General features: G+C 38.7%; 2 protein-coding genes across 4 annotated transcripts in view; one reads left to right on the top strand and one right to left on the bottom strand.

Moving 5' to 3' along the window:
- Positions 1-22,297: 22,297 nt before the first annotated feature.
- LOC121957892 (solute carrier family 66 member 2) lies at positions 22,298-61,970 on the top strand. 2 transcript variants are annotated; one of them, XM_042506688.1, is made up of 5 exons: positions 22,298-23,088; positions 24,610-24,743; positions 28,305-28,355; positions 39,566-39,782; positions 57,602-61,970. In XM_042506688.1, exons 1-5 carry the CDS (start codon positions 22,886-22,888, stop codon positions 57,810-57,812), a joined length of 816 nt encoding a protein of 271 aa, XP_042362622.1. In that variant the 5' UTR covers positions 22,298-22,885; the 3' UTR covers positions 57,813-61,970. The 2 variants fall into 2 exon arrangements, with proteins under 2 accessions (XP_042362622.1, XP_042362623.1); XM_042506689.1 differs by lacking the exon at positions 28,305-28,355.
- A 4,382-nt stretch (positions 61,971-66,352) lies between these two features.
- kcng2 (potassium voltage-gated channel, subfamily G, member 2) overlaps positions 66,353-72,089 on the bottom strand; it is a 57,864-nt gene continuing 52,127 nt past the window's right edge. For both annotated transcript variants that reach the window (XM_042505923.1, XM_042505924.1), the window contains one exon: positions 66,353-69,120. In XM_042505923.1, coding sequence (XP_042361857.1) covers positions 68,293-69,120 — 828 coding nt within the window. In that variant the 3' untranslated portion in view covers positions 66,353-68,292. The remainder of the gene's footprint in view (positions 69,121-72,089) is intronic.

Raw genomic sequence — 72,089 nt, 5'->3', positions numbered from 1 at the left:
TTGGAAACAAGACAGCTGCAGCTGATGTGGAACTATCTGTTAAACATGCTTTTGCATTAACAAAGTGGACGCTTTATTTTTGTCAATAGAACAATGAACTGTACGTAAAGTGTTTCTCGAGAAGAAAGATGTGTTTGCATTACTTCCATTAGTATTGGCAAAAATGTTTTATACCAACTAATAATACATTGCAAATTAAAAACAAGCAAAGAATAGAGAAAAGTGTGAAAAATAATTAGTGCTGTGCAGCAGATCTATGTTTGGTCTGATCTATGTTTTTCCTGTCCCGGAGATCATCTTGCAACCCCTCAGCATGATGGATTACTGAATGGGCCCAGAGTGTCAGAAAGAGACTCAAAATGACCACAAAAAGACGGGAGATGCAAAAGAACTGCAAAGAGACAACAAACAAATACAATAAAGACAAAAAACAACCACAAGAAGACACAAAATAACTACAAAGCAACACTAAAAAACAAAACAGACTCAAAATTACCTTACAAAGTTACCTTAAAAACACACAGAACAACTACAAGGGTACACAAAGTGATCACAAAGAGACACAAAACCACAAAAAGACACATCATGATTACATGATGTTTTTAAAAGAAATCTAGCCAGTTTGCTCAGGTTTCAAAGGGTTTAAAATGGACCCTTATAGCTTAAATTCATCGAGAATTTTTGTTCTTTCTGGATTCTTGGAGTCACCGAGGAGGCTTGCCAGAGAATGAATAAATGAATAAATTCTTTACGAATTCAGCGTAACACATAGTGAGTTACTGATATGCAAATAGTCATTTTGGGGACGAAGTCTTCCTTTAACACAGGGCAATGTTAGCTTATTGTATGGATAAGGTAGATATATTTATTCAAATGTTAGATTATACTTAATTCTCAGTGTGGTGACAAATTAATTGTGGATAGTGAGTGCATGGATAGTATACAAATTATTATTACAAGGGCAGCAGGTTTTACATATATATATAGTGATGATGGGCGCTCCAATTGACAAGCAATGATGAAAAAAAAAAGAAAAATGATTAAATCTATATTACATAAAAATCCGTAGTCCTTTCTGCCTCCTCCCCTGCCGACCTCTTCTTCACGGCTCTCTGCCATGACAAGACTTCTGTGGCAGAACAAAGCTGGAAATCAGTTTCTATTCTTGTAGATATAAATGTATTACAGCAGACAGAAGGTGATGTATGTTACACAGGCCCTAAAATATCTGCCGGGGTAAATTTAGGCACAGCTCGCCTCAGGCACAGTAGAACAGAATAGAATATATGAATGAGAGCTGGGCTGCTGGACAAGCTGCATGTCTGTGTTTACTATGACAAAGATAACAGGTGGTGGTCATTTGTGGTGTGTTTGTGTGTGTGGAGAGAGAGGGAGTGAATGAAGGAGAGCGAGAGGCGAAGGTGACCGGGATTTTCACTTCAAAGCCAGGCAAGAGCACAGCGCAGATTAAAGCGCAACAGGAATCAAAGAGCCTCAGGTGGTCAGCGACACACAGGTGTCCCCCCTATATCTGTGTGTGTGTGTGTGTGTGTGTTTGTTTGTGTGTTGCAAAAGAGAGCACCCATCTATTTTTACCTCTCATCTCTCCCAACACCTCTCTGGGTTCTCGCTCTCTTTGGTTTGTCTGTGAGATTTGTGGCTTTCAGTGTTGTCAGAGATGAAGGAAGTCTCCCGCAGACGAGAGCTGCTCTCACTGCGTTTGACCTTGTCCACAGAAGATGCAACGTTTGAGGAGACTTTTACAGTCTGCAGCTTCCTGTGTTGCACAGAAAAGTCAGACTGCCGCTATTTGGGATAATAGTGCAACTACTGAACACGAGAGACAAACAGGCCCAGTTCTAGACTGTTTTTAATAAGGGGGCAGTAAGAGATGTTGGTAGGTGATGAGATGAGTTCGTCTTAAGCACATGCTTAACTGTTTTATGTTTTTGTACAAAGCTTTTTGATGAACAAGCTCAGTTTTGTGCCTTTTTATGCACTATGGCAGTAATACTCAACCCACAGCACGCAGTCCAAATCTGGCCCCCCACAGGGTGCCAGGTGCCCCCCCCCAACCATTTTCTAATTCAAAATGAAAAAAATAGAATAGAATGATTCACACTGGGAATTGTTTTTGTACTTTTAGTATCCTCAAAGTAGAAGCACCATTTTAGTGTCCTAAGATCCTAAAAATGTCCTAAAATCCTAGAAATGTTCTAAAGTCTGAAAAACATCCTAAAATCCTAGAAATAGCCCCAAAATCTGAGAAATGTCTTAAAATCCGAAAAATACCCTAAATTTATTAAAATGTCTTAAGTCCTAGACATGTCCTAAAATCTGAGAAATGTCCTTAAATCTTTGAAATGTTCTGAAATCTTTAAAATATCCTAAAATCCTAGACCAAAATAAAATCTTGAGCAATGTCCTAAAATCTTCAAATCGTCCTAAAATCGTAGAGATGTCCTAAAATCCTAGAAACACGTATAGGGCTTCAGAAACTGGCCCCCAGCCTCCTGTCATTTTGCAAAAGTGGCCCCCAGGAAAAGCAAGTTGAGTATTCCTGCCATAGTGACGATAACCATTTAAAATGAACATTTTTCATTGCTAAAGATACCAATGTTTGGCATCCACCCCATGCCCATGCCTAGAACCGGCCTAGGAGACAAACAAACCTGAAAAGTATTATTATAACATAGTTATAAAAAATATACACTCAATGGGAGTGTTATATTATAATCTAATCTGTATAAAATACACGGCCCCCCAAGTCAGTATTGCCCTGAAGATTAGTCAGTGGCAGGAGGAAAACAGAGCCAAAAGGAGTGCAGAGAGAGAGAGAAAGAGAGAGAGTGAAAGAGAGAGAAAATATGAGAGGGGGTGTGAGCTAAGAAGAGGAGAAAAACAGGAAGGACAGGTGAGAACTGTTAAAGGACAAAGTAGGGACCAAGACAGTACATGTCCTTAAACAGCACGCATTTCAAATCTGTCTTTTTCTTGACTCACTCCTCACAGAGCTGACACATCTGATCTGATACGTGAAGGTGCGTTTTCTCACCGAGGAGAGGAAACCTCTATCAGCCAATCACACACACACACACACACACACACACACACACAGAGCATCTTCCCTTTAAATATCAAAAGGATGGATGGATGGATGGATGGAGGGATGGACAGACTGTTGGATGGATGGACGATGGATCGATCGACAGACTGATGATGGATGGATGGATGGATGGATGGACAGACTGATTATGGAGGATGGATGGATGGATGGATGGACAGACTGATTATGGATGATGGATGGATGGATGGATGGACAGACTGATGGATGGATGGATGGATGGATGGACAGACTGATGATGGATGGATGCATGGATGGATGGACAGACGGATGGATGCAAGGATGTGAGGATAATGAGAGGAGAGGGGAAGCCACTTTAGACTACTGACATTTACTTTGGATGGATGGACAGACTGTTGGATGGATGGACGGATGGATCGATGGACAGACTATTGGATGGATGGATGGATGGATGGATGGATGGATGGATGGATCAATGGACAGACTGATGATGAATGGATGGATGGATGGATGGATGGACAGACAAATGATGGACGGATGGATGGATGGACAGACTGATTATGGATGGATGGATGGATGGATGGATGGATGGATGGATGGATGGATGGACAGATGGATGGATGCAAGGATGTGAGGATAATGAGAGGAGAGAGGAAGCCACTTTAGACTATTGACATTTACTTTGTTTCACCTCGTAAGTGAAGTGTGCAAAGGAGGGAGAGGGAGAAATAGGGCAAACAAGTGTCCACACCCTCATGCAACACACACACACACACACACACACACACACACACACTAATACACTCCGTAAAGTGCTTCTCCCTTGCCGAGTGCTAACCATGCAGACAGCCATCAGAGGCCGTCCCTCCCAGTGGAGAGCGACTGGCGAGGGTCACAGGGCTGAATCTCTCAGCTTCCCACTCGTAGCCAGCCACAGCTCTCCACACACCCACTCTGCACTCCAACGCGGGGGAGAAGAGTGTGTGAGCTCCATTTACCGCCCCAACTGCTGAAGTAGTATCGTGCAATGCTAAAAGTGTCTCCGTTGCTTACACTGTGCAGAGAGCAGGATACATCAGCTTAACACACTTTTTTCACCCTCCCCTCTCCTCTCCTCTCCTCTGTCTTGGCAGTCTTCCAAGTACACATTGCCACACATATGGGTAAACACACACACAAACACACACACTGACGAGTGTCTGCCTCAGCACAGGTTGCCATAGCAACACGGTCAGCAGCGTTCTTGCTCTTTGGCTTTGCCGAGCATGACAGCGAGGCTATCTGGTATTTGAAGTACACTCACACATGCACATATGTACCCACCTTTTTACACATGCACACACACACACACACACACACACACACATTCACGTTTAAGCATGCGTGTTTACTAAATAAAAAACTAGGAATGTAAGAGATATATTATTTTGCATATTTAGTCTGATTCATTGTTCTATCTCTGGTGGTGTTAGAGCTGGTTTGGTGGCTGTCAATTTTCTGAACATGATAAAAGATCAGCAGTGGCAAAATTAATAAACACTGCCATCCACAGCACAAACTCTGCAAATGCATCAACAACCACAATGACCTCATAAAATAAACAATAAATAGCCAGAAGTATGTTAACATCTGAGCACAAAATATATGGAAACGTTAATCCTTTCAAATCTGGATCGATCAGTTTTCTTGTGCTGTGTTCAGACGCCTTTCACGAGATATATGACCCTTTGAAAACTGTGGTTGGTGGTTGGTGGTTTCATTTGATTTGAAAGATGGGAGGATTATTAGAAAATAATGCAAAAAAATTAAGGAAAATGTCCCAAAAATTATGTTTGTAATAATAAAGTTAGAATTAATATACATATATTTCCTAGGGCACTTTCCTTTTTATTTTATGTATTTATTTATTATTTGGCTATTTCAGGTGATTTTCTTGTAACTTTTTTTCCCTTTGTCTTGAAAAGTAGCTTGATTTAAAAAAAAAACAAAAAAAACAGCTTGCTTAAGTTTGAAAAGTTTAAACATGTCAATTCAAAACCACGGGCACAACTGTGCTGCTATATAACAGCCTCAACTGCTCTGGTGTGAGACCTGTCCACATACTTTTTGACACATACTGTTGGGTTTTTTGTGTAAATCTAAGTATTTATTGTGATTGATGCTACAATCACCCTTACTCACACATACAGGTGATGAACTTTGAAACTTCAGGACCAAGATCAGCGACACACAGAATCACTGTAATGAGCACATGTGACCACTAGAGGGAGATACGATTCAAATCAGCAGCTCTGTGACCACTAAAAGGTTATCAGTGACTGTGCCTTCTGGGCCTTTTCTCATATTAGCACTAGTGTTTGCTGGTGCTAATTCTGTTGATCGTCAAGACACTGAACTCGTGGTCACTGAATGACTCATCAAACAGGCATTTACATAACCACACATGTTTGAGGGTTATGCACATGAGTGTATGTAAATGTACAGAAATGTTGTCCTCAGTAAAGCTGGTACCATTACACTGATAGGCTTTAAAATAAAAGGGGAACTATGCCCATTGAGAAATTCATCTTGTTACCATTGTGTAACATGAAATCCAAAAGCGTGAGTGCTAAAATTAAATTTGTGATGTTATAGGGCAAACAGGCTGGAGCTGCTACATAGATGGTGAAAGATGTTCTAGATCAGTGGTTCTTAACTAGCAGGTCAGGGTCCAAAAGTCGGTCACAAGTCCGTCCTGAATGAACGAATGTGTCACTTAAAAATAAAAGGAATTATTTTTTTGTAGTACAGTGAGCTTTTATTTTGAAGTACAGTGAGCTTTAGCTTAGTGCTTTTTCCTGCTGCTGCTGCTGCGTGATGCCTACCTGAGCCATTATGCGCATGTGCGAGCGGTCCGCCATTCTTGACAGGTACCTACGGCAACTCAACTTGGACAAAACAGATGTGTGAGTACCTGATCCGTTTTGCATTCATAATGAATTAGGCCTAAAGATCCTTCTATGACGCTATGAAGTTTCACAGAAATAAGTGTTATTTTCAAACCATGTGTAAGGGAATAGCATTTTATTTTAATAAAGAATATCCCTGTTGTTCCACAGAAAATATTTATGTTAAGAGACATGATGCTTTAAAGTCACTGACCATGCTAAAGCGATGTCTGACCATACTAAAGCATGTCTGTTATTTGTAAAGTCAAAATTCCAGGGTAACCTACCTATCATATTTCAGCAAACACAAAGGTCATGGTATAATATTAGTCCCGTGTGAATTGGCATCTCTGTCATTTGCAGGCGATTTGGGGTTGTTTTGTTTTTGTTTGTTTTTTTTCTCCCTGAACCCTGAATACATGTGATATGTATGTTTTTGGAAGCACTACTTTTTGTAGAAAGATGTACTAACAGCTTATGAGGACAGCCTGAGAGAACATAACAATTAGGTGGACTCAGTAAGAGAAAATGAGAGAATGATTGTACCTAGAAGTGGGACCGACATATATTTTCTAAACTGGTTGAAGTTTGGTCTGCTAGATGGCTGTGGGATATATTTTTAATGTAGTACAATTTTTGGGTTGTATAGAATTAAAAACAACCTGTTCAACTTAACTTATTGAAGTTTTTATTCAGACATTTCTTTATTTATCTTTATTTCTTTTGCCCCTTTTGTACTTGTTGCAGTTTTTTTCTTTTGGTTATAGGTTTAGATCTCGAATTTTGATAATGAAAATAATGATAATAGTGGTGTTTATGGTCATAAAAATAAAAATGTATAGATGACAGGGAAATGAGAAGAGCTTATCCTCTTATTTCTACATCAAAGACAATGTAAAAATCTCAACAATTTAGTTAATTTAAGTTAAGTTAAATTTAATTAAGTTAATTTTATTTATTGATTCATTTTATTATTCGTATTATTAATATTGGATTATATAATAATAATAATAATAATAATAATAATAATAATAATAATAATAATTATTATTATTATTATTATTATTATTATTATTATTTATTATTTATAAAAATTATTTTTAAAAATAGATAATTAAAATAAACAAACTAAAATTAGTGACATCACATAAAAGTAACATAAACTATACATGTAGCTGAGGATGTTACAGTGGGCCTCACAGACCCAGATCAGCATCAGGTGTTCAGCCCAAGCTCAAGGAGACGAGGAACAACTCGCCATAACCCTTCGATCAACATCAGGCAAAGACCATTCCAAGGGAGATCACCTCTCCTTGGACAGCTGTGTGTGTATGTGTGTGTTTGGGCACTGGTGGGTGAAGTGAATGGCATTGACCATGTTTCTATGCAATTTCAGAGGGCCCAAGTTTTGCAGCATAACATTGAAATGTAACAAATTTATCCATGTTATTTGCATCATCCAGCATCCCTCTTATACAGCGAAAGATCTCATTTTCAGCTCAGAGATCAACGAGCTCCCAAATCTGATTGTTTTCTGCAGACATTTAGGGTGATATCGGCCACTTTTTGGTAAACTTAGCTTGGGACACTAACAAAAAAAAATATATGCCATTTACATGTGCTTTTATGATTAATAGTGATTGTTTTTGATAACTTTGTGTTGAAAGAATGTAATAAATTACAATTATTTAGGCCCTACAGGTCTTGATACCTCAGCCGTGCCAACTTATTTTCATGAGCAGTGTTCAGGTAAAATGAGCCAGCAGATCAGGTAAAATGGGCCAGTCAAACTGGGAAGAGAGTCATTTCGAGTCATTTATCATCAACATTAATTTTAAAAATACATCTGCTAATACAGCAACATAACATTTAAATTGTATAAAACCCACAAATTACCCACAAAATACTTAAATTCATTTTCAAATAGCATATATTATTGATGAACTGATATAAGTGGAGTGTGTGTGTGTGTGTGTGTGTGTGTGTGTGTGTGTGTGTGTGTGTTAAAACAAACACATCTATAAAGACAACAACAACACATTTATCATTTCCAAATATCAAAGCCAAGATGTCAGCTGATGTCACTGGTGTGTGTGCGCGCATGATGAAAAGGTTTTTCAGACACAGTCTTTGCAAATGAAGCCATCATCATCACAAATACCATTCTCTTCAGCACAGCTCTCATGGAACCAGGTGTAGCCTTCGGATCACCTTGGTCACCGTAGTGGGTCTTGCAGACTTTGCTGGGTGATTTCTCCCTCTTATCATTCTTGTTGTCCTGCTTTTTTTCTTTTTGTTGCTCGCTGTCTTGTTTCTTTCTGGCTAGCTCTTTTGTTCTGATATATTCAATGTGTTGCTCACTTGTGAGGTTGTATGATGGTGGCGTCATTCTCCTTCTGATGGCCCTCTCCCTTCGCGGCTCTGGGATCAAGTCAGTAAATGTGACCGATCTCACAGACTAAAAGGAAAGAAAATAATTCCCAGAAATAGCCTATGTTAAGAAATAAGACATTAAGTGTACATTTGATAGGGACTTTATTGTTTGTGTATGTGTACGCGTGCGTGTGTGTGCGTGTAGCCTATGTTTTACAGTAGCTTTGTATAAAATATCACTTACTGTGGAGGTGGAAGGTCCCTCATCCTGGGAGTGGGTTTCTTCCTGAGGTGTAAACTGACTGAAAAGGTCACCATCTTCCTCCAGCACAAACAACACCTCCTCATGGTTATTTTGGAAAAAGTAGAGTGGTTCCACAGGAGGTAGCAGAGGTGTCAGGGTAACAGGGGTCTGAGGTCTGGCTGGCGGATCGGCAGGCGACAGTGGTCTGGCTGGAGGGTGGGAGGGCTGATGTCCAGAGGGCTGGACTGATGGCTGCAGGGCAGATTGGGTCGAGGTCAGCAGGGGCGATGGTGGTCCAGTGGGCGGGGGGGTGGGAGAGTGGATGGCACTCTTTCGTTGGTATTGCTGGGGGCAAAAGCTGTCACAGGAAGGATATCTTTGTTGAGAGGGAACTTCCCCATCCCCCCGGACCCTGCCTGGGCATTTTCAATGGTGGCAGCCTTTGCCCAAGCCCTGCTGAACACTGCAAAAAAATTCCGTCCTAGGCAGTTTCTGTCCAGCCATCATCCTTGTCCACTTCCTCCCCTCCTGGTCCCAGTGGTGTTTCAGACTCTTGAAGATGTCCTTGTCTGCCGGTTGCAGCGCGTGGGTTGTGTGGGCAGGGTAGCACATAATGTGCACGCTCTTGCTCTTCAGTAGCCTCGCTCTTGCTCTTCAGTAGCCTGATGAACTCCAGGTTGCACATGTGGCTACTGTGGCCATCGAGGAGGAGAAGGCGGGGCCTGGGGTCATCCCTAGGGAAGGACTGAATGAACATTTGACCCCACTGGCAGAGGTCAGAGGTAATCCAGCCATTGTCTGAACACCTTATGCTGGTGTTCTCCGGGCATCCCTGGAGCCACTCCTTACGTACACACTTCCCCTTAAAAATGACCACGGTGTGGCTGTATGTTCCTTCAGCGTTTAATGCTGCCAGACAAGTCATTGTCTCCCCCTTCTCTCCGGCACACACCTCCACACATGGCTGGCCGACTTGTTCAACAACTTTTGTTGAGCTGAACTGGTCCTGAAGCCCGGACTCGTCGCAGTTTCATAAATGTGAGGGTATGTCTTCAATTCCTAGCCCGACCAAAAGACTCTCATATTGGTTAAAACCACTGACCACCACTTTGTTCAGGCCAGCAGCCCGTGCCGCAGGCAGAACCTCTGGCTTGCAAATCCCGAGCTCTGGGTTGCGCTTTAGAGAGTTTTGAAAGTTTGTGTGTGTGTGTGTGCGTGCCTGTGCACATATGTGTGTGCATACACACACACACACACACACCACACACACACACACACACACACACACACACACACACACACACACACACACCACACACACAGGTATTTGTTTGTGTGTTAGTGTGTGACACAGAGAATGGCCCATTTTAGCTGAAACCATGTGGCCCAACTTCCTCAGTAGGTTAAGGTAAATTGAGCCACTAACATAAGTCTAATTTTTCCCAAAATATGTTTCATATGGCACACTAAAAGCATTATTTCTGATAAATATCATTAAGATAGATATTATGCATCATTATTTTTATATGTACACCCGTTTTTTTATTGCTTTATCTCCTTCCATCATTGTTGAGTAAGATTTGGTATGCCATGGCTACTCACCATGCAGCTTTCTGGTGCAGCATTGAGCTGAGGCATTGCTCCGCCCACCATAGCAACCATAGACCAATCAAATCAGTTTGCTACCTGTCAAGTACAGTTTGAAATCATTTGCAGTCATTGGCTCTAAATTCCAGAGGGGCAGGGACCCCCAAACTTTAAATGGCCCATTTTACACATTATAACACATCATCTAATGGTCACACTCATGCTAAATATGACCCCATCCTGCCCAGCTGTAATGTTTTCTACAGAAACTGCTTCGGCTCTGTTAATGTCTCCTGTGGTGATTAAAGGAGAGATTAAACGTCCGCCCAGTCTGTGATTGTATGGTCTATACAGATCAGCGAGGAGGTATAATGGAGCGAAAGTTTCAGTTTTCAGCAGGACATAAGCTCAGACATACTAGCTGTGTTGGAAACTCACCCACTCACTCTTCTCTATGTTGTGTGTATCAAGTGAACTATACAGGGAATAACCAAGAGATTTCAGGCACTACGCTAGAATTATCTTCCTCCAGAAATGCATTACTTGATTGCATTGTTGTATGCAGGAGTAAAAATGTAGGGTACATTATATGTATACTCTATTTATTTATATTGCACTACATTGTGGATGAAATTATACACTCAGAATTGGAACACCACTACAAAATGGCAAACAAATTATATAGTGCACTATGTTTGTGATAGGGAACAGTTTGGAACAAAGCTGCTGTTTCAGACAGAGGTGCTGAAGCAAAGGGCAGTATGAGACATGATGTGTTTTTGTTTTTGAACATTAATGCATGAAAACCTATTCTAGTAGGCCCCCAAAATACAAATATGATCCGAAAATTAGCATAATATGGCCTCTTTAAGCTAAATCAGTTTATGTATGGTGAAAGCACACCCACTGTGTCATGCAGGGCAACAGATGCTTAAGTGCATGATAATTGAATCATCATACAGTTTGCATTTAGCAATTAATTTTATATATAGCACATTTCTTATCCAAAGGCTATACAGATTAATCAAGTCAAAAGTTATTATAGGCCAATCACAAGGCATGATCCAGGGGCTGCACAACTAGTAATTTCAATTTATTAAATCCAACTTCACAAAATCACACTTAGCCTCGAAGAGCTTTACAACACAAGGACATGTCTGTCCTTGGACCTTTACAGTGGAGAATGAAAAACTTCCCAAAAAAAAACAGCCAATGCAGAATAAATTCCAGCACCATGATGATTTGAATGGATCACGAAGTGCCTGGATCCACAAGGTGGTAAATTATTATACATTGGGGGAACATTACATTATACATATTGGGGGAATGCCCCCACCCACCCAATATAACTAAAAAACAAATTTGCTATGCTTTAACAGGCAACCGGCCATTTGAAAAAAAATTATCATCAGCAAAATGTAATCATAATCATATATAAAATAAAAAATTGTTCTTATTATTACTGGTACACTACAAAGTAGTTCACTGCAGTTCCTGCATGTGGTTTGTCCAAGTGGTGTTGCCATACCTCAGGACACAATCAATGTCAAACATGGAACTGTGTCTCGATTTCATGACATTCAAAAAAAAAAAATGGAAAACTACAGTAAATATAGAGTGTTTAGGTCTTAATCATTGGATATTTGTGTAAAACTGTACAGCTTTACTTGCTTTTTTTTTTTTTTTTCAATTATCTTTTTATTTAGTTTTTTAAATTTCAGAACATACAATCAGGGAGATGAAGAGAAAAAAAATACACAAATAAAATAAAAGAAAAGAAAAGAAAACATAAAACATAAGAAAACTAATACATGACAGACAACAACAAGAAGTACAGCAGAGTAAATTAAATCAGTCCATGGTCATAGTTCATCCTCTGAAAGTAGTATTTGAGCATGCCAAACCCTGATGATGTGTGTCAGAGGTCCATAAGTGGTTCCCATATCTTCTGGAAGGCATCCCCCTTGTTTTTTAGAGTATATGTGCGTTGCTCCAGTCTTAAAGTTTCATTTAAGATTTCTTTAAACAAGTCAAATGATGGTTGTCTTTGTTGATTCCATTTGAGCAAGATGCATTTCTTTGCTATATAAGATATCATGGTAATCCTCTTCCTGTGTGTGGCGTCCAGTGTCTTGTCCAGTTCCGTACCAAAGAGGTACTGTGTTGGTGTAATGTCCAACGGCGTTTCCACAACCTTAACAGTTAAATCATGTATTGCCTTCCAGAAATATTTTAATTTCCTGCAATCCCAAAAAACATGCATTATTGTCCCTTTACATGTTTTTACAACAATGACATCTGGAAGATGAGTTAGGAAACATTTTACATAAACGGAGTGGAGTAAGGTATATCCTGTGCATGAATTTATAATTTTGTTCAATTATTTTATTGCAGGACAATGAGGAAAAAACATTCTGGCAAATAGCATTCCACTGATCTTCATCAAAAGCACATCCCATATCCCTCTGTCATATGTTCCTAAGTGGGATCAATGAAGAGCTGTGATGGTCTAATAAAGCATTATAAATTACAGAGATTTTTCCTTTTAATGTTGTAGATTTCACCAAAATCTTTTCGAAATTTGTCAGCTCCAAGGACAGACGATTTTCTCTTTTCAGGGTATTAAATAATGGCGAATTTGTAAATATTTGTAGAAGTCCTGTTTCAGAATTCTGTATTCTGACATTAAGTCTGTAAAAGATTTGAGTGTTTCCTTTACAAACAAATGTTGGAGCTGACATATACCCTTCTCTCTTCACTTTGCGAACAAGGAACTACCAATTGATGGTGGTAGATCTGGGTTTGAGGATAAGGGGGAAAACCTGGAGATTTTGCCAAAATTGTGTTGTAAACTACATATGTTTTCTTTATTTGATGTAGTGAACTTATATTGTTTATGAATGGTAGCCAGGATGTGGAAATAGGAGTACAGAGTTCTTCTTCTATATCTATCCAATGTGCGTTATTGCGTTTTTGCACCCAGCTAATCAGGCCCTTTGTCTGGGCGGCCCAGTAGTACATCTGTAAATCTGGTAATGCCAGTCCTCCTTTCTCTCTAGACTTTGTTAAAGTTTTAAAAGCTATTCTTGGTAGGGAATTCCTCCAGATAAAAGAGGTTAACATTTTATTTATAGATTTGAAGAACGTTTTATCCAGATAACAGGGCAGTGACTGAAATAGATAGCTAAGACGGGGCAGAACATTCATTTTAATTACATTAATTCGTCCGAGAAATGAAATGGGGAGCATTTTCCAATGTTCTAATTCTTCCTGAATCTTTTTAAGCAATGGAATGTAATTTATCGTGTAAAGATCTTTAAGTTTTATAGCCACGTTCACCCCAAGATATTTAAAGCTGTTTTGAGCCCAGGTGAATGGTGAAATGGCCCTGAGTTTACTAGAGACTGATGAATTAATTAATAAAGCTTTAGATTTTGTCAAGTTGACTTTATAGCCGGATATTGTTCCAAATTTAGTGATAAGTTCTAATACTGCTGGGATTGATCGCTCAGGGTTGGTTAAATATAGAATTATATCATCAGCATATAACGAAATTTTGTTCTTTGTTTTTCCAATATTGATACCAGCAATCTCTTCATTAGCCCGTATGGCTTCTGCGAGTGACTCAATTGCCAGGTTAAATAAAAATGGAGATAATGGGCACCCTTGCCGACAACCTCGAAACAGATCAAATGTTTCGGTGAGGGTACCATTTACACATATTTTAGCTTTTGGGTTGCTATACACAGATCTGACCCACCCAATGCATTTTTCGCCAAGGTTAAATTTCTCCAAAACGGCAAACAAATATGACCACTCGACCCTATCAAACGCTTTTTCTGCATCAAGCGAAAGTAGTAAAGCTGTTCTGTTATGTAGGGCCGAGTGGTCAATTATATCTAATAACCTCCGGATATTGTCAGATGCATAGCGTGCTTTCACAAAGCCGGACTGGTCAGGGTTAATGATCTGGGGCAACAAGTCTTCCAGCCTACGTGCAATTAATTTTAATAATATCTTAAAGTCAACTGGGAGTAACGAAATAGGGCGAAATGACGCGCATTCAGCAGCATCTTTGTCCTTCTTATGTATTAATGATATTATTGCTGTCTTCATGGTGTCAGGAAGAGTTCCATTTTCAAAGAAGTCTGTGATCATAGGCATAAAAAGTGGCTCAATTTGCACCCAGAAAACCTTACAGAACTCGACTGAATATCCGTCTAAACCTGGAGTTTTTCCCGAGGGCATTGACTTAATTGCTTGTAACACCTCATCTGCTTTACTTGCTTTTAACTTAATATTTTAAATTTTCACACTTGGAAGACAGGTCTTGTGTTAAATGATCCCTTTTACTTTTTTGCCAAGTCACAGAAAATGATCCCAAACACTATGGAAATCAACTTTATATGCGTTCATCTGATATATGACTTTTTAGTGACATAAATGCAGCTATTCAATTATTTGTTTTTAAATCACAGAAGCATTCTTCAAAATGTAACTGTACGAGCAAGTATGAAAAAATAGCAAAACATGATTTGGCTGAAAACTCTGACAAAAGGTTGTTTTTTTTTTAAATCTTTATTTGGCTGTTGCGTGTTAACTTTGGTGCACAGTGATTAAAAATATGCCGATCTGAGTGCAACATCATATGCATCAACCCTTTTGAAATCTGGAGCAAAATCACTTTTCTTAATTATTAGTAGATTTAGAAAATTATTTTTAAAAAGCTAGGGAAAAACACAGAAAAGCTCTGAAAAAAAACTGTACTTTTAATTATCATAATTGAATATTTAAAATTATGTAACAGAATTATTATACTTTTCAAGCACTTTTTCAGGGTCATTTAGTTTTTTTTTCCCTAACTTTCTTCTTTTTTGTACCTTCTACTAATTTCTTCCTACGTTTTGGGTCATTTCTTCATCCATTGCTCATCGCCTTCTCTCCATGTTTTTGACAGAAATCAAGCCAATTTGCTCAGGTTTCAAAGGGTTAACAGCGGTTACACAGATAAAGCAGAGGAAGACACACACATACATTTATACGTTAAATAATATAATAATCTGCTGAGAAATAAATTGCATAGATATGATAAACAGTATGTTCTCCCAGAAATCGAAATAAGTTAAAGTCATCAATAAAACAGTAGAATATTATATACTTCAGTTTGCGAGTTCTATTGTGTCTGTTAGCATCATGTCAACCTCCTGTATGAGTAAGAATCAAAACTTCCAACGTGCACAGCTTTAAGGCCACTGGATAGCTCACTTTGTATTCAAAACAGTTTCATGGGGACATTATTAAGGTGTAACCACTATGCTGAAGAATACTATTTGGATTACTGTTGTGCAAATGATACAAAACCAGTGCTACAATTTTTGTTAACAGACAATATACAACATTTAGGCTGCAGTTTGAGTCATTTCTCAAAACTCCATTTTCTTCCATTAATGTCATTGTCTAATTTTAGATGCCATCATGTACATTTTAAGTGACATATTCAGGATACAGGCAACCTTTGAGACTTGTAAGACATACATGCTAACAGTACGTGTGTTTTGCTTGAGAGTCCAGACAAAGAACAGTGTTAGTACCTTCAAGTAGCTCGACTGTCTTTTTAGCTTTGCTCTTATTAGCTTGACTGACACACTGTACTTTGTACTACGACTTTAAGACCGCGTTCCTCTGTGTTTAAAGGAACAGTTCACCCAAAAATCAAAAATACATATTTTTCCTCTTACCTGTGGTACTGTTTATCAGTCTAGATTGTTTTGGAGTGAGTTGCAGAGTGTTGGAAATATCAGCAGCAGAAATATCTCTCCAATATAATGGAACTAGATGGCACTCTGCCTGTGGTGCTCAAAGAACCAAAAAAAAAACACATTTGGAAAATTAAACAGCAATGTCTTGCTCATTTCTCGCTCCAGAAATCATGACAGTCACTCAAGATAATTCAAATGTCTTGTTTTTTTGTTGTGCTTTGAGCACCACAAACTGAGTGCCATCTTGTTCCATTATACTGTTGAGAAGGCAGACATCTCTATATCTGATATCACCAACACACTGCAACTAAGACTACTATGATCTAAATTAATAAAAAGCATTACAGCTAAGAGGAAACATATGTATTTTGGATTTTGGGGTGTACTGTCCCTTTAAGGGCAGCCTTTTGAGTGTTTGACCACTGGAGGCACTGTAGAGCAGCAACATGCTGGAATGCATTGTATGTATCTTTTACTCTATAGGCAACCCCAGTAATGACTCTTAAAACCCGCAAATTTGTTAGCATTTCAGCACCTCAGGATGCCTCGTCTCGACGTTTTTTTGTTCGTTTGTTTTTTTCTTAATAGGGTTTTTGGTTAAACGCCATCAATAAGGTCTGTAGTAACACAATCTTAAGAGACCTTCACATTTTCTTCTGACATTAAACTACAAAAGTAAATATCCCACTTGCAAACTGAGTTTCATGTGCTACAAAAAAGATGGTTACTAACAAGTGGCTAAATCAGACTGCTTTACAGTGTCGCAGCAGTGGCAGCACGACTGTAGTGTAGTTAGTTTTAGTGATAGCTTTTACTATTGGTGACTACATTTAGGCTTCAGAAATCCTAAAAGCAGGGTTCTTTCTTAAAGATGATCTTGCTGAACAAAACATGTGAGTATCACAAATGTTCGTTTGTCACAGAGCCTATTTTCTGCAATGATCCAACGGAAAAATCCCACAGGCTTTTTGACAGGGGAACCAGGACGATGTTAGCTTGCAGGTTGGCCTACAGGAAAACATCATCCTTGGGGCACTTTATAAGCATGTGAAAGAGGATACAGCACATTACAATTCACGTTTCAAAATATTAAAAAAAGGAAATTTTGTATGAGGTAGTGAATGCATCCCATGTTTGTTATACCTTGAGGGTACAAATAAGACTCTTTTTTATTTATTTTTTTTTTTTCTAGAAAATAATGAATGTTGAATGATGTCAACTCATAAGTCCCATTTCAAAATGTTTGATAAATGTGTGGAACATTACAGTCACCACTAACGTGACATCACTGCTGGCAGGGTAACAGGAGCCGCTCGGCTTTTGAAGGTCACACGATGACAGCTCACTGAACACAGGAACTGAGGGCCTCCTGCTGTCACTTGGAAATGGCCTGCTTCTCCATCCCAGCCTGAGTCATGAGCTCCGACACGTTCTTCTCCAGATCGTCAATGCGGGTTCCCATCTCATCTAGTGTGAAAGTTAAGGAACAACCTGCTATGACTTGTACATGTTTTCCAATTAGAACCAGACAGCAACAAATACTGATACATTATATAACCCTTAGCGCTTTTCATTCTTCATTTTTTGATTATTTTGGCTGTGTTAATCCATATAGCATACATTTTGGCAAGGTTATGTATTTTTGCTTGATTTTGGAATACTGTTAAGTGCAAAAAGTGTGCCATTGAAACCCATTTAAAGTGCAATTGTTGATCCGACAGCCATCAAGCATAAAAACATGCATTGTATTATTTCTGGGTGTCATTCTGAGCTTTTGCCTTGAATTTGTCATTTTTACTATTTTCCACCTGATGAAGTCATTTTTTTCAATACCATATTTGGCATAAGAAGAAAATACATGCTATTTTCATTAGGTGCACTGTCACAATCAACGTTGCTGCATGTGACATGTCCCAGGCTGTGATAATCCAAAAAAAAAGAGTATATTGAAAATAATTCTTTTTTTCTTTTTTATCATCTAGACACAGTGGCATTGTGACAAAAAAAATGGTATTTAAAGGGTTAAAATTCTGAGAAGTAATGAATATTTGGCATTATTAAAAAATGTTTGATCATTAATAATCGATTAAATAATCATACACATGATGGCATAACACATGATAATGATACAAGACTGAGGCTGAAGTTTTGTGCTAAAGAAAAAATCATGTCTTTTTACCATATTTGGCATATGAAGAAAATACATGCATTTTCACGTAGTGCACTGTCACAATCAATGTTGCTGCTAATCATTGACATATCCAACCACGGTGGTTAATATATATATATATATATTTATGTGGCAGAAATGTCACAGCATCCGTGCAGTGCCAGTTTACACAGTGAAAGAAGGGGTTGTTTTCAAAAGATTACACTCTGGATCCCGGTTTCAAGTTTGCATTTTCAGGCCCCGAAAACGCTAATGTTGTGCGAACGAATCCAACTGCAGTCACCATCATGATCTATACTCCGGCCCTCCCCCTTCCTCCACCGCCCACATGACACAGGCTCTCACTCAGCCCCAGAGTCTGAAACATTACATTTATGTGAGGCTAAATCAGTTTTTATGCGTTACATTAACGTACACTGGACTGGATTTCTGTACACTGCACAACATAGGTTAATTTTGTATTTAGGCTGTAGACACTTTGCACTGTAACTCCAACTTCTGCACATCTGTGCTATTCCTCCATTGCACCTTTTGCACATATATTTTGTGTTCTTTATGTTCTGTTTTTTCATTTATATTTTTAAATTGCTTATGTCTTCTACTATTTAAATTAAATATTTTTATTCTTCCTTTATGTTAATTGTTTTGCACCAAAACACCAAGTCAAATTCCTTGTGTATATAATTGTACTTGGCAATAAAACCGGATTCTGATTCTGAAAGACGCTGTTGTGTAAACGGCCCCTTAATCTTTTAAAGGTCTTTACATGAGTTTTTTCATATATATTTTTTTCATATGTTGCATTTGACACATATATATCTAATGTGCACAATATGCATGTAAAGATTAAAAGATTCGCTAAAAAAACAAAAAAAAAAACTTGATGGGTTGAGAATGGTGTATTTTCCAGTAAACCACAGTTTAACATGATTTGAACGCCCTCAAGTGGCCGTGCATGGTACCACAGTTGTGTATGTGACAGGGGGGACTATGGAGAGGACATATCTTTGATCAGTAGTGCCCTCAGGTGTGTTTTAGCTAAAGGTACACCGCTTCCAGTCAAGAGACCAGACTACACGCGCCTTGGTAAACCGGAAACGCCCAAAATAGGCACATACAGTTAAGTTAAAAACCCTAACCGTGGGTGTAGATAGTTACAGTAAGTACAGGCTGTAAAAAGGATATTTTTGGACTCCAGCTGTTCAGACATGACTTGGAATCGTCCCTGAAGTCGCTGCATCGTTTCCTCCATCTAAATAAAACACAACACGTCCGAAAAAAGTATTTACGCAAATGTTTGTGTAGTTTATGCTTCAACAAAGCACATAGCTCACACGAGACAAACTTACCGCCTCTGTCATATCTTTGGCAGCTTTGCAGTCTATTTTGGACATCCTTTCTTCAACAACACACTAATTGTCCCATAGAATCCAAATGTTGGACATACAATGCGAGTACGGTTGTTAGTGTGGTGAAACAGGGCAGTGTCCGAGCCTGTATATGTCCAAACTCAGTTTCCTCTCAGAGGTGTTAGCAGTGACTCCCATAACTTTGCGGTAAATTGAGTCGACAGAGTGAAAACAATGTGACTTCCGCTTGTAGCGTTCGGCATTTCAAAGTAAAAGTCACTTGATGAAAGCCTTGACGTATTGTTTTTCAGTTTAGTCCCAAAAAGAGAATAAAGAAATGGGCGGATTATGTGGAGCCAACATCCTGGCAAAACTCAACAAACAATACATGTTTTACAAATGTCTTGCGAGTTAATAAACACAATGTAGTTTGCAAATTATATCCATAATCTAATGAAATATTTTATTCTGCAAATACAAAAAGTACTCATCAATCAAATACGTATTTCTACTACTTTATGCTTTAGAGACAACACTACATATTGCTCAATTACAAAAAAAAAAACCCTCAAAACATTACTACATTGTGTTTATAGTAATTGGTATGGCATTTGTAAAACATGTTTTGTTTGTGAAGTGTTGGCAGGATATACCTCCACACTGTATATTTTGAGAGTATTCTTTGCTGAAATGTATTTGAAAGGCCCTTTTCCTTTAATTTTTTTTTAATTACACCATTTATCATAGGCAGAAACTGTGGAATATAGTTATTTATGGTGGAGGGAGGGTCATGTATTTTCTCCTTAGTCACTCAGGAAGGCTTGAGGAAAATTATTTGTAGCTGACTTTATAAATAGCCTGTATATAAGTCACATCCTCAACACGCTCCTTCTCTGATAAATAAAGTACAGTCCCTCAAGGGTTGGAAACATTTCTGAAATGCAAAATATGTAGCTACCGCTAACAAAACATGGCAGACGGCACTACATCAAATTGTTTTTATTGATGTGAGTCGTTCTCTGCAACACCCCAAAGCATGGGGCGCAAATGTCATGTCATACGCTTTTATTTTGAAGGTACATCTGACTGAGCTTCCGGTCTCATGCTAACTTCCTCTGACTAGCTTGATTTTTGACATCCGTATTCACTTTGAATACATGGTTGCATATGGGCAGCAGTCTTATTAACTCTTTGTAAACTCGTTAATCCAGTCAGACAGGTCCCTGTGTGTTCTGTGAGAGGTGGAGCAGCAGGAGCAGCAGGAGCAGCAGGAGCAGCAGGAGCAGCTCTCTCTCCCCACACTCAACTTTGCTTTTTTTTTTTTTTTTTTTTTTTTACATAAGAGATTATCCTGGATCCTAGCGACAGATGAGAGATGAGAGACTGTCTGCCACCACTGTTACATAACTTTCATTAAACCTTTATAAATCTGTATAATCTGGATTTCGTGCCTATGACAGTCGCTCATGCTTAATATGTTAAATTTAAACTCCAATAATATTAGAGAGACCTGTTATTTGTGTGCAGTGTTCAGAGTACTGTGAGTTGCACAATAAATCAACTCAAATAAACCAGGTTGCATGAAATATTTAAGAAAATGGAGCTCTACCAACACGGCAAAAACAGGGGGAGTGGGATTTTCTATTAGGCCTCTCTGCAGTGGATGCTACTCTACAATACAATATTTATTGCATGCAGCAATGCCAGATTTAGTCAGCATGGGAGTGCAGGGAAAAACAATCTATGGGCCTCAATGAATCCCACTTTTCCTGTTTGGTAATCTGTTGTTTGAAAGCATAACATTTAATTTTTGTAAAGCATTTTTATCGATAAATCTATGAATGTGTGTACCACTTAAAGAGTGTTTCAGTTTTTTTAGATTTTTTTTTCTTTTTTGCTGAAGACATTTTTACTTGTCACAGTACAAAAACAGCACAATACCCTAATGTTAGTAATAATATGGCTGATATGCCAGCTGGCCTCCAACGTCATTAGATGATATTTGGTTGAATTTTGGTTATGACCAAAATTTTGGTCATGACCAAAATTCAGTCAGAAAAATGTTGAGTTGACGTAGAATACTTATGACAGATAATAATGATATTTTGCTGGTTTAAAGTGGTACTGTCAGGTAACCAAAATCCAGTGGATTCCGTCTCATGCCGACGTCATCCTGTTGTAGAAAAATGAAATGTTGATGTACACACATTAAAATTTAGCATCGACAGATATTTAAAATATCGTCAACATGATTTTAATTTTAATTAAAAATTAAAAAAACAAAACAAAACAAAAAAAAAACCCTGACATTCAAAATAGAGTCAGAGCAAACAAAAAGACAGCCAAGAACAGTACAAAAACAGAACGATGAAATGTTAAAATATACACACACTGTATTCTCCTATTATTGGTTATTTATTAGTCTTATTTGTTTGCAAGGTTGTTTATTTTTTCTTCCCATTATATCTTGTTTTTGTTTGTAATAAATACAATGAACCTAACTATAAGAATAGGTATGATAACAACATTTATTATTTATTATTATTATTATTATTATTATTATGGGGGGGGGGGGGGGGGGTTGCCTAGTGCACTGCAAGCAAGAACAATATGGAAAAATAATTAATCCGTGATGAAGCTAAATAAACAATTATTTATATCCATACTCTTCCAAACTATTGATAAGGTTAAGCTGTTGACCACTGACACGCCAGAGCGAGGTCGTGGGTGAACTATCTTGACTACGTCGCACATCTTTGTCGCAGCGCGTGACGTGTTACGTTTCAGGAAGTGTGGGCTTGACCAGAGAAGAGAAACCAAACACACTGGGCCGGTCAGCGAGGAAACAATTGTAAAAAAAGAGACCTAGGACAAAAAAAAGAATGCTGATTTTGTTCCAAGTTCCTGAAAATTTCAAGGGCTCCTCATACAGTTTCAGGAACATTTGGAGTTTCTTCTTCTGAGTTAAGTGCAGCGTTTCAAAGAGCGCGAGCTAGCATCAACACAAGTACTGACTCGGAGAAATGGGACGCATTGAGCACATTAGCAGCCGTGTCCAGCACTGCAAACACTAGTCAGCGTTGTTCTGTCGGTGCTGCGCGTAACATATTGATGCTCTCACTACTTGGACTTTCCTCACATGTTTCCGTAACGTTAGCTCGTCGTTTTTGATTCACTGCCTAGCTTGTGATGGCGTGGCACTAGCTGCCTCTTTGTGTAACCGGTGTGTGGACTCTGCATGGAGAACACGGATGTTCCTCTTTTTACAAAGTCATTACAAGGAACCAGAGGAGGATAACAACCTTAAAACAGCCTCCACTGAGTCTGTGACAGCCAGCTGACATCATTCCACAACTTGTAGCCCCGCTGGTGGACTGGTGAGCAGCTGAACATGGAAGATGAGGTGTTTGACCAGATTGTGTTCGTGTTTCACAACCTGGTGTCGTGGATCGCTGCTGGTGCCATGGTGTTTGGTGGACTGGTGCCCTACATTCCCCAGTACAGAGACATCCGGCGGACCCAGAATGCAGAGGGGTTCTCCACATATGTGTGCCTGGTCCTCCTGGTGGCAAACATCCTCCGGATACTCTTCAGGTGACAAATCATTCCCTCTCTGCTCTCTGAACACCAGATTAGCTTCAGATATCGGTCAGTTTAACACGTGTTTGCCTATAAAACAAAATATACACGTTATGAAACAAGAATTAGGGTGTTTCTAGAATCAGTGAGAGATTCTCTGAAATTCGGGTTAAAATAGATCGTCTCACAAGCTTCCATTGCATTGCTGCCACCTAGTGAGATGATGGACACCAATGAGGACCAACACAGGAGCCATTCACACAAGTTACCACTGTACAGCAGTGATCAGATAATAGCTGCTGGTGGTTTGTTTGCAAAATTAACCGTTTGAACCCCAAGTAAACTGGTGGATGTAATATGATCATTAAGATTACAGAATTATTATATAATTTTAGGCAGTTTTTTCCAGGTCATTTCCTTGCTTTAAAAAAAATCTTTGACATGAATTATTTCATTTCTTTTTTATTTTTTATTACCAGTTTTCAGGTACTTTTCTTGAACTTTTTACTTATTTCTTGCTGATTTTTGGGTAATTTCTTCTGTAATTGCTCATTACCTTCTTCACAATTACCCTTTTGAACCCCGAGTAAATTGATGCAATTTATTTTTAATATGTGGGAAAGGGCAATAAACAACTTGGTAAGAAATGTTCCACAAATTTAAAGCAATTAGTCGATTGAGTTCTTTTTATTTTAAAAAGCTAGGGGAAAATGTCTGGGGGGGAATCTTTATGATTATCATAATTACATTTTTAAAATTATGTTACAGAATTATTAGAAAATGTGAAGTAGTTTTTCCAGGTAATTTCCTTGCTTTAAAAAAACAAAAACAAAAACATGTTAATAGCATAACACATTTTACATTTTAATTATTTTTATTACCAATTTTCAGGTAATTTTCTTTAACTTTTCTTGCTGATTTAGGGTAATTGCTTCTGTACTTCCTCAGTACCTTCTTCTCAATAGCTGCTGGTGGTTTGTTTGCAAAATTAACCCTTTTAACTCACTACTAACTGAGCAAACTGGTGCAGTTTATTCCAGAAATGGGGAAAAAATACAACGAAAATTTTCTACCTCCTTTTTTAATTGCCCACTCCTTTCTTCCAATGTTTTTGAAAGAAATCAGGCCACTCTATTCGTGTTTCAAAGGGTTGAATAATGGTTTTTAGTAATTATGAACATGTCACATGGGCCCCACACTATAAAGGGCACTGAAAAAACCCATACACCAAATTACTGAGCAGTTTGCACTTACCTATCATTGGCCAACTTATCCAATGTGGCAGGTGCTTCAAGAGTGAAAAAAGGTACAATGGGACCCTTCTGGGATTTATTTATTTTCCTCTGTGATATCATTGTGGAGGTTAAAAAATTCTTACAAGCTGCTGCAGCCAAGACCTCTACTTTAGTGAGGCTGTCTTTCCTGCAGCACAGATACTGTTAGAGAACATGAAAAGTGTGTGCTGTGTGCTGGTGATGTCATTCTTGCTACATGTTATATAGTGAGCTCACACATAGTTTTCTAATTTTCTATCAGATTTGGCCGCTACTTCGAGACGCTGCTGCTGTGGCAGAGCATCATCATGATCGCCACCATGCTTGTCATGCTGAACCTGTGCACCAACGTCCGCATGGCCACTGAACTCAACACCAAGAGGCGCTCCTTCATAGGTCAGAAACCCTCTGCAGGGCCTCTTTACAGCACACATAAAGCTCACTTATCTCTGTTTACTGTGTGCTTTTACGTGCCGCTTCAAATGCTCCGTGTGTGGGAGTGTGTGGGAGCGAGGGTGAGAGAATGTGTGCCAGAGATACAATTGTGTGTGAGAGTATAAAAATATAATGAGAGCGAGCAGGAGTGAATGCGTGTGGGCGGGTGTGTGGGTGAGTGTTTGAGAGAAATGTAAGAGTGTGTGAATGATTGTGTATGAGAGTGTGTGAGCATGGTGTCAACAGGTCTCCTTACCTCCCACCTGGAGTGACCACAGAGCCGCTCCCTACACTGGCAATGTTTGAATAATCCAGTTAAACCTGCTTCAACTCTTTGTACAAGTGTTACAAACTACAAGCAGGCTTTGCCACGTAACAATACGGATGATTGTCGTTTGGGACATGATGTGCAGAATGTGTGATTCAAACCTAATTGCCAAAAATCAGCCTACTGAAGCCAAAAAAACAGTTTTATACTGCACCAACGTAATTGTAAACGAACTGTCAGTTGCCTAAAAAGCCTGAAAGCTTCCCCACTTTTCATGCATTTCTTTTTGATTATTAGTAGTATTTACAATTTTCAATCAGTAGACCTGTCTAAAATATATGGATAATTTACATAATTTGCACAATTTAATGGTCCATACTTTAATAGGTAGTTTAGTAGTGAAAATATGATTTTACGAGAGTACCAATTTTTAAAAATGTCTCTGTAATACTCAGTAACAACTTGTAACCACATTCCGAAAAGTTGGGACATTGTGTGAAATGTAAACAAAACCTAAATGCAGTGATTTGCAATTAATCTTTTCTTTTTTAAACCTAAATTCCACAGAATATAGTACAAACACAAGATATTGAATGCTGAAAATGCAAAACTTCATTAAAAAAACAAACAAAAAAAACAAACAAGTATTCTGAATTTGATGTCTGCAACATTTTGAAAATGTTACCACTCTGTAGCATCACCTTTTCTTTTCACAACACTCAGTAAGTGTTTAGGAAGTGAGGACACTAACTGTTGAAGTTTGAAATTGAAATTCTTTGCCATTCTTGATTGATATATACCTGCGGTTTCTCAACAGTCTGCATCTCTGTTTTTGTACTTTTTCACTTACCTTTTTGCACCAAACATGTTCAATGGGACAGTCTGGACTGCAGGCAGGCCAGTATCATACTCAAACTCTTTTATTATGAAGCTGTGATGTTGTAACACAGGCAGAATGTGGCTTTGCTTCACCTTTCTGGAATTAAGTTCAGGGACATCCCTGAAAAAGACGTCTTGCGGATGGCACCATATGTTGCTCCAAAACCTGTATGTTCCTTTCAGCATTTATGGTGCCTTCACAGACATAAAATTACCCATGATGCCATGGGCATTACCACACCCCCATGCCATCACAGGTGCTGGCTTTTGAAGTGTGGGCTGGTAACAATCTGGATGGTCCTTTCTGTCTTTTAGACATTGCGTCCATGATTTCCAAAAATAATCTGAAATATAGACTTGTCAAAGCACAACACGCTTTTTATTGGTTTTTTTGGCCTTGCCCCTAATGTGCAGATTTCTCCAGATTTTCTGAATTTTATGATATTAGGGATTGCAAATAGTGAAATCCTTACATTGTAATTATGCATTAACATATTTGTTCTTAAAGTGTTAAATGTTTGCGACACAATTTTGTGTGGTGAATCTCAAGTTGTCCTTGCTTGTGAATTACTGAGCCTTTGGGGATTCCCCTTTCATGCCCAGTCATGAAACCATGACCTGTTAAAAGTTAACCAGTTTAGCTAGGGATTATTCCAAACAAGTTTTTTTTTTTTAAGCAGTCTACAACTTTCCTAGTCTTTTGTTGCCTCCGTCCCAACTTTTGTGGAACATGCTGCAGACATTTAATTCAAAACGAGTGCATATTTACAAAAAACTATGAAGTTTATTATTTTGAACATTAAAAAATATCTGTCTTTGTCACAAAGTATTTGCAAATCATGCTTTCTTATTTTTAACTATGTTTTAGACAGCATCTCAACTTTTTTGGAATCAGCATTGTTGATAATAGTAATAGATCCACAACTATGTGTCCTTTCGTGCTCGAAAGAAGCAAGTAAGACAGGGGAAGTAAAAACTGTCCCCAGCTTAAAGTCTTTTCCCATATCCAATAAAGTTACCTAAACTGAGATGTAAGTGTTCCTGGAAGCAGAAGTCAGACCCACAGAGTGCCTTTTTTACCAGCCTTATAAAGTTATTCACTACCCTAAAGGCTGACATTGGTTTTTATGTGCATCACTCTGCACACAAACGGATAAGGAGCATCCCTCTGTGGTTTTCTAAGTCATGTGTTTAAAGCTGTATGCACTGCTGTGTTAAACTCCTGCTCCAGGATTGGATGCTCAGCTGTGCTCCGCCTCCCTGTGGCAGTCTGAAGACAAGGGAGGGACGCACACTTGAATAATGAGTGCTTTTTGTGCTATTGAATGAGTGTTTTTAACTGTGACATGAAATACGTCAGTAAATACCCCACTAAGCTGGTTACATGAGATGTCATCACCCCAAGCAAGGTTATACGGCCTTTTGTGACGGCGACGCTGAAGTCATGCAACTGTGGTCTGGTTCGTTTATAGTCTGACATTAGCTTTTTATGTCTGGCAGTTGCATTTGTCAATCAAAAATCATTTTAGACATCATAAATTTTCATTTGCCATCAAGTTTATTTTCAGCAGTTATCCAAAATCTAATGGAAAAACTGGTGGTTTTTTGTTGAGGGAGCCTGGGTGACCCTAACCTACAGGTCGGCCCACAAAAAACTTCATCCCTGCAGCATTCTATTTGTGACAGTTGCAGCAAGTTGATAACAGTATGTTTGTTTCACATAACACAAATCACAATGGGGATAAAACATATAAAAAGTACATGAGAGGGTGTGGTAGAAACCTGTAATGGCACACCCAGAAAACATGAATAGTAAAATACAAATCAACACATTTAGTTAATAAAAATTCAAAGGTATAAGTTTAGGGTTAAAAAATATAGAAATGCAAATAATCATTTTGAATGTGTGAACATCAGTTCACAGGGGGATCATTCTTAATCCCAATAAGATGTTTTTTGACAGCAGCATCGTGCACAGACAGAATAATCCAGTAAATCAACATTTTCATTCCATAAGATAACTCCATGATATCTGATAGCACATTGACCATGGGAAGTGTTACACAGAGGAGTGATTGGTTGATGCTTTTACTTGGTGTGTAAAAGCGCATAAAAAATGTTGTGTGAATTAATCATACAAAAAAAAGTCCCTGGTGTGTAAAGGCCTCAATCAGATAAAAAGTAGTTGTGCGGTCTCACCAGTTAATAATGATGACCTGAAATCTGCAAGCGACTGTGATCCAGTATTACAAAGTCATGCCACGCTCCGCAACCTGACACATCTGGGGTCACCTCTGGCTTTGCTGAAAAAAACAAAGAAAACCAAGCTCTTCTTTTCTTTCCCTTTTTTTTACTTTATTTTTTGTTATCTGTAGCGACAGACAGTAAGGACGAGGAGATCAGAATCCCTAAGAGGATCTTTCTGGGTATGTACAGAACCTACTGTGTCTGCCATGAAACATCAGTCGTAGTTCATCTGCCTCTCCATCTGTGTGTCTCATGCATGATGACCCAGCGTGGCTCTCCCTCCAGCCCAGCCAACACTAACCGATGACTAACACCATTTATACCTCATGACTTGATCGAGCATGAGCTCATTTCACCCGCATGTAGTCTTGCTGTTGCATCCTTGTTTGACTCACGAAGCATTTTTACCGTCCATCCATCGTAGCCGCCGCTGTCATGCTTTCAATGCATGTGACACTTCACACCCTCAGTGCAAATAATTGTTTTCAATGAAAAACCTGTGTGAATGTGAATCTGCATGCATTGTTTGTGCTTGAATCTTTATATGAAATAACACTTTAGGGAGAAGTCAAATGATTTTAGATATTCTCACATAGACAGTGCATCAGTAGACTAATGTGTTAATAGTACAATGTTAAGTCTTTTACTGAGCAGTTTCTCTAACTTTTTGTTTTTGCTGTTTGAAATGCTTGATATTAGTTCTCAAACAAACAAAATGTGTTTCTGTGTGTTTAATGATCCCTAAAGTGGTGCATGCTTATTTGATCCTGCCTGAAATTTGAATATAAAGCGTCTTTTTAATGGCTGATTTATGCAAATTGATGTCATCTTCTAACCGTCTTTGTAAAAAATGATTCCTTGAACTACACTCTGTTTCACCACATTGACCCTTTTATTATGGATTGCAGCTTTATAGGAGTAAAGGTGCTAGTGTCTGCTTAAAGGGAAAGTACACAGCAAAATAAAAAAATGCATATTTTTCCTCGTAGCTGTAGTGCTATATATCAGTCTCAATAGTTTTGGTGTGAGTTGCAGAGTGTTGGAGATATCGGCTGTAGAGATGTCTGCTTTCTCTGTAATATAATGGAGCTAGATGGCACTCGCCAAAAATATACATTTGAAAAACTCAATAGAAATGTCTCTTTCCAGAAATCTTGACCCAGTTACTAAAGATAATCCACAAGCCTTGTTGAGAGCAGTTTCATGTAGGAACTATTTTCTTTCTACCGAACTACACCTGCCAACTGTACAGGAGGAAGCATCTCCACATGGCAGTGGTAGACCAGCACTTCCTGTGTTCAGTGAGGTAAAATTACTGTATTTCTCAATGAAGTCTGGCTTTGAAGAGGACAGGTTTCACTTTCAGATCATTTTTTTTATTTTGATTGAAGATATCGAAAATTTTAGTGAAAACGTGGACTCCCATGACTTTAAATCATCCCGTTTTCATGTCCCTTTTTGGATTCTTGTTTCTTTGGAAGCATGCAAGAAAGACACAAGTTTTTGTCACAAATTCAATATGACACAGGATGAGTAATTAATAGACAAATTCTCACTTTGTGGGTAAAGTATTTGTTAAAATTCTCCTGTTTTACAAATGTTCAACATCACATGACCTGTAGTGAGTTTACACTGGCAAAGTGACTAATCAAACATGCTGAAAAAAATTCAGTGCTTGTATGCTGTTAATTTAGGATACTGTCCCACAATACAATGCACCAAGAAATGTGGGCACTGCTCACAGCTGCAAAAATAAGTTAAACAGAAGCATTTTAAGTAGCAGCTTGATTGATGTTTAAAGATTGCCTGTTTGTATACAATTGTGAAGTACATTGATTCCCTTCATTCTAAAAATACTTAAAAGATCAGTATAAAGTGCACACTTTATACAATAAGTTTACAATGTAGAATTAGGACACAATATAACAGGATTCCCAAGGTCATGGAAAACCTGGTAAAGTCATTGAATTTCACAAGCACATTTTCCAGGCAGTAAATGTCATAGAGTGAGGAAAAATCATTGAAAGTTTTAGAAAAGTTATGGAACTTTATTGTGTGTAGCGAAATCGTTCCAGTTATGTTCAACTTTGTGTATGTAATGTAATATAACATAACAGCAAATTTACTTTCTGTAGCCGTCAATGTAACATAGCTCAAAAATGTGTCGATTTGTTTACCATCACGTACATTTCTTTATTTTCTCCCCTAATAATCCCCCCCCCCCCCCCCCCCCCCCCCCGTCCAGCTAAATGAAGCTATGTTTGAATAGAGTTTGAATCTTGATATATATATATATATATATATATATGTGGGAAAAAAAAACACCAGGCAGGTTCGGCAAGAAAGAAAACAGATTTTGGACCTTTAAAAAGCCATGGAAAAGTCTTGAAATTTTGTCCATAAATATGTGTAAGAACTCCTTTATTAGTGAAGTAAGAGTTGTTGTACCTGAACTGGACACTAGATGGCAGTAGAAAACAATATTTGGATGTTGTCAAGAAGCATAGAGTGCACTTGGGTCGGTGTGGTTTAATATATTACAAATTCTCCTCGTGGGACTGACTAATGCACACTAGATGGCTTGGTATTGAAGTACTATTTTGTACTCTTTTTTTTTCAATCATTTTTTAAAATGCAGGAGCAGAGACAGTTTTTTTCCCCAGCATTGTGTCTCTCTGTGGTTCGGCCTGTTCCTGGCATCAGAGGAGGAGCAGGATGTCTCCTTGTCTCCGATGCCCAGATGTTGTGCTGCTGGCTCGGTTGTGCCCACGTGTTGCAGCTGGTTTTTATGCATTGATCACTGAACTCTTCTGAGCATCATTAGAATTGTCAGAACGCTGCGTTCTTTGAGCGCAGCTTTGCTGGCATGCGCCGGCTCATTGATCTGTTAGTGGTAATATCAAGGTTGTTGTAGTCTGCTATCGATAGAACAGGAGGCAGAAGGAGGAGGAAAGTGAGGCTGAGCTGCGGATGGTTTAGACACGCAGCGCCACTTTAGAGGCCTAAAGCAACCACGGTCAGCGTCAGGGCTGTAAGATTTATATAGGATCAGAGATGCAGCAAAGCGAATTATAGAAAGCTAACAGTATATATAGCTGCCGAGTGATGTCAGTGTGCAGCCGTGAGGTGGAACAGGCTCACATTGTCTATCTGCAGTGACTCACCATGGTGGTGTTTAGTCAGCAAGACATAATCTCAACCTGTATGTTTCTCTTTTTGTTCAGTTTGCTCTCTTTATGTTCTGTAAGCCGTCACCGTAGCACAGGTCTGTCTTCATAGCAGCGTAGTGTCATTATCACACTGGGAGCTTCCATCAAACAGCTGGATGTTTGTTCTCAGAAACAAAAACACAGTGCAGCTACCTTTTAATTGAGCTTCATGGGATGCCTAAATTAGACTGCATAATAATAGTCATGGCTGTCTGTGAACCCTTTCTGTGAGACATTGTATTATATAATGTTTTGAGATAATATCGTGTAAGTGGTGGTTCAAAGTAGGCTTGAGCGGTATGAAATGTTTCATACTTTACATTTCACTGGGGTATGCTATATATAACCGGACCGCCGACAGTGGGTATACTACTTACTTTCAGCTTTTCAGACTACTAAATACACAATAGAAACCACTGAAATGTTAAGAACACTAATATTCTCACACCCATTTTCCTTATTAAATAGAAAAATACAACTGCACACCTTTTCAATTCAACTGTCTTTCGGTCACGGAAGACTGACAAGGCTTAATTGCCTCATTAACTCATCAAAAAACACTCCAAATTCAAACTTGACAGAAAAAAAACCCACACCCAAACCGTCTTGGAAATAAATCTTTAATTCACCAAGTGAGATGTAAAAAAACTTCTCCTCCTGTAGCTTTTCCCTCTACCACTAGGTGTCGCAGTGTCCTTTAGCTGAGCTGACTGTTCTGATGGTGCCTGCTGTGCACTACAACGATACTGAAATACATATCATCGGGATTTCTAAATACCCTGGTATGCCGTAATACCGCACTATCGCCCAAGCCTGTTTTAAAGAATGTCTGCAGTAGCTCAACCACAACCACACAGCTGGCCACATCTGTACTGTACAGTGTCGTCCTTTGTTGTAGGCTGCGTAGTTTTATTTTTAGACAGGAGACATCCTGGTGTCATAGCAGCTCAGTGTGACTTATACGGAAGAATGGCTGCCACAATCCTTTAAGGAGATTAAGAGATCAGATCATTTCGTGTGTCAGGTTCACAAATGCTGCCGACCACTCAGGTGGAGGTAAAGGGGTTTGGAAGGAGAAAAGAAGATGAAATACTGGTAGAGGAAGTTCAGACAGTGACAGTGGGGTAAGTTTTACTCTGTCTAACATTTGCCAGAGTCAAACTTCACTTTTAGTTATTTTTGAAGACCTGACAGAGGAGAAAACCCTGATTGGATTTTTCAAAATCTCCAGCAGCATATAAATGAATTTGTGTCAGCAAGCAAACCATCAAACTGAGGCTCTGCTCCATGATTGAAAATCCTGTATGCAAACTTCAGGGCATCTGTGGTTTCAGACTCCGGGGTGGCACGGCTGTCTGTCAGGCAGCAGCTCTGTCTTTCACCTCCACGTTCACTTTCAGCTCAGTTTATTGTTGTTTAAAGGGGCACTTTGGCAATTTCAACCAGCTTTCTAACATAACAATGAGGACAGTGTGCATAAATGTAGATTTGGGGGGGGCACAGGGGGCACATCCCCTTCAGAACGTTTATTTTTCCACCACATAACAACATATTTTTTCAGATTTATCCTGTTCCGATGGGATCTGCCACAAATAAGCCCTGCCACTGACAATTGTACATATCTTTTTTAGAAATAGGGTCCCATGAGGGATATCAGAAGGCAAGAGACTTCGCCTCTCTATCGTTAGGTTAGGTGCAGTGCATTCTGGTAGTTGTAGGCTTTTCTACCTCTTGTGAAGTGAATGCCAAAGCCCTTTGTCTGGGTTTTTCTACTGTCATGTTGCACCATTTTTTAAAAGGATTTGTGTCTTTCTAGTGCATCGATAGCCCAGCTTTAAGAAAATACTATCTTTCCAGGATAATACTTCTTTAATAACAACTATCTTTATTGAAATAGCATTCAAAATTTAAAAAAAACAAACCAAAAAAAAAGGGAAAATTCACTATCCCTGTGCTGGTCTTGGCCTTGCTCACACACTCATCTTGATTATGTTACAATGATTGAGTGACTGCAGAGATGTTTGCCTAATGATAGTACAGGGGGTAGGTACATGGCAGTACAAGAGATTTCCATTTCTATCTATTGTGTGGTTTTGGCTCATTGCTCAGTGCGGTCCCACGGGGATTGAACCTGTAGCTTCATTGGGTCTGTCAGCTTAGAATGAATGACCGTATCCTGCAGGTGCAGTTATTCCCTCCCTTGGGACAGGAGCCCTAACTATTAGCCTCAGTCCTTTTTGTCGAGGAGACTGAGCTTTTAGCCGAGGTGGCAGTGCAGGAAGGTTGCTGTGCCTTGGCTCAGCAGCAAAAACCCATTAGTCACTGTGAAAAAGCTCCCTGTCCAAATTTCGGAAAATGAAGCCCGTTGAAATCTGAGGTTCAATTTCCAGGGCCGTTATAACTGTCTTTCATAATAATATTCATGCGTCTCCCACAGGTGCTTTTGAGTGACAGCGAGCCATTATTTCAACTACCCCCATAGACTTTTCCAGGGCCTAACGGAATCTGGCAGGGAACAGTTGGTAAACAAGCGATTGAAATCTCCAACTCTGACCTGCATCTTCCTACACATGTACCACAACTCTGTGGGACTTCAAACCAGGCTGTGCACAAGACGTTTGGACATCACAGGCAGTCTATTGTGTGCAGCTCCAGTCTGTTCCCACACAGTGCTGCTGCGGCTGCCACACAGCTCGGGGATTAAAGAGGGGGAGGGGGATGTCCCTGGGTACAGAAAGCAAGACGGGGGGGGCAGGGTATGGCTGAGGTACAGTATTGTGTAGTGGTCAGTATGGCATGATGTGACACACTGAAGCCTCCAAGATATTGTTTTTTACGTTGCTCAGAACAGGAGGCACATTTTCATGCATCTTTAAAGTGTGAACGCACAGGATTAAGAGATGATGACACCACTGCACTGGCAAGAAGGAATATAATCACTAAAACATGAGCCGGGAGATGAAGATTGTGCAAATAATTGAAAAGCATGTCATAATCACAATGGTGCCTTTTTTGTTTGAGCTAAATGTGTTTAGAAGTAAAGTGTTTGGTTCTTTGCAAAATCTCTGGTCACCAAAATAATTTGTGAGATGGAAATCTTGAATTTAACCACAGAGAAGATTTCATAAATTACCTTTCTTTCTTCACCGCCCATGCCCTGACAGCAAAGATTTTAGGAAACATTTAAGAAAAAGTATATTTATTTTTTTATTTTAATAGCTGAAAAAAGTTATCTTAGAGGTGCTAATTTATACTCAGTCTTTGCAATTATGTCCCTATTATTGAGATTGGTAGTAGGCAGTGGTTCATTTCTTTGACAGTGGCTCATTTTAGGACAAATTTTAGGTCTCAAGAAGTTGGAGGTAATGTTTTTTTTAAAGGGAAATCTAAGAAAGTCGGAAATAACCCACATACTAAACTAAACGTAGTACAATTTCTTAAGTGAAAATTACACCTAAAGCTGTAGTTAGTTTCTTTTTAGAATACATTTTGGACATATTTGCTGACATTGTTACTATATCTTTAACATAGTACATGAGTCATATAGTCCGTAGAAAAATCATATACCTTCTTTTTTTCCTTTCCCTTTTCCCTTTTCCCTTTATCCTTTTTTTTCTAGAATTGACTGAAATTAAATTAAATTAAATTGAACTGAACTGAATTGAGTTGAATTGAATTGTTCTAATGGGAACCACTGTAGCTGATAAAAAAAACAAAAAAAATCAGAGCCGAGTCTCTAATGCAGCTGTTAATCCAACCAATTATTGCTAGTGAACTGTAGTGAAACTACAAACTACGCTAATCAAATATCAATCACGTTTCAGTTGCTGCATTATCTATTGCACACCTCAGATGTTCTCTGAAATGTATATTAGTGTACTGTTTTGCTGTAAAATGAGAGTTTGTGACCTGGCTGCAGTGCTGAATAAAGTTCACCAGAGTAGCAAACACCTCTCACCTGTGAGACTAAAAATTGTAATTTTACGGCAGCTTATTTACACATTTACACATTTACCAGGCACGGACCAACGCTAGCATTCAGTGTCTTATTTTTGGTCTTGTCCAACACCCATTCTTCTAGCTCTGTTTTGGGGGCTTTTTTGAGGCTTTTACACTGTAGAATTAAAGATAATTTAACACATATCTAACACTGTTTTGTATTTAGCCTTAGGTTGAACATATTGTTAGCTATCTATCAATGCAGCAGGCTAGCAAAGCAAAACATAGTAAATTTTTCCACGGCTCCTGCCAGCTACATCTACTGTATGTGTGTGTCGCTTATAGCCGGGGCCCAGTGGTATCGTCACTTGGAGCCATACGCCACGCGTGTCATGTGCAAGCTTCAGCAGCCAGGTTAAAGCTGAAAGTCTGCTTCAGTGCCCCTGATTCCCTCCCTCTGTGTTTGGCTGTTATCAGGCAGTGCCAGCCTGGTGCTACTTGTCCCCGATTCACACTCCTCTGCTGCCAGCAGGGCTCCACAGACACACCAGGCATCTGCAGCTCTAACACCTACAGAATCGACACTGCCATACAGTACACAGAACAGCTCTCACAGGATATTCTCAGTGTTGATTATACTCTGAACAGAAATACATGCCCTGTTACAGCTTAAGAACTGTTTGCAATGCGGTGGCGTCCTACATAGCTGTAAGGTTTTTGCACGGTGCATCTTTGTGCATGGAGTGCGTGGCGGGTTGACAGAAGGCTGTGACCCGGTCGAAATTGCTCTTTGGGTTTTATTTGGTTATGGGATTTGTTTAACTGGTCTTTCAGAAAGGAACAATTGGATTGGCTCAATATTGCGAAGCCAGCTTACCTCGCACTCATGCGTGCCTGTCATGTAGAAATGCCATCTAAATGTCAGAATCGGTCACCGTTAATTCTCTAATGAAACAATATTTCATTAAATCGGGAACTGAAATGTCATAAACACTTGCGTTCTTTCACTTCTGATTTTTTCAAGCGTTGAAAATCAGAAGGTTTGTTCAATTTATAATGATAATAATAATAATAACTTTATCTATATAACACCTATAGCACAAACAGAGTTTACAACTGCTTTGTCAAGCAAAGCAGAAATGCGATACTTAAGGCATACAGAAAGCCAAACTGTCCTACCGAACATAAGTGAGAAAGAACTAGGGTAGAGTTAGGATCAAATTAAAACAGAGCAAATAATGCAAGATGCAGGATGCAAAATATAAGTATAAAATAATAATGAAAAATAAAAATACTTAAATTATCAAAAGCAATGAAACCACAAATAAAAGGAAAGAAAATAAATAAAATATAAATACTTAAGTAAAATAAAGAAATATTAAAGACATTTTTAAAAAATGAAGTAGTTATTTAGCCATTCTTTAACCTTTTTAAACCTAGAGCAAATCACTTTTCTTGTATTTATATTTTGATCTCTTTTAAGAAATGTTCCATAAATTGCTTGAAGTTAGCAAAATTAAAAAAAAAAAAAAAAAAAGCTAGAGAAAAATGCCTAGGATTAAAGGAAAGAAAGCCAGGGAAAACTATACTCATAAGCATCATAATTCCATATTGAAAATTATGTCATAGAATTATTATAAATTTTAAGAACTTTTAGGATTTTTTTCTGTGGTTGTTGTTCCTTTTTTTTTTTTTTTTTTTTAACAATTTTTCAGGGGATTTTTCTTGTACTTTTTGCTAATTTCTTACTCTTTTTTTGAGTCATTTCTTTATTGCTTTTTTATTGCTTGTTGCTTTCTTCTTGTGTTTTTGAAAGAAATCAAGCCAGTTTTCAGGCTTGATTTCTCAGTTGCTCAGGTTCCAAAGGATTAACAATGCTTGTTTTGCTTTATCTACTGTACAGGCCCTCCTCTGGAGGACTATACAGGCCTATAGGCTTCTGATGATGTGCCTCTTAGATAAAGAGATCCTCATTTAAACATGATTAAACGAATCGGCTCGAATGCATTTGAGGCTTGCAGAAATCCCATTTAAGTTGCAGCAGTGGAGAAACATCTTTTGCTCTCAGCCATGATTAGATTTCCATGATGAACATCCTATGCTCACACATTAAATGAAACAGAGAAGAAATCAGATGTAAAGATGTCTGACATTGCTTATTGCAGCTGTTCCCTCACTGGCTACAGTAGTACCTGAGGCGATCGAGGCTCCGCAGCCTTGAGATATTATCACTGCAGGATTAGTATTGGCTGTGTTGCTTATTACAGGAAGCTGCTGCTGTGCTAAAAATCTTTAATCATTTGCTTGGATAAAGGATGCACACTACAGGTGTTAGGGCAGAAAACAGAGTTTAAATCATGCATCAGTGTCTAGATTGCCGCCCAGCCCACTACTGTTTGGAAAATACTGTAACCTCCTCTTTGGCTGACTGTCACCCTCCCTCAGGGCTCCTCGCCACCGTCGCCCTTTCTAACAAAGCCACTCCAATGGATCCAAATCGTGTGCAGTTCAGACGGCCTATTTGCAACAGTGACATATAGGTTTTTTTCTCAGTACGAGAAGGAGATTTTGGGCGTTGTGTGAAAATTCACAGCTCAAGTGTAAAGTTAGTTAAAAATGTTCACAATAATAGAGTGTTTTTTTTTTTTGCTTCCTTTTGTACAGCTCCAAAACCAGCAGACGGGATTAGTAGATAATTATTTCCTCCAGTGCTCCAGGAGAAGAGAGAGCCAGCTAATCTGATGCATACAGTTAAAGAGTGTAATACTGTCTCACAGCTGGCTAACTAACTGAAACCACAATTTGTGCGTCACGAATGTAGCAACATTTCTTACATTATATAACTATGACTAACAGGTAGAACCAATGTGGCAAATTATAACTGAAAAGCACAGAACAGAAAAAAAATGTATGAGCTGTTTTGATTTCCTTTAAAGATTGGGGTTTTTTTTGGCAATTTTGCCTTTATTAGATAGGACAACTGTGTGAAAGGGGAAAAGAGGGGACAACATGCAGCAAAGGGCCGCAAGTTGGACTCGAACCTGTGGCCGCTGAAGCAAGGACAGTGCCGTTATTCACAGGCTGCCTTCTTTATCCACTAAGCCACTGGACACCCAAGCTATTTTGATTTTAATGGCATTTTCTTCCGAGAGAAAATACTGATAAGAGCTTCGATTTAGTAGTGCACCTCCAAGTGTTTTTGTGCATAAACACACCCACATGTTAACCAGCACTGTTAAAATGTAAAGCTTCAACATTAGTGCTACATAATACTATACAAAGCCAATGGACTTGAACTCGTATAGCTCTTACCTTGTCGTTTGACCACTCAAAGCACTTTCAGAAGGTCACATTCACCCATTTACACACACACACACACACACACACACACAAACACACATTCACACACTGTTGGCTGAGGCTATCGTACAAGGTGCCACCTGCTACTCAGTTTTTTAACTTTCCTAAACAATTACACACCAAAGGCACGCCCAGTATATAAAACATATTAACCACAGCATGGTTAAAATGTGCAGTTTCAAGATATCCCCTTCATAATAATGTGCAAGTGTAATGTATTCATGGTTTGCAGAAGCGTACAGTGAATGCCAACTTTTTTTTTCTTTTCTGATGATTGGGATGTCCCTCCAGAGCCACATGAGACATTATAGACCAAATCACAGTGTTTATTTACAATAACTTTTGGGTAGAAAACCTTGTCATGTACATGAAATAAAACGTTGCCTCATTTGTTTGGTTTGCCACTTAAAAAAAGGCCTACAAAAAAAACCCTATATCAGTTTAAGTTATATATTTAGAATAACTTCACGACTGTATTCACTGTCAGACAGCCTTTTCTGATGGGGAACTGAAGCCGTTTTATTAAAACCACCAAACTCCATTGACATAAACAGCAATTTAACTTAGCAGGACACCGGAGTGGCTGGTCTGCTGTGGCTTATGAATACTGCATCCTCTGGTGTCCACGAGCTAGACTTTTTACTTTGACTTTTTTTCCCCAAAATTTCCTTTGGAGTAAAACCCTGTGATGTGTCTGAAGGAGCAACATTCATGTTGCATGTCTCCCTCTTTGGACTGTTTTACTTTACTGTCTTTAATTTTTCACAGGGGCAGTGCCAGTATGCCAGCACCGGCCAGCTGCTTCAGAACTCCCTTTAGTTGCTAGCTGATAAAAAATTATTATTTCTGTCGACTCATTCTCCTGTGTTGATCCCCTTTAGACTTTGACTGGAACTACTTCTGGTTGTGGAGTCGCTTCGTGGACTACATCCAGTGCGTGCTGGCCTTCACGCTGACGGCGGCCTACATCACCTACCTCTTCCTGGACTCTGCGCTGTTCGTGGAGTCGCTGGGCTTCCTGGCCGTCTTCACCGAAGCCATGTTGGGGACGCCACAACTCTACTGCAATTACCAGAACAAGTCCACAGAGGGCATGAGGTATGGATTTAATACTGTCTCTAACTGGGCAAGGGAGTGATTAGCCCTTAGGGACTGTGTGGTGTATTTTATGTGCTTATTTTTCTCCATTTTGTTTGATAATTCTGGCTGTATTCATGCATATGGCATACATTTGGGCGAGGTTGGGTATTTTTGTTTAATCTTGAAATTCCCATTTCATCTCTTACAAAAAGTGTAAAATACACTGTGTAAACAGAATTGATAATTCATACTGTTAAGTCCTAAAAATGTTACTACTTTTGATCCTACAGCCATCAAAGCATAAAGACATGCGTTGTATTATTTCTGGGTGTCATTCTGGGCTTTTGCCTTGGAATTCGGCAGTTTTACTATTTTCTACCTGATGCTGTCCCTTTTCACCATATTTGGCATATGGAGAAAATACATTCCACTTGGTGCACTGTCACAGTCAATGTTGCTTCAAATCATTGACATATCCCAATAATCTACGTTGCATGTTGCATATAAAAAAAATTCATTTTTTGTGATTTTTTTTTTTTTTATCTAAAAACATAGTGGCATCATGACAAAAACCTGGCATTTAAAGGGTTAAAATATGGATATTTGATATTTATGATTAGGACTGATGTTAGTTGAAAAAAAAATCACTCGATGAAAGTGGAAAATAATATGTATGTATAACATTTTTAAAGCTTGATTTTGAACATTTTGTGCACAGAGTGATAGGAGTGTGTGTAATATTAAAGCGGGGCCCTAAGGGTTAACATACTTCTTATATTTGGTCAAAAAAAAGCTCCAAATCTGCTCTGATCTGGGTCTGAGCTTTCACTGCGTTTCTTCCCTGATTGTCGAATCTCATCTCAAACCGTGTAAACAAACGGTGAATGCTGAAAGGTTATTCATGTCGCTCTTTGTGTTTCCCGGACTGTTTGGGCCTTGAGTATAATTTACCAACAGTCGGTCCGAAGGAAATCCAAACAAAGCTTGCATCCTTGATTAATGATAACGTCTTTATCCTGATGAGTGCTGTTTTATTTATGAGTGCCACTTACATCACAGGCGGCTTTGAGCGTGTTGCACTGTAGCGCACACTCGTGAGTGATGGCCCTGGATTATATTGTCTCACATATGATCATTAACGCCGACACATGCTTATTAGGTATTTCTGGCACCTGTCGAGAGGAAGTGAGGATGTCGCTTGTGAAAACTATTTATTATGCTCACATGACAACTGACCCACGGAAGTTTCTCCAAAGATCAATATGGTAATGAGGTATTCTGTCTTGCTGTATCCGCTGCTAATGTATCATTTTGGCTCATTACTGTTGATTTGTATCAAGTCTTCAGCTGTAATCAGAGGCTGTGACGTAAAATAGATTGTTGAAAGTGTATACAGTTTCAAAATCTATACCACTAGCTTTCTGAGCCGTAGCCCAGAAAATGGCTTTTTTAAAGTTTACACAGCTTTAAAAGTCCAGTTTATATTGGCAGATGTGGAATTTTAATATAATACCGTAAACCTTAAATTAATAGCCCGGGCTGTTACTTGCTTAAATCACTGAACTCAACAGGCTAATAATTAGGACAGGCGTCTATATGGGATGGACTTTTAATTCCTTTCACAGCAAACCTTGCTCAGCAAAGACTGAAATACAATCAAAGTATTCATTCGACCTTTTGAGACTTGGGCAAACTGGCTTTAATTTATTGAAAAACATGGGAAGAAGGTGATGAGCAACAAAAGAAGAAATGACTCAGAGTTTAGCAAGAAACAAAAAAGATATAAAGAGAGAAAATTAAAAAAAAAATAAATACAAAGAAAGAGATTACATGAGAAAATGCTTAAAAATTAGCATAACTCTGTGGAATAATTTTAAAGATAATATGATAATTATGAATCTAGTTCATTGGACATTTTTCCTAAGCTTTAAAAAAAAGTCATTTACCAATCTCCTTTTTGCGTCTTTCGGGTTTACTCTCCTGATAATACAGTCTTCTCTGGTGTTCACGGTTTCAGTAAAAGTGAATGATTGAATTGTAGAGAATCTTACCAAGATTTTGTCCATGTTGACAAAAGTTTAAACATATTGTGTGTGTGATCTGAGCAGCTAACAAAGGATACGTCCAGCAGGTAGCCAACAAACCGGTTTTATACAAAGAACTTCTATGAAAACTGCATGGTGACCAGACCGAAAGTCGTCAAAAGAAGCAGAAGCAGCAGTTAACCAGCAACTCCACCATTCAGCGGAGTAAAAAGTTTTTCCCAAAGGAGTATGGTGTTTTTGATATAACAGCGTTAAATCCCTGTCAGTAAGGGACGTCTTAGGGCAAGGTAAAGCAGTGAAAATATTCTAAATATAGCATAGGCTACACTTCAACTGACACTGACTTTTTTAAAAGTGTTTTTAAACTAATCAGTGAAGGCAGAGTTTGCACAGTGCTGTTTGATTGTATATACATGATGCAGTAGTTTTCTTTCTTTTAAAAAAAAAACATGTGCATTAAACAGACTTCAGAGCATATCAGACACAATACAAATATTAATTTCAAAATAGAAAAATGACATTTTTTGAAACTGTTTTTTTAACCCGTAAACAGAAAAAACAAACAGAAAAAACAACACATCGCTCACCCTTCACTCCAGGGTCACCCTCCCACCCACCCACCCACATGTCCTAGAAGGCATATTTTAGTAGCAGATGAGAGAAAGATGATAAAAAATAAAAAAAAATAAAGAAGAAACAAGGCAAAACAAAAACAAACAGATATTGAGATAAAGAGAGGTAGTGATCAGGATCAGAGATCCTCTGACTGTGTACTTGATTTTTTCTAGGTGGAGGAAGGACATTAGGTCCTTTAGATGCGCTGGTTTTGTACTCTGAAGTTAAATAATAGTTAAATAATATACTACAGCAACTAGCTGAAAGAGGGCATATCTCCACCTGCCTTGGTGGAATGTAACATACTTTTGTCAATAAATGGACTCCTCCCCATTGCTTGTATACTGGGATAAGGAAAGTAGTCCGATTAAATAGCCCAATGTAGCTATAACTGTAGCTCAACTTAACTGTGCATGTAAACATGCTAACTGTTCCTTTAAGTGTATAGCACTTTCACTTTTAGCCAGTCAGTGAGCCATAAATGGATTTACAAAGCATCTAACAGCGCCACAAGATTGAAAGCAGATATTGGCTGACAGAAATGTGATAAAGAGAAATGTTATAAAAAAAAAAGTAATTGGGAAGATCAAACTGATAATGTATGCATTAAAAGACTTGTGGGTGTGAGATTGTCCACAGAACAGGCCTGATAAAAAGCTTCCTCTGTGTGTGTGTGTGTGTGTGTGTGCGTGCGCGTGTGCGTGTGTGTGTGTGTCCTGCCTCAGAGCAGTGTGTGTCCCCCCGTGTCTCTCTCTCTCTGCTGGTTGGCTTTCTGCAGCAGACAGATAACGGAGCTCCAGCAGGGCTGCCTGTCCACTTAACCGGCCATGACAGCTCCCACACTGGGCTTTCCATACCCTCCCTGTCCCATTCTTATTTATTTTTTCATTTTTTTTGGTATTTGCTCCCCGCCCGACACTTTGCCTCCCACCCTCATTGTTCAACGAGCTGTCTACAGTTTGTGCTTTCAGGAGGAATCTATCATGCGATACGCTTTTATTGCTGAGTCTGTTGGATTTCATGATTTATTTTGTGATTAACTGCTGTATCTGCCTTTTTGGCGGTCCCAACTTTCCATAACGGTTTGAGACAGCAGTTTTGCTACGCAGTAAAATCGGACAAGTTATTGTTACTTAAAAAAATAAAATCTAGGAAACTGATTAAAAAAATGTGGAAATGTGAAAAATGTAATTAAAAATAATTATTAATCCTAATTTATGTTGAACTTATATCTAATTGTTATTATTATTTAAAATTAGGTAATATATACATAATTTTGTGAAGGTGTTGCAATTTAACCCTTTGAAACCTGGGGTCAAACCATTTTGTTCGTGTTTCGTTCAGACGCCTTTCACAAGCTATTTAACACTTTGAAAGCTGAGCAAATTAGTTTGAAATGTTTCAAAATTACAGTGGAAAAAGTAATGAGCAACAAGAAATGTCCAACAAATTGCAAGAAGTTAGTAAAATAGGAAATTTAAAAAAATATATAAAACAAAAAAAAGAACAGGAAAATGTTTTGAAAAATATATTTATAATTTATTTATAATTATAATCATTCTAATTATATATTAAAAGGTATGTCACGTGTAATTTTTTGTTACTTTTTTTACTGTTTTACTAATTTATTGCTAATTTTTTTTTTTTTTTATCCTTAACCTTATGTTGTGTTTTTGAAAGGAATCAAATCAAGTTGCTCAGGTTTCAAGGGTTAAAAATGACACGTTTAATTAAATCAATCTTTTTTAAAGTTATATCAACTTTTTTAAGTTATACCGACCAAGTATACTATCATATATCTGTATTCTGCTGGTTGCAAACTAGTCAGTCATATTTGTATTTATTAAACATACAAATACATTTCAAGTAAACTTAACAGATTTTACTGTAAACTTACTGTCAGTTAAGGTGGACATAAGAGTATCTATAGATATAGACAGTAGCAGTGGACAATATCTGTGATTATGCCTGTACCCTATTTCTTGTAATTGCTATGCATCATGCTCTATTTTTGCTACTGTAGAGTCCTCCTCCTGACAACAAAACCTAATGATTGCTATTGATGTTTTTGTAAGAGCCCAACAATTTTCTGCTGTCAGACCCAGCAGCAGATGCATCATGTTGTGTACATTTGACCAGTGGATCACCAGACAGCACAGTTGTTTCAGAAATACAAGTTACATTGCCCAAATAGAGTTTTTAACAATCTCCTAAACACTTAATTTCATTTTACACTTGCTTTTAAAAACAAATTTTAATTGTGTGCATGTACAGATGATGGCACCGCCATAGCTCGTGATAATCAAATATGATGTCACACTACCTTTTTATAGCATCAAATAACTAATTAAACCCAAACTCACTGGAAAAACAAACACTTGAACAAACATTAGTGCCACAAGAACAACCTAAAATGACAGAAACCATCTTTGGGAAAAATTTACTTGACACGTACTTTGGTATTTTGGTTTGGCCCATTAGCTGACATGGACGGGGCAGGCTTTATGACCTATACTGTAGGGGGGCGAAGGATATGTTTTAGCTTCACATTATAGGAGCTACATAGTTACATAGTTATGTTGTACATCTTTATATAGAGTTTCTGGTTTTAGTTTGCAACCCTTGATGCATTTGGTGACACCTGTGATTTTCCTACAAACAGCAAGTACATTTAAATATTATAGTGGTGTGAGTACTTTTCCACACAGCAGCACAACATAGTAAAGTTGGTCCTTTATGTTGTTGATGTTTAGTTTGCAATAGCAGTAAATACTGCTCTGATACTATGTGAAGACAGCAAACAGTTAACAGTCAGCACATTTACATGCACAGTTTAGGCGAGTTATGGTTATAGCTTGATAATGATTTTTGATGGTCTGATGGTGGCATTATGCCCCCTTTCGTCTTGTTGCTACATGAACCTGTATTATTTCTACAGTCTATAATATAGACTGGATCACAGTGAAACTGCTGCCTCCCTCAGCTGTTGTGGAAGGTAAAGAGGAGAAAATATTCAAATATAGTGTACACTTAAACTTTTTAGGTGTCTAAAATATGTATGCTGGTATTGTGGGACTGTTCTTTATTTATCAGAGGAGGGGGTGGCTGGGGTGTGACTTTTTTATTTAAAATAAATACAAAATACTACCTTTTAAATTTGTTCCTCACCTAAGCCAAAATTAAAAACACACAGCTTAATGTTTTTGAAAATGCCAGACCCGTTTTGTAGCACCACTCTCCCCCCTCATAAATAACGAACAGTCCTTATCCCTTTCTACTGAGGGAGGCAGATGCGGCAATGAGGAGCATGCGGAGAACGGCAAATCTGGTTAAAGTCTGACTGAGGTGTTTACATGATGGAATAGCTCATCTTCCAGTTGCATTATCTGGGTGTGTTAGTCCCATTTTAAGAAATTTGATTTCGTACAGTTTTGTCTACATTTACTTTTACATATATGTTAAAAGTCCAGTTTTGGTCGCACCAACACAATAATTGGACTTTGACAACATTTTAATACATTGAATAGCTGTTACAGAAAAAAAAAAAACTTAAATAGATAAAAATGATTAAATTTAAAGTCTTAAACTGATTTTTGCTCTACATCATTTCAAATTCAATCATTTTATTTTGAAAGGCAGCAGTTATTGAATATTAGAGATACATTTAGAATGATGTGACTCTCCGATAAAGGTACTGCAGTATGTATTAGCTAATATGATATAAAAATGTTTGTTTTATGTCCTCTGCAAGATTTAAAGGTCAAATTAGGGAAGATAGTGTTTTGTGACTTTTGCAAATTGAATTTGGGAAATAGAGTCAAAGTAATTCTAAAACATTGCAATGCCCAGGCAGCCTGAAGTGTCATTTCCTTTTGTCACTTCTTTTGTCTTACCCTGCAACATCTTCTGCCAGCCATCAGCCGGCACAGATAAAGCTGCCATAGGAGGCAGGGGACATTGTCATTTCCAGTTCTGTTTATTGTTTGTGTGCTCTCCTCCCTCTGTGCACAACCTGTTGAGTCCGGTAGGCTGTTGCTAGGTTACTTTACCCCAGCACCTTGTTCAAGGTTTCCGTGTGTGTGTGTGTGTGTGTGTGTGTGTGTGTGTGTGTGTGTGTGTGTGTGTGTGTGTGTGCGTGTGTGTGTGTGTGTGTGTGTGTGTTTTCAGGCACACAAAGCTAAAAAAGTGAGGATGTTCTGCTTTCAAAGTGCTCTTTCTACTTGTTGAAGGTTCAGCTTTAAAGATCAGCTTTGTGTCTGTGCTGAGGGTGTGTCTATGCATGCAGAGGTAGAGGTCAGGGAATATATAAATGTGTGTTTGTGTGAATGAATAAGTGCACACGTGCATTTTGCAGAGACAAAAACAGACAGGAAAAGTAAAGCAGACTGCCCTTTACTTAACAAAACACGAAACAATATGATGCCATGCAACACACGTGTATATTTAAACAGACCCCTATTTAACGGCCCAGCCAGTTTGCCTGTTCTCCAACTGGAGAAACATTTGTAACAAGTGTCAGACTAGTTCCATCGCCTGCAGTATGTATCTTCACTAACTTATATATCCTCCTATGTAGGCAGCTGGCGCAGGGTTGCCAGTAGAATGAGTCATTTTGGATATCCTCAGTATGTATACACAACCAGCACTGCACCGTGACACACTGTCAGACAGGCAGAAGCAAAACAGTTTTTAATAATGAAATATGGATAGAGTTCAGGGAGGAGGGTTATGAGTCCAGCGTTGGAGGCGTTTGTCCCATGAGGACGTAGCTGAAGGTTCGCCAGTACTTGTCTGATGCTAATTGACCCCCTGGTTCTCCGTTAACCTCACTGAAGCTGTTTGACACCACCACATTACCATAATGGGTCCCCAGAGGTTTGCACTAATGCCACTCATACATTGAGGATGTATGATCTATTTTTTGACCCCCTCTGTCATTTCTCTCCTCTAGTTCTCTCCTTCTCCAGTTTAACTTGTGCAGTTTGCATAACAACATGGGCAGATTTTACAACTTAAAAGTCAATACAACTTAAAAATACAATTATTTTGAAGTAATAGACAAAAGCTTGGCTTTTGATTTCTGTCCAAGGACTGTCAGTTGACAACTGTTGCAGGCACTACCTCCCCACGTGATGGCATGACGATATAGAAAACGTGTAGAGAATTAAATAGAGTTGTTTTTTTATTGCAGTGTCCAGCTCGGCCTCATATTAGAAGATTTATGTGAAAAAGTGTAAGACCACACTGGTATTGGTTATATTATAACCTGTGTTTGAATACTTAGCTCATTATAGATAAGCAAAAGTAAATCTAATCACCACAATAAATATTGGCATTGTATGTTTCTGCAAGCCGTGGATACAGCAAAACTTCAATTAATAGCCTGAGCTATTTTTTGCTTAAATCAGTCACCTCAGCATGCTTATATAGACAGGCGTCTATATAGGATGGGCTTTTATTTCCTTTCACACAAAACTGTTGCTCAGAAATGATGGGAAATACAGTCAAATTATGTAGTTTTAATAATTATTTTTTTAAAACCTGGTCTGATTGGCTTTATATATTTATTTATTTATTTATTTTCAAAACATGTGAAGAAGGTACTAAGCAACAAAAGAAGAAATGAAAAAAACCAACTAAAAATTTGCAGAAAAAACTTTAATAAAGAAAAAAAACAAGAAATGGAGAATAAAACCAAAAGAAATCTTAAAAATTATAATAATTCTGTACAATCATTTAAAATATATAAATATGATAGGTATGAAGACATTATTTGTTAGCTTTTTTAGAAATAGTGTCCTACATCTACTAATCTCTTTTTTTTTTGCGTCTCTCTTGTTTACTGTCGGCAATAATGTTATCTTTAGTGCTTATGCTGCCAGTAAAATTCATTGAATAATTAAAATGTAGAGAATCTTACCAAGCTAACATTGTGAGTAGTATGCCCATATTGACAAAAGTTTAAACATATATACGTGATCTTAGCAGCTAACTAACGTATACTCCAGCAGGTGGCCAATAAACAGGTTTTATACATCCAACGAATGCATCCAGAGATGAATCAGCTTCATCATTTACATGATATATCGGTTTGGGTATGTTTAAACTGATGGAGGTGTTTACATGGATCGTGTGTAATCTGTTTGGGCTTTAAAACCTATTCTAATCAGATTAGCACAGACAGTTAAAGTAGCTGGATGCCTTTAAGCTCCATACACACACCATTTTAGCATGTAGAAAAAGAGGATTGACAGTAGAGTTGTGTGTGGGTGAGAGGTTTAGAGAACGTTCCAATGTAACACTTATGTTTTACTCCAAAAGTATCAGCTATATGCACTCTTCAATTATAACATATTGTGGTAGAATTAAACATAATACCTTCGGAAAAGTGCCGAAACAAGTGACACCATTGTCAATAGCCTTTTTCACACTGATAATATTTAAAGAGGATGTTGTGAATGTACTCCTCCTCAGTCTCAGCCTGTGTGTGCATTCTGTTTGGCTCATAACCGTGTTGCAGTTTGTGTATTGTCTTTTCATCCTTTACAACAGTTTCTACTAGCACAAGTCCAATTTTCACATATTATTGGCCGAAAAAAAAGAAGAAAAAATGCGCCCTCTTCCTTCTTTGTGCCATAAAGCAAGCCAGCTCTGGTGTTTTGTGTCTACCCGAGGGCCCTGCCCTTTCTGCTGAGTCTGATTATCACGCTGCACTCTGATGCAATTATCAAGCCCATACAGCTCACATACACTCACTGGCAGCAAACCTCTCCTTTTTACAGCTCATCTGAATCCTGGAGAAATAGTGAAAGAGGCATCATGGAACCTTTAAAACAAGGGCCATGATTCACTGAATTTAAAACGGAGACAGAAAGTGAAACAAAAGTGTCTTGTTGACCATATTACGTTCGTCCGTCCATTTATCCGTTCTTCCCATTCTTGTGAAAACAATATCTCAAGAACGCCATGAGGGTGTTTTCTTCAAATTTGGCTCAAGCGTCCACTTGGACTCAACGATGAACTGATTCAACTTTGTTTGTCAAAGTTCAAAGATCACTGTCACTGGGTCTGCCTTATTCTTGTAAATGTGATATCTCAAGAACACCTTGAGGTAACTTGTTCAAATTTGGCAAAAACACACAATTGGAATTAACAATAAACTAATTAGACCTTAGTGGTTAAAAGATTACTGTGTCAGTTTCACTCTCCTAAACACAGTATCACAAATGCCTTGAGAGAATTTCTGCAAATTTGGCACAAATGTCCACTTGATTTCAATGAAGTAATTAAACCTTGGGTGGTGAAAGTTAAAGTTAAAGTTAAAGAGAGTTAAAAGATCACTGTCACCTGATCTGGTCCATCTTATTCTTGTGAATCTGAATATGAAGAACACCTTGAGATAATTTATTGAACTTTGGCACAAAGATCCACTGGGACTAGATGAACTGATTAGTACTTGGTGGTCAAAGTTAAAAGATTACTCTAACCTGGTCCATTTCATTATCCTAAACACAATACCTCAAAAATGCGTTGAGAGAATTTCTTCAAATTTGGCACAAATGTCCACTTGGAGTCAACAATGAAGTAATTAAACCTTGGGTGGTTAAAGTTAAAAGATCACTGTCACCTGACCTGGTCCGTCTTATTCTTTTGAACGTAAATATGAAGAACATCTTGAGATAATTTATTGAACTTTGGCACAAACATCCACTGGATGTGATGGCATTTTATTTTCAAAAGCAACATCCAGATTCAAAGCACTGTCCACCACCTTGGCGACATATGAGTCAGGGCAGACATAGATGCAAACTGTAACTGCAGCTTGACTGGTTCGTGAAAGCATACAAATGCAACGTGGCAATTGTAGTTTTCCATTTCTATTAGTTTTAATTGATTTGTTGTTGGGGGGTTTTTTCTAATAAAAAGACATACACATAATTTAAAAAAAACTCTTGTATCTGAAAATGGATTTGGAACAAGATAAAACTATCTTAGACAGTGCTAATGTTAAACTTGAAGATGGACATTTTATGGGGGACATTTGACCAGATGAAAGGTGTTTGTGTGAGCAGTGCATAGGGGTGAATGACATTGTTTGGAGGTTTTTTGCGGTAATAGTTTTCAGGCAGCTGCTATTATTAGATGGTCCCCAGCTTGGAGAGCTGGAGGTACATGCTGATACTCACCAGCCTGCCATAAAACAAATAAAATACAACACAGACAGACAAACACAAAACGGGGAGATGGGACATTCAGACAGCCAACTGCAGCCTTGTAAGGCTTGCAGTCTTGAGCTGCATCCCAGTATGCTAGATAAGAGTGCCAGAGCCTTATTTAGCCTGCAGACTGCTGTCCACACACACACACACACACACACACACGCACGCAAACACACACGCATGCATGCACGCACACACACACACACGCACACACACACACACACACACGCACGCAAACACACACACACACACACACACACACACACACACACACACACACACGGCCACGTGCTGGGATGGGTCTGTATTGATGACTGCTGGGCTGCCACCCCTGTGAGTGGATGCATGGTGCTGGTGTGTGCAGCAGGGCAGTAGAACAGAGTAGCTCTGACTCCCTGGAGCGAATCACTGCAGCTGGAAAACCTTTAGATCATCTGTCCAACCCAGCCTCTCTCCATCTGCTCACATCACTCAGAGGGCTGCTTTTACTTTATCAGGAAACATGAAAATGAATCAATTTGTTTCTGTTCCTTCAGGGTGGAGGTCCTGTGGTGATTTGGCAAAGTGAAGTCTTATTTTGTCAGGGATACAGTTCTGCAGTTTGTATGCTATGTGTTTTTTTTTCGTAACATAACAAATTGCACATGATTTATTAAAGGCAAAAGATAATAATGATGCTACAGGCAAGGGCTTTAATGAATTCCAGAACCAATTTCAACTAGAAAAGTGCATTCAGTAGAGCACAGATCTCTGCTAGGCAGTCAGAGATTTTTTTTCCATTTAGCACCATACCTAACTATATTGGATCATAATCAGCATCTGAAAATGCTCCAGTTTAAAATGAAATAAAATTTGCTATGGATGTTAAGTTTTTGAGCTAAGGGCGCAGCCAAAATGTGGCCGGTAACTGATGTGAAGGCTGAATCCAAATGTCTCCACACTTGCAAACTCACAGACTTTGTTTGGGCATTTCTGTGTTACTTGAATCGTGTAAGCCAGCAATGATATTCATCCACATTATGATACAGATATGTGTAGAAGTATATGCTATAATAGCTCTTTTTTTTGACATAGTCTTGTCCTTTTTTACAAACATTTCCACATTTAGCCCATAGGCCATGTTAAACAGAAATATATGATTATTATTTAGTTTAACCACACAAAAAACAGCCTATGGGATTTATATCTTGTTATCTGCAGGGGCGGATGAGCACACAATGATCAGCTTGAGCAAAGCCACAGCAACATTATCAAACCTTAGATCTCTGCATATATTTGCACAATGATACTGTAGTTGTTCTTCAATACCCGCAGTATGATGTGAAATGATACTACGCGAGATGATCAATTTTCCACTTTATTTTGTCCTTTAAGATTAGGCTCATATTTTTTCAAGTGTCTTAAAAGAATACTTGAGCAAGAACTATTTTTTTAAAAGTAAAGTAAAAGCAGTTTTTATTGGTCTGAATAAAGTTTGGCTTAACAGCATGAGTTTGTAATGACTGACCCACCAATGCATCAGTGAGGCTGAGGCTTTCGTTTTTGGATACACAGCTTTAATCTTCTTATCTCTTCTTCAACACTTTTTCTCCCAAAGAATTTACTTTTGAGCAGCTTAGTAATTCCCCGGGTTATACCTCCCAGTTTTAAGTCTTTTAGTAAGTGCGTAATGATTCTCTGGCTCTGTAAAGCTCCACCTCATGCTCACTGCTGTGGCACAGAAGTGTAGAAGCAAGCGGAGTCCCAGCTGAATCCTTAGAGATACACTGAAATGCTTAAAAGCTGGAGAGAGACGATAAGAAATTGAATAGCAGAGACTGCAGACATAACTCAGTCTGTTTAATACGATATGACTACATATGAAAAAGTAACTCTTTATTAAATGATATATTAATACACCAAGCATGTTTGGATTCCTCAAAAGCAGGTTTTAGTTCAAAATAGGCTTTAGTTCTTTATCCAAAACAGCTTAGGGAATAAGGTGTCACATTTGTGTAGCAGTTTAGTACATTATGTAACTAGACATGTATATATATTCTTCGTATTGGTTACTAATTACTTATATAATTAAAGGTCATGTATGCTTGTTAGTGACTCCTCTCTGTAAGGCCTTTAAGTGAACTGCAGGCAGCATCCTGTTCATGCGCTCGGATCCTGTAACCAGGAGCAAGACCTGGGTATGGGCCGAAATAATGAATAGACAGAAGAAAAAGAAGGCTTATGTATGGTTAAGCATTGCATATGGCTGTATTTAAAAAAAATGTTATGTTGGTCAAAAAATTCTGCCATAATGGTTAACTGTATAAAAAAGCTGTTATATTTAGTTTGCTCCAGCTCGTGATGTCATAGTGTTTACAAGTTAACTGCTTTTAATTGGACTGTGCTCAGTAAATCTTAGCAATAGATTTACAAATATCTGGTAAAGCCCAAGCTTGTACTCTAGAAAGTGTGGACCACTAAAGCTCCATATTTCCTCCCTTTTCAATTTCCCATTGTTAAAGTCATGTATTTTACCCTGAAACAGTTCCAAAACACCTGTAGTTTGTTGCCAAGTCATACATCTGCTTTTAAAAATAGCCTAAAAATAAAACAGCCTTAGCTTTAACCTTCAGTTTGTCTTTCTGTAATCAAAGAAGTACAAACAAAGCGTTGCTATATAATGCATCTGCAGCCTGCTGTACAAACTGTCTGCTCCGGTGCAGAGCCATTATTCTCCTGCTCCACCGCCGTCACATCAGCCCAGTGCTCAGCATGCTTTCTCTTATCCTCCTTCTATTTATGTCTGGTGACAAATAAGTAGCCAGACATGTTTGCGCCCTGTTCTCCGGCCCTCCCCACGTTACCTCTTATTAGGGAAGCGGCGAAGGGATTGATCAAGCATGAATCCTGCCTCTCTCATCATTACCTGCAGATACACATTGTCACAACTCAGACAGCAGCTGCTGAAGAAGGGGGGGGGGGGTTAAGGAGAGGAAGAGAAGAGTATGGAAGGAGCGTCTCTTTCCACAGACCTAACAAGCTCCTTACTGAGAAAGAAGAGTGCCAGGACGGTAGGCAGGGGGGAGGCAAATGCAAACACGTATAGAGAGGCGAAGGAGGTAGTGGGAAGATGAATGGACTGGGAGGAAGAGAGAAGTGCAGTAGAGAGTGGGCTCACGAAAAAAGAAAAAAAGTATGTAAAAATGGAAGCTGGAAGGGACATTCGGAGATGCTGCAGGAAAAGGAGCTGGTTTAAAGTAAGAAACGAGAATGAGAGAAATAGCCAGGTTTGCACAAATTGGCCCTACAGAAGATAAGGGCTAAGGTGAAGCTGGAGGCATGAATAATGCAAGAGGAGATTTGGATGCAAAGCTTTGGCCCAGTGAGGCTGAGAGACAGACAGTTTGGGTTACATGCAGCTCTGCTGGCGGGAAAGACACTAGATTACCTCTCATCCATCCTTTACATCTGTTAAGAGGCTTACAGCAATGGAGGGGATCTGCTAACACAAACCCTCATCCTGTTTTCTTTATCATCAGACAACCTGTTTCACCTGCAGGAGTCAAAGCTTTGCTCCGTCACGCGTTTATTTCTGTTTGTTCCATCAGAGGATCCTCAGAGATCGGGACACGTGACAAAATTCAGTTATGAATTTACCCACAATACTTGACCCCGCCATGGATTAATGGTTATGATGCTCTTATTAGATTAAAGCTGTGATTGATCTTTGTTACATCAGTGGAATATTCAATTGAATACACATCATGATGTGGTGAAATATGGCATGAACATGAGCCTCTGGTCAATTGTTGAGGACACAGCTGCTAAAAAAGGGCATGAAACAGACTAGATGGGTTCTTTTATAACTTTTTCATTCATCTGTAAACTGCTTGTAAACTTGTTCTTAAAGGGTTAGGTCACTTACATTACAAAACAATTGCGCCTATATGTGATTTCTAATATCTCAGTTCAAAAGTATGAGCATTACTCCCCTTCTATAGCCAGCCCCCACTCTACTGAAAAGGCTTTCCATATGATTTTAGATCCAGACTGCAGGGATTTGCTCCCAGTCATTCCAGCCCAGCACCCTCCTTTTTTCTCTCTTTTTCTACCTTTACCCAAAAGGCAACCTTCAGGGCTAAAAAATGAAAGTGCCAAAAATTGCAGTTCCTCGAATGGCCACTTGAGGCTGGCTCCAAAAATGAAGCCATTCTAACAGACCACCATGCTTAAATTACCAACTTATGCAGAAATAAACATGTTTACAGCTTGTTTTGCTCGTTTTGGTCTCTATAGGTGAATTGTTCATAATTAAATCATAAGGGATTTTATTACTTTATTAAACTGTTTCCAATATATTAAAACATAAATTTATGTATAATTAAGGGTGTTTCCGCTTTGTGTGACAGGTAGGTATCATCCATTGATGGCTACCACAGTGACAAAGTTAGTTAGGTAGTGTAACCATAGTTTAACCCCACATTTTCAAACAATAGGTGTAGCTGTAGCCTAACGAAAATTAGCATCACAGCATTCAAGCAGTTAACCATTAACTGTAAATGCAACCAAACCAACAGTTAGTGTTAGGGTTAGCTGCACCCTCTGGGTCAAAATCCTCCTGGGGGTGCAGTGGAGGATTGTGTAAAACAGTGTAATTACATCATCATGATGCCCTGTGGCCCCCAAAAGAGTTCTTCCCATTGACTTACATGGTGAAAGAGATGTCTGTAAATCAGTGGAGACATTATTTTGAGCGTTACAGATCTGCAAGGTGGCTCAATTTGCACCAGCATGTGCGTTTGTTGACATTCCAGCGATGGTTCCCATGTTTTTGTGTTGTCTCAACATAACCGCATGCACCGTCATCCTGCCATGTGCTGTTGTTGACATCACAGTAGCACCATCTTAGAACGTAAACAACAGACGCAGAATGATACCTAAAACGTAATATGTAGACATGGAGGTCCGCTATAGAGTGGCAAAATGTGACAACTTGGGCTGAAAACATGTTGACAGAGATGCTGCTGACTATTTATTACCTCTGCTAACCAGTATGCATTGGATTTGGGTGTAGGAAGAAGAAGAAATAAGAAAGAAATAAACCCCAAAATGTGGCCAAAAACAAAAACTAACAAAAAAACTATGTTGCATGGTAAGATACCACTGGGAATAAACCAGCCCTTGGCTCAGTGACAAAAAAAAAGCCTGCTGCAAAGCTTATTCAAATAGTGCTGACCGACCGAACCGACACGCTTGAGTGAAAGGATTTCAAATGTCTCAGCATATGTTGGTATTGTTGAAGGCAGGTTGCTTTAGGAAGCACATCTGAAGAGTCTCGCTTGTGTGTGTGTGTGTGTGTGTGTGTGTGTGTTTGAATGTGTGCACACAGGTGCATTGTAGACACAGTGCTCACTCAGTCCTTTCTTTGCCAGCTTGCCTACACGTATCCCTGCCTCAAGCACAAAAAAAGTTCAGGAATAAAAAAAAACAGAGCTCTGCAGACGTGGATAGGTGTATTGATGCTGTCATAAACAGGTGTGGATAACACCCATAACCAGCAATGCTGCTAATGGAGCCTGTAAAGACTTTTAGAGGCGATGTACCCTCATTTTTGAAGCTGTACATTGTGTCTTTGTCTATTTTTGGCGAGCATAACATGTAGACTATATAAAGTTGTGTTTTTGGAACCTGGGGCTTGGCTCTTTTCCTGTTTCTTCTTTTCTTGTTAAGACTTCCTTCTCCATCTCATTAGTTGAGTGCCAGCGAGAGGACAAAGCTTATGCTTAAAGGCTCTCTGTCTCCACAAATCACATGGATCCTTTTCTCTGCTTGCTTCTTTTTTTAAAAAAGGGCTTTTATTTTAATGTTTCTCATCCGCTGTATCATTTCATGAGCACCTCATGAAGAGCCAGCTCAGTGTGCACTGGAACAGCTCTTATGGTTAGAAACATGCCACAGGATGTAGAGTTGATGAGAAGCCCGCGCCCTGATAAGATTCATTATTTCAATTTCCCGTGGTTGTTATTGTGGCAAATTTGCGATTCCCTTCTCGACTGAAATGGTATTGCATTTTTCTGTTCCCTTTTCCTTCTGTCATTAACATGTGCTCTGGGTGACCAAATTGAATTTTGTCAGAGCAAAAAACAAAAAAAAAAAGCAGATGGAAATGTTTTTAAGATGCATTTACATTCTGGTGACAAAAGAAGATATTATTGTCAAGTAGACACGCATGGAATCACATAAATAAATTCTGTAGATAAATAAATGAGCTAACAGTTAATGTAATAATCTTTTCTTTTTTTTTTAAACAGGCTCTACTAATAAAGGTTATTTCTTCTCATTATCATAATTTTACTTGTTGCTCCTGTTAGCATGAGCAAAAGCAATGCCAAAGTAATGTACTTTTACTTGACTAATCTGTAAAGCATTTTGAGTTGCCTTTGGGTATGAAATGTACTATATCAATAAATTTGACTCGCCTAGTGTCTCCAAATTGCATGACCACCTGAGCAGGCACAGCATGATTCTTAAAATATGGCGCCCCGGCAAGACGTCAACTTTACACTCTCTACATGTGCATCCTTGTTTAGATGAATTAAAGGAGAGATTAGTCCCTTTATTTTCACTCTTATTTAGAGCAGCAGACTCTGGTTGGATTGAGAATTAATTTCGTGGATCCAGAATAATTAAGATGATTAAATTTGGTAGCTGTTGTTGAGCTTGCTAGCTTAAGATAGGCAGGGTGATTGGCTGAATGGGCAGTAATGGATGAGAACACTCCTGGTGTGAAAAAGTGACAATATGACATGAAACCTAACATGAATTGAATGTGTCAGTTTGAAACACGTTTAAATTGTTTTAAAGGGGACATTTTGAAATAAAAAAAATCATTCAATGACATAGAAGTTTCCATTTTAAAAATGACTTTTAATCACGTTGCATTCCTACTTTATTTATCGTCTCTTTCTCTTTCCTGCAGTATCAAGATGGTGCTGATGTGGACCAGCGGCGACACCTTTAAAACAGGCTACTTCCTGCTCACCCAGGCTCCTGTGCAGTTCTGGACATGTGGCCTGCTGCAGGTTTTCGTGGACTTTGCCATTCTGTTCCAGGTTTACTACTACAGTCGATACCCACAGAAACCAGTGTCCCACACCGTGTCCCACACCACCAGTGCCAAAGCCCTCTGAAAGCCTGTGAGAGCTCTCAAAGGACATGTCAAACACAGCGGTGAGGAAGCACTTCTAGAGGTGCTGTGGACGTGTATAAACACACATGAGTGCCGAAGCACCTTGAGATGATGCAGGCTGCTCACCCTCATCCACAAGTATACATAAAGACACATACACACCCATAAATAAGGCATGGACATACACAGACACTCGGAGGTGTTGACGTTTGTAGCAATACCCGAAGGACACTTGTTACAAACAAACTCAACCTTTTCATTTTTATTTATCCTCCTGACTCTTTCTCAAAGTGACTGTATGCTCGTGTTTAGGAATGCAGACTCCTCAAAGAATATATCCTTGAACTGACTTGTGCATGTGGAGATTAGTATGCGCATACATGAATATATACAGTAAGCAAACGCAGATGTAGGCGCTGAGATCTGCGCTCGAGGAAGTAAGGACCAACGTTTGTCGTCCGCTTTTAGCCGATGATTGTTGCATGGACCCTCTGCCTTAAAACACACTCATTCAAACACGGCTTGCTGCGATACCAGCAATAGAAATGTATGAATCAAAAAAAAAAAAAAAATCTTGATAGACAATGTAACTGAATGTACAAAATGACTTTTGTTATTTAGTTGTTTTTCCCCAACACAGTGGAGAAATGCTGGTCAGTCTACCACTTGTTGGACAGACGGTTGCCGTGTGCTGTGGCACACTCGATCTCTGAAATGGAATTGTAAGAAAAGTCGAGGCAATCAGACTTTACCAAAAGAGGGAAAAATGCCAAAGGCTTGAAGATTGATTGCATTGGCTTTTTTAAAAATGAGTGGCCTTGTGGGTAACAGAGTCTTGAGAAAATCCAGGTTTGTAAAAAAAGGTGTTTAGTTGTTGGAAACATGAAAGATCATGATCAGTGTTCAGGCTGCGTACAGTAGGCCGTCGAAAGGTCAATGTCAAGATTTTTATACTGAAGCTGTTGCTAATTTTTTTTGTCTATAATTTTGATCATTTTCATTCCGCAAATTCCAAAAGCACCACAGGAGTCAGTTCATCCTCAGATCTCACCACTCTTAAGATGCATTTAGACTTAACTCAAAGTGACGAAGAAGAAGAAATACTTCACCCACAAAATGACCATTTGTATGTCAGTAAGAAAACGCTGCTCTCACGTTTCCATGGTAAACAGAGAATCCAAAATAGGCGACTATTCTTAATGAAGTCATTGGGATGCACTTTTAACAACAGCAATACTTTAACAAAACATTTGTTGACAGACTCTCACGCAGCTCATGTAGTAAAATCTAAGTCTCATGTATCCATTCGTACGCTCAGTACTTTTCAATCAGATGCATTTTTGCTAAAACGTTACTTTTTAAAGGCCCTGACATACCAAGCCGACGCTTGTCCTTCAAGTCAGTTTTGGGCCATCGGTGAGCATCTGTTGACCTAGTCTTGACCTCGTCTGCTTTTTTTTTTTTTTTTTTTTTTTTAGCCAATTCAACATATAGTATCTGCGTCGGAGACTCAGCACAGCTGTGATTGAGATAACTGTTCAGCCCAGCTCAGTGTAAGAGAAGAGAAAGTGAGGAAAGCATACAAAGAGCTAAACACCAGGGGGAGTGAGATAGAAATCACCTCGATATATGAGGTAAGATTATTTTCTTTAGCAGAAACGTCACCTGGTGGTTTGTGTTATTATTCAATGGCACATGGTGAATATGCTTTGTTTTTTCAATGTTGAATTGTGTTGTTGATGTGCCAACTGGCTAACTAGTGTCCGATGGGTCGTTCCGTTTCCGTTTGAAGTAGGGTTACATGCGGTTGCAGTCTGCTTATATGGAGAGTTATTTCCTCTCACGTAGGTGCAGAACGTACATGCTCTTTGGCCATCAGTGTGTTTATGTGCAACTTTTTGGCCGAGACACAGGCGACTTTTGTCGCCACTACTTCTTTGATGTCTTCTTGATGTTTGGTCTATCTGGGCTTTAAACATTAGTACAAACAGTCTCATTCACGAAGTAGCATGAGTGGGCTCGTACATGTGTTTGAATTTTGCTGCTCAAGCAGAGCTCCTCTGAAACCGCGTGCTTAGGCACACTCAGGGCGCCCTACTTGTCAGCGTTATTGTTTCATATTGTAATGTTTTAGCAAAAATGCATGCATTTTGCAGGTCGTGAGCATACAACTAGATAAATGAGATGTGGACAATACTGATATGTGACTTTTGATATAGTTTTGCTTTTGTCAAACGTGAACCCCAATGACTTCAATTCATCAAGAGTTTCCCATCTTTTTTGTGTTCTTTCTGTGTTCATCCCAGAAGAATGTAAGTTAAAAAAAACATGTTTTCTTCCACAATTCAAGGCAACAGGTGGTGAATAATTTGTCTACAAATTGTCATTATGCAGGTGAAGTATTCCTTTAAGTCAAGGCATAATTGCATATGAAGTTACTGATATAAGTGGGTGAGAATATGCTCTGGACAGGGAAAAGTGAAGCAAGTCATCATTAGTTGAGAAGGTGTACTTTTGGTTAAAAACAAAAAAAACTGTTTTATGTCAGTTTATAAATCTACTTCATAAAGTTACATGGAATAGAATGAAACAACAAAGATGATCTCAGAAGTGATTTTGGTGGGTGCAGAGGTTATTTTTGCAGATGGAAATTACAGCGAAAGGATCACTTTTTAGAGACTGATATTTCTGAATATGTTCAGCAAAATCATATCTTCCCTTCATGTTGGCCGTGCATAAGACTGACTGGCCAGTTTATTATTCATACCTCAGATCCAATAACATCCCCTGATATCCCTCCTCATGACTCCACATCATTGTATGTGGCTGCTTTGGGCAGGTTGGGCTCATTACCATTTTGTCACAAGAAATTAATTTCCTGTTCAGATGGAGAAGCAGCCACATAACACAGTGAGGATTTTGTTTGTTACTGTTGTTGTTTTGTAATCTTTCTCTGGGGAGGAGAGAAATGCCAAACCAGGAGGTGTCAGGACTGTCAGCCCGTCAGTGAACTGTGTACCAGAGCAGACCTGATTCTGTCCTCCTCTTCGAAGCCTCAAGAAACGGAAACTTCCCTTTTGTTCCAGAGGGACGTGGCTGGAATTTTTTTTAGGAATATTTAGTTCTACACTCTTAAATATACAAAAAGACACAGTGGCTCCTTGGTTTCTTAGCTGTGGATGTGCACTTTTGTTTGCATTCACACCTTTTTCATCACCATATTTATTTTGTTATCCTTTATTTAAAAAAAAAAAAAAAATCTTCAAATGCAAGTGCAAGATGGTGTATTCCTGTTGTGTTATTCAGACAGTGGTGAGGGTGACTGTGTTGTATGGATCATGTGAGATACCTGACAGGTTCATGACCTCAGAGTTTCACTTTGTTTCATCCAATGTATCAGTTTTTCTGTTTATTTTTTGTACTTTTGTATCGTTTATTTTATTCACTTAAAAATATGAAGGTATTTTCCCATAGAAACAGCCAAGTTGTGCGTTGTCTTAACTGTGAAACCTACACCTAATTCATAATGTACCAAAATATCATTACCAGTATGTTTTTTATGCCATTTTTATTTTACTATTTTACATTTTAGTTTGTTTCATTTTTCTTTTAAACTGCCAATTGTTCATCTGAATATCCAATGACATTCAGGCTTGTAACAGGTTCTGTATGCGACATTCAGTGCATTAATATAGCAGGAAACTACTTTTTGCTATGGAAAGACATAGTGGAGAAATGGCGTCCTGAGCTTCTCTGTTTTTTTTATTTTGGTAGCCAGTCTGCGAGCATGATAGAGCATGTAAGTTCCTTGCTGTCACTGTCATTTTTTTATTTATAGTATAAAAATATCCCAAGTGCACTGCATTTTCCCATACATCTCAGTGTGGACATACTTATGCACCCAAAACAGCAAGTTTCCAGTTTAGGATACTTTCTCTCCCAAGTCAACAGTGCTAGGAATGTTCGCCTTCTTCGCACCATCGGCTGGTAGCTGCCAGCTCAGCTACTTCAGTATTGGGAACCAAGTGCAGACAATCCTGGCTCAGGCTATAAATCATGAATGTCCAAAATGTCGCATACGGCTCCTTTAACCCTTTGAAACCTGAACAAATTGGCTTGATTTCTTTTAAAAACATGGGAAGAAGGAAGAAATGAAGAAATGACCCCCAAATTAGCAAGAAATTAATTAAAAGTAAAAGAAAATTACCAGAAAAATAGTTTAAAATAAAACAAAGTTTTAGAAAAAGGAAATGACCTAAAAAAAAGTGCTCAATTCTTTAACATAACTTTAAAAATGCAATTATGATACTTAAAAATGGCGTTTATTTTCCTTTTTCTCCCTGGCCATTTTTCTCTAGCTTATTAAAAATAATGTTCTAAATCTTTTTTTTTTTTCACAATTTGTTGAACATTTCTTACCAAGTTGCTGATTGCCTTATCAACCATGTTTCTGAAAGAAATTACACTAATTCGTTCAAGGTTCAAAGGTTTAAAATACTTGTAACAGGTGTCTGAAAGCAGCACAAGAAAAGTGATGTGCTAAGTTTCAGTTGGTTAATCACTAACGTTGAAAATCTAATGTGGCATTGGATCCCAATAAAGAGGACATGGAAAGATTCATGCGTCATGTTTTGTTGGAGCTGTTTGTGTCAGTTTTGCAGATATTCACCGTTGCCCCCATCAGCGACACAGCTCTGGCAGACATCAATTGTCAAAGGAAAAATAAGCTAGCGAGCCGTGATCCATCTTTGGGTATGTGTCATTTAAATAATAAGCACATAAAATGTAATGTGCTGGGCTTTCACATCAAGCTCTCCACTGGTACAGAAGGAGACAGTGCACAGATAATAGATGTGCCAGCTGAGAAGGGGGGAAAAGATGAATTTGAAATGGCGTTTTACAAAAGCAGACCCAGATTTGTAATGTTCTTTTTTGAAATATTTCAATGTGCTATCATCCAAAACAGTCTGTCTCATAGATTAGGCTTGAATAACATTTGTGCATTGGTTTGACAGTTTTGTTTTAATTGTTTAACTGCTAAAATCGTAACATAATGAAAAGATGCACCAAAAACTTAATATCAGTTTACCACATACACCCTCACTGACCGATATGTTTTAATTTAAACTCAAGGCCATAAACACAAGCATCGAGATAAAAAATCTGAATTGTGCTCAGTGCCTCAGGAATTTGAGTGGGTGTGCAAGAGCTTCCCTGCTTGATAAACGGCTGGTGCTGACTTTTTTTTGCTGTGCATGTATTAACAGTGTAATCTCTTCACGCAGCATCTTCACATGTGCGCTGCTGCATCAAACTACAGTACAAACGTTGGTGAGTATTCATGCTGAGGCATTTCTCTAACATCACATTGTAAGAACTTAATATACACTCAGTGCTACCTTGCGTGACTGTCTGAAGCTGCTTTGTTGGTGTATTGGTTTGAGTGTGTATACTTTAAGCTGCACTAATTAATATTTTTATATCAACAATGGATTTAATGACCATGTAAGCGACACTTGGTGGTTGTGCTTGTCTCATTGTTTGTATTTTTAAAATAGTAGCCCGTGTTTCAGTTTAAGGACTTTCAGGATCAGAGGGGAAAAATGTGTTTGGCACACTGAATGCTGTCTATAACAAGTTTGGCTGTGCTGTTTGTTGTTGTTTTTGTTAGTTTTTGAGAATCAAAGGGAAAAATCACCTCAACATACATTAGACGTAGAAACAGAAATATCTGTTAAAACTCCAACACCTTCTCATCCCAATTCTCTTGTGATGTTTTAGGTATCCCTGGTGCATCAGCTGTTTACGGGATGCCATTACCATAATGCCCTTACCGTGATGTGAGCAAATGCACCTGGTGGGACGATGCAGCACAGTCCTTAATGTTAACACAACAGTACACCACAAGGACTGACATGATGGTAAGGATTACGCAAAAGCAGAAAAAGCTCACATCCCACATGAAAGTCAGTTGTTTTTGGGACGCATCCACTTCCCTGCCTGCCCACCCATCCTATAGGCGCCTATAATACATCATTACAGGCAGCGTTATTACCTTATGCTGTCCTTCAGCATTTCCTGTGTATGCTGCTGGTTCTCGCCATGTATGTTGCATGTGGATGCGCCAGTGCCGTCCAGCAGTCTGCCAGTTTCCAAGCATATAGTAACAATGCCACTAGTTCTGTCCATGCGCGTTCTTAACTCATGCCGCCAAGCCGCATTCGATGCTATAGATACGAAAGATGGCGTTTGGCATCACGCTCTCATGCCAAAATCATTATCAAAGCAGACATAATTGAGTTCGGAGTGAGAATGTAGCTACTGTTACCCTCAAGCTTTTCCGTCTAATGTTTGCTAAAATTTTCCATGTTCTTCTTTTCAGGATCATCCTGACTACAGTAAAATCTGAGGTGATTATAATATCTCAATCCAAACTCAGTCAAAATGTTGGCACCCTGCACCAATTTTTACTAATAATCCCCTTGGAACAGGAATCTAATGTCTCGTCAAGGGTGCAGATTCAGTTTCAATATAGGGGAACACACATACAAAGCCAGGATCTGGAGTTCCTCCATCAGAAAAATTGGAGCCTCAAACATGTAATTTCTTGCATTCTGGCATTTTTTTTAAATGGTGTTTTTTTTTTATTATTTAAGTGAAGAAAAACACAATTCAGGCAGCAGGTGACAATTCAAAATACAAAAATATAATGGACTGAGAGTAAAGTTGTCAGATTAATGAACAGGTAATCTATTGAGAATAAAGTCATAATATTTCCTTGATGCCCTATGTGGACCATTGACTAAACCCTAACAGACAACAGTGGTTATATTTAAGTTTTTTAGATCAAATTATTGCTAGGGACAATAGAGTAATCCGTGGATGTTGATCGGGACATGTCCCTCCCATCCCTTCCATATTCTACGCCCTCGGTCTCCTCTCTATACCTTCAAAAGTTCCTCCCAGTGGCTTGTTATTGATACGTGGCTTTGAAAACATTATAAAATAGCCTTGAGGAAAGTATGAAATGGGGTGAATTCAGTTCAGGGGCTATTTTTCCCGTAAGGAGCATGAGCTCCAGCTTGGCCTTGCAGTGCTAACAATGTGAACAGGAGAGTCCTCTAAATAGGCTCCTTTTGTTGAACACTTCATTGAGGCGCTGTCAGTATTTATCCATTTTACAGCTCATTGTGCCAACACCACTCCTGGAAACAGAAATCATTTATTATTAATAACGGATGTGGGAGAAAAAACATTAACCAAGCCACAGACAAACCAATTCAGGATGTTCTGAGTGCAGAAGTACAGCACACACTCGCCTGCAAATTTGAGAGCGTCCTTGTGAGTAATGAATTGTTAAATCAAAGCCTCTCCACATGGGACTGGGTTCATTATAATCTTTATTACATTTTTTTTTTTTCAAAAAGAGGCTGTTCTTCTGGCTATGGATTCAAAGCACAAATCCATTTAAGTTTAGCTTTCTGTCCAAATGTCTCGTTACACCGTTCACTCCTCATCAAAGCAATATTTTCATTTCCTAAAACCTAAATATTGTGGATATAATAGTTTCTGTGTAATATTTTCATGCTTTTTAATGATTCGGTTAATCCGGTGACTGCGATTCAGAGTTGGCAGGTTAAACATCCTGCATGGCAAATAGCGAAACCTCATTTGCACTTTGAGCACGTAGCTGCTCTGAGCTCCGACTTGACAACAATTTTGGGAAATGGTTTTTTAATGTGTCACTTTAAAGTACAAGGCACTCAAGTCAAAGAAAATGAAGTGCTGTGTTTGGAAATTGCGTGAGACTGAAAATTATTTCAATTATGAATTATGTGAAACTGTTTTTAGCATTCAGATTCTGTTGTTTTCACCGTCTGAAGATTCGCCAAAGTCAGGCAAGCCTCTTTGAAGACATTTAAACTCTAATTACAATTCTTAGTGTTTGCTTCTTTAAGTGGATTCATTTAGTGGTCACTTTACCCCAATATATGACAAGAGGATTAGCACCAACATCTCCCTCTCTCCAACAGACACCATAAACCAGTGTATATTTCATGTTTCATCATCAGTTTCATTTATGAAGCCCATTTTCACAAAGGGGACTGTCCTTGGACCCTCACAGTGTCTAAGGAAAAACTCCCCTCAAAAAATCATTTAACAGGGAAATTAGCTAGTATGCTAAGTAATCACAGATAATGCCCAAAAGTGAGAAAATGTGTGCAGTAATTTGGGGTGTTAATTTACTATAATGGCAAATATAAAACCTGTCAGTAGACGACTGTGTAACAAGATGCATTTTTATTGCAGCAAACTGCACAAGTTAAACTTTGCAATGTTAAATTAAATTTCAGCAAAATCTTTCAAATTAATCCTCCATGGACCTTGATTACTTACCAGTTTTACAGAAATATGGCCAATAATTTGTTTGTTTTTTTCCCCTAAACATTGCGGGTAGAAATTGTGGTACACAAAAGTTCAGGAGGTCACCACAGTCCATAGGTGATACCCCCTAGGAAGCAGATCAATTGACACATATATATGTATATATTTTTATATATATGTTCTTAGCTATTATCTATATCAACCAACGTTGCCATTTTTAACAAAGTGACAACCAAAGTTAACTTTATTGAAACTTTCAGTAAAGTGAAAAGGTGCATTTCTCCAAATGGCAAACTTTTTTTTTTAAAGCATCAGCATGTGCACCAGACAAAGCTATCTAATGGAGACACAGGCATGTGGCCCCAATCCTCTTGTCATTTGCCAGTAAACAAAATGTCCCTGCCGACTGCAGCCTTCTGACAGATGAATTAGTTTTGTGTTATCATGCTGGAGAGTAAACAGCTTTGCTTCATTGGAAATGAATGTGCTGACATCATCATAAGCATGTGTTAACCTTATATAGCACAGACCCAGGTACAATACGTAATTTGCTTGTGGCCAAATACAATACAGAGATAATGGAGATGACATTAACAATAAGCTACATATCTCAGCAAATACCTTTATTTCAGGTGATCCTCTGAAAGACTAGCCTGACAGCTTATCTGGAACCTCTCACTTCATATTTGGCTTCCAAGGACATTTTCAACAGTCAGACCAAAATGCTTCTGGATGCAGCTGAATAGATTTAAAACAAATCAGATGAGCTACATAATGTGACATAGTTGACAGATACAGCACACAAAGATGAACTGTGACAGTGTAATATCAATATGTTTGGTGTCGAGTGTTACCATTTTTCAGAATTTGAAAATGGTACTTTAACACAAAGTTCCAAATCAGCTGCCGCTGTATTGGTCGTCTTTGAAAAAGCCCCAAGAGTGCTCCTCTTTGTCTCCTAGGCTAGGTATATGCTCACTATAGTGTCCCCCAGTGCAAGGCTGTAAGCCATTCTTATTCCCAGGTCGTCAAATACCAATGCTCCCCTGTCCCTCTGCGTCTCATAGCGATGCACAGGGCAGCCTTTAGCGTCTCTATGTGACGCAAAGCAAAAAAATAACACAGGGTTTACGTTGTGACACAGTCGTGGTTAGGTTTATGCAACAACAGTACTTGATTAGGTCTAGAAAAATTTGTTTTTGTTACTTTACAGTAATGTAATGTAACACCACGCGACACAAACTGCTTTGTTCTGGGTGACAGTCCTGTGTTTGTTTGACCCATCAGCCTCCTCTCCCTGCATAGACTTTCTCACTCTTTATACATACAGTTCTCAGCATCAAGTATTGCTGCAGATGAGTTTACAGTGGAGGTAGTTTAAAGCCCAGTGTGTCTCAAAGACGCTAAAGGCTGCCTTTGGCATCCAAATCACAAGATGAGGAGTATGACAACACATTGGTATTTGACCATCTAGGGTGAAAATGGGCTAGAGGGTGCTCGACATTATTGTGAATTTTGTGTAAAGCCCACAAGCTCCACAAGTTATCATCTAAAACATGCTTACTATTAGATAAATCCTTGTGATTAGTCCAGCTGAGGCCAGGTCATATGGAAGTGTGTCTGAAGGGGACCAGACGCATCCACCACAGCTTATAAAACATGAGCTCACAGATTCGTCTGGTTCCAGGTTAATCAAATGCATAACATTAATTATTAGTCTGAGGTCTGAATAACAACCTATGATGTTTCGGTGTTGGATTTCCCTTTTGGTCGTCTCAAGTCTGAATCGCAGTCAGTCACTTTTATTTATTTATCTCATTTAACTAGTCATTTAATCATGAATATTGTACTGTTACCCATTTTTCCAAGTCATATTTGTGAAAAAAAAAAAAGACCTCTACAGCTCCTCTGTAAAACTTGAGAAACTCAGATACACTCTGCTGCACAAGCGCCTCACACGATCAAAGCAGAGACCTCAATCTCCAGAGAGGAAAATCTCCCTCCTGCTCACAATCCTGCAGCTTGTCAACTTTGAAGTCCCGGCGCCGAGTGTCACGGCCCTCCAGACTGCCGCTTGAACACAGACAGACAGACGGCTAAGTTTTCAGGGACGCTCTAATCTCGGCAGCCCTGTGAGCAGCCATGGACTTCCTCCGCTGCAAGGACGAGGCCGCGGCCTCCGTGATGCCGTGGTAGCTGTCCGTCTCCTGGGAGTCCTCGCTGTTCTGCGACTTGGTGCTGTCCTGCGAGTCCGGCTTCTGCCTCATTGCGCGGCTCTGCTCCTCCTTCAGCTCCACATAGGAGCGAGAGAAGGTGTGAAAGATGGACGTAACGGGGAAGGCCATGAGGAGGATGCCGCTCAGGATGCTGCTGAGCGCCACCACCTGGCCGGGGATGCTCCTGGGCACCATGTCTCCGTAGCCCACCGTGGTCATGGAAATAACGGCCCACCAGTAGCTCCCGGGGATGCTGGTGAATTCCTGCTTGGCGCCCATCTCGCTCTCAGCAAGGAACACCAGCGGGGAGAAAAGAGCCATTGCAACGCAGAGGAACAGCAGCAACAGTCCAAACTCCCGTGTACACCTCCTCACCGTCAGACCGAGCGTTTGCAAGCCCAAAGAGTGGCGGGCAAGCCTCATGACGTAAAAGATCCGTAGAGCTCGCAGGACTCTGAGAACCAGCCCCACCTTCTCCAGGTAGTTGTTCCCTGAGCCTGCAGGTTTCCCTCCGACTGACAGAGAGTCCACAATGAGAGTGATGTAGTAGGGGAGAATGGCGACCACGTCGATGACGTTCAGAGGCGTACGCAGGAACATGCACTTGCTCTGCGTCTGAATGAAGCGCAGCAGGAACTCCAGGGAGAACCAGGCGACACACACTGTCTCCAGCACAAAGATGTTATAGCACCTCTGGGAGCACTCACCCTGCAGAGAGAAAAAATAAGCACATAAAGACAGACGTTAGGCGTTGTGTTACATTACAGCCCCCCTCAGCAGGCCAGGTGAACTCCAGAAAGTGCTTCGCATAAATGTGCTTGAAGTCTGTAATTAAGAATCTATCTCAAAACCTGCTGTTTGATTCTCGGCTTCGACGTTGATGCGTTTGATCTCATCACAGACAGGTGAAAGAGAAAAAACACAAAGGAGAAGGTGCTGAAAGACCAGTGGAGTGTAAGACAAAAAGGCTTTGATTATCTCTTTTAGCGAATCTCACTGACTCACACGTCAAACCTGAAAAGGTGAAAGCTGCAGACAGTGTTACGTAAGAGATGATCTGTCTGCGGAGTCAGTCACAGATACACTGCGGGTTCTTACCACAGCTGAAATATTCCCTCTTTTAATGATAATGATTTTTTTTTTCTACCAAGACTGCTGGCATAGCGTTCATAAATATTTCAAAATATAATTATAAGAGATTACTTGGAAATTAAGTCAAAGTCACCCCTGGAGGAGACTGAAAAAATATAGTGTGCTTTTCATTTTTTCCCCTATTTACTCAAGTGTTATTAATTACAGCAAATATTCTTTGCTTTATTTGTGTCAGTTAATTATGTGTAGATTAATTACAGTATGAGAATATATGGCGCACAATATGTGACTCCTCCCCCCATGAAATGTTGTGTAATAGTGTGAAATATGTATTTCCACAACATCTTTAATCTTTTTTTTAGACTCAGCCCTCTGTTGTGTTTCTGGTCGCAGACCTTCGCGATGGTGCTAAAATATTATGATGACAGATTTTACGATGCAACGTCTTTTTACTAACAGGTTGATCTTACTTCAACCCTTTGAAACTTAAGCGGCTTGGCTGAAATTCTTCCAGAAACAATGGGGGAAAAAGCAATTAGCATCTTTGTATGAAATGATACAGAAACTGCAAGAAATTTGTATAAAAAATAAAGAATATAAATGTATAAATATAAAAAAAAGGGAAAATGTTCAAGGAAAACAAAGAAAACGCTAGGGAAAATTATTATAACTAAGACTATTTATAATTAACACACTTACATATTTTCAATTATATTACCAAAAAATATCATTTTAAGCACTTATTTCAGGTATTTTTTTTATTTGTTTGTTGTTGTTTTTTTAACTTTCTTTTATTTATCTATCTATTTATTTATTTTTGATAATTTTAAGGTAGTTTTCTTGTACGTGTTTAAACTATTTTTTGTGTGATTGTTTTGTTAATTTCGGGTCATTTCTTCCTTAGCTGCTCTTTGCTCTTCTGTATTTTAAAAAGAAATGAAAGATAATACATAATATATAAAAATATACAAATATGACTGACGACTTTGCAACCAGCAGACCAGCACAGTTAACTTGGTTTACTGAAGTTGCCAAAACTTAGGAAGATTAAGTCAATTTCACTTGTCTTTTTATAAGTTACAACAACTTAAAAAAATTACATAAATACAAAAACAAATAAGTTAATTAGATATAAAGTAAACACAGCAGTTATATTTTGTTAACCTTTTCAAGGCAATCTGTTTCCTAGATTTTTTAAAAATAAAATCAAGTTATGAAATTTCCAATGTAGGGAGAAAACTACTCGCACTGTGGTTAGAAAGGTCCAGGTGTGAATGTTTTCGAGCGTGAATTCATAAGCAAATAATTTCCCTCAGCATTTGCTCAGTCAACAGTTCTGTTCCATGGAGACGTCATTCCAGCCGCCCGCCCTCACAGAAACTCTCTCAGATTGAGCCTCATGCATTTTTCAAAGTATACACATAGGTTTGCATATAGCATCGTTTCTGCCCCAGAGACCTGAAGCCTGCTAAACCCATTAAAGAGCGTGTGAGTGTCTGACCGACAAAGCTCGAGCTGCAAGCTTTCACACAGCAGCAGCAGCAGCAGCAGCAATAAACGTCTATATTTACTTGGAAAAGTAGGCATCGTGATGAAAAGTGGTGAAGATCTGTCGACCGTTTTATGTGTAATGATCTTTAGTGCTGCAGTGGTAAAGTCGAACTGAACGCGTTACCACGAACAGTAAAAGCGGTGATGTTTTTGGTTGATCAGTGTCATGGCTCTCTCTGACAAGATGAAGCTATTTCCAGCAGCCCATTTTTCCTCAAGTGTATTGTACGCTCTGTTTTGAACACGGTGTATGTTATGAAGAAATTAACTTAATAATCCTCACATCATAACAGCATTTAGTTGTTCGTTTACTTTCAATACTTCATTACAGTTTATATCATAAAAATAACTTGGCATACTTAATATCCGATTCATTGTGACTTTTACTCAAGTAATACTTTGATACATGACATTAACTTTTACCAAAGTCATTTTCCTTAAAGATGTTTGTACTTTTACTCAAATGTGACTTTCAGGTACAGGTTCAGGGGATGCTGTTTAATGACACTTCCTCAAAGTTATATCATGTCGAAAAAATGTCATAATATGACATTTAAAGAAATAATTAAAAACAGAAAAAAATCGTATATACTATGTCCAAAACAGTCCCGGTATAGCATTACTTACTACACTATGCCGTTTTTAATGATTTTTGAAGGTCATGTTGTCCAAAAATCAGAAAAAGCGAAATAGTATAGTATGTCGTCCAAAAATCCTAAAGAATGATATAGACTTTACGACTTTACTAGGTCGATATGTAAGATTTTTGGATGTCTTTTTTTCTGATTTTTATTCATCCTTTTTCCCCACTTGTTTTAACTGACAGCTTTAGTCAATTTTTTTTTTTTTTAAATAACAAATTAACATTATTGTAAAAAATTTTTTTTTTTTCATAAATGTAATGACACAACATTATATACAAATTGACCAGGGTCAGTTTTTTGGGAAAATATTGACTATGAAACACTTTCTTAGATCATAGATTGATTTATGCAAAAACACTTAATACTTCCAGCCATCTTGTTGCTTTTACT

Source organism: Plectropomus leopardus, chromosome 18 (genome assembly GCF_008729295.1).
Source record: "Plectropomus leopardus isolate mb chromosome 18, YSFRI_Pleo_2.0, whole genome shotgun sequence".
Lineage (NCBI taxonomy): Eukaryota > Metazoa > Chordata > Actinopteri > Perciformes > Serranidae > Plectropomus > Plectropomus leopardus.
This window is presented reverse-complemented; position numbering and strand designations above follow the sequence as displayed.

What these genes read in the sequence shown, in the direction of transcription:
- LOC121957892 (XM_042506688.1), top strand. Translation starts at nt 22,886, where the DNA reads ATGGAAGATGAGGTGTTTGACCAGATTGTGTTCGTGTTTCACAACCTG. An exon ending in CCCTAAGAGGATCTTTCTGG is followed by an intron (nt 28,356 to 39,565) that starts GTATGTACAGAA and finishes GATCCCCTTTAG; the next exon opens with ACTTTGACTGGAACTACTTC. An exon ending in AAGTCCACAGAGGGCATGAG is followed by an intron (nt 39,783 to 57,601) that starts GTATGGATTTAA and finishes TCTTTCCTGCAG; the next exon opens with TATCAAGATGGTGCTGATGT.